This window comes from Salvelinus namaycush, chromosome 31 (genome assembly GCF_016432855.1).
Source record: "Salvelinus namaycush isolate Seneca chromosome 31, SaNama_1.0, whole genome shotgun sequence".
Classification (NCBI taxonomy): Eukaryota; Metazoa; Chordata; class Actinopteri; order Salmoniformes; family Salmonidae; genus Salvelinus; species Salvelinus namaycush.
In genome coordinates this window covers 24,148,246-24,220,334 of record NC_052337.1, presented here as the reverse complement: position 1 = coordinate 24,220,334, position 72,089 = coordinate 24,148,246, and the positions used below count along the sequence as shown (strand labels likewise).

Here is a 72,089-nt window from a genome sequence, read left to right as displayed (position 1 = left end):
GCTACTGTACCATTTGTTTCAGAAGCATATGGGCCCAGAGACAGTTACGTAATGGCCTTATTTATATTGCCGCCAGTGCAGTGACACTTTGTCCGCGAGACACCCGGCGGCAGTGGTAACCCCAGAGTTGGCCGCAGTCTAGCGCTCATATGCACCTGTTCTTGTGTATCATTGTGAGCATCTGTAGCCCCCCAGTCTGCCAGGCGGCAGTGTCTGGAGATGTCATACGCCGAGCTCAAAGAGTAGACAATATCGCTTACTACCTAGGCTGCTAGAAGCAGAGGCTCTTCAATGTAGTATGGGTTTCTAGTTCAAGGAGTCAGCCACAGATCGAGAGATACCGGAAGAGTAGACATAGATGCAGATGTCACCTCCAGTTGTATAATGTAATCTCCAAAGACCACACAATATGTATTTATTAAGGATCCCCATTACTCTTCCTGCGGTCCAGCAAAATTAAGGCAGTTAAACAATTCGGATGGCATGTGGCTTGTTGGACATTCTTCCCAAATAGCCTGGTCGAGGCTGGATGCCATCTGGTTTGCATACCAACAGGCCAGAGAACTCAAGCATTGCCCTCCATCCCATCTCCTTTCCCCTCCTCCAGCACAGACCACACTCTCTTCTTACTCACCAAGAAGACCTCACAAATACCTGTCAAATTAGTTTGGAGACCGTAAAACTAAGCTGGTATTAAATCAACTGAGCATTGCTTTCCCAAAGTGTACCCTATTCAACTGAAACCTTAGATGGTTACATTTATGTAGTAGACCTGCATGCACGTATTAAATATACGCCTAGTTTCCTGAAACCAGTCACATGTCAAAAAAAGACTTTATCCCAATAAAACAGAGGGATAACTCATCATATGAGAAGAGATTTAGAATAAACCTTGCCCTTGAAAAGTTTCTCTCTCTCTCTAGGTCAGCGCTGCGTGTGCAAGCTTTCTTTTATTAGCACTTCATTAACATTCATTAATTGCTTCCGTTCTCCTGGGCACAGCCCCAATCAAAACTGGAACTGATAGAAATGAAGCGGAGATGGAGAGCAAATGTCCCCTGCTCCAGATACAGTCAGTCCTGCTGCAAAACATCCCATCCACCTGCTCCCCTTTACCAAACACATTTCCCCCTGTCTGTTCTGAGCAGAAGAAGAGACTTATTTGGGGAACTCATTACCCTCATAGTAAAGAGGTCAGATCAACTTAAGTAGACATACATTTTATTTACTTGTTCTGTACATAAAGGGCCATACCAGGACAGGTGTTAACCATGGGAAATATTAACACATGTAAATGGTATAAGAAAATAAAAAGGCACAATTTTTTATTTTGAATTAAGACGACAACACGGAGGCACTCTAAAACATGAGGGAAAAAACAGTAATACTGTTAATGCCTTTACAAAGCACGTTGATAAAAATATGTTTACCCAACTAAAACGTAAATTAAAATTGGTGTATTGCTTAATCAGAGGGTTTAATATGGAGGTTGCACAAGGAAAACCAAACTACATTTGAATGGATTGATTCCACAGATGCCATAAAAACAAGTCTAATTCATATTTTAATGAGAAAATTTTCAATGAGACAAAGCAGCATTTGACCTGGGAGAGGCCAAGAGGTCATGCACAGAGGCCACCAGCAGGCATTTTTTTCCCTTTAAAAAAAGTAACCTTCAGTCTAATTGTTTACAAGGTTATTAAAACAAATATTAAATGCTCAACTCAACAGTTGGCTAACAAAAAACACTACAGTCAGGACATGATTGATAGTTGTACAATGGTATTACTCTACCCAATGAAAAAGCTCAGGGGGATTGATGGGCAAGCACTAGGGGAAGGGTAAGTCTTCTTTACAGCAGAGATCTAATGAAGCTCTTTATCAGCACACTCACACCAAGACCAGAGAGCAGGACAGCTCTGGCATCACAATGTCAGTCAGACATAACCAAAGACAACCAAGTTCTCTTCTCATGTCCTGTGCTTGACAGTTAACACTGGCTAGAGATGAGAGTCGGGGGTGTAACCAATCACCACCTTAGGGAACCTGGGGAGGAAACAGGGAAGGATTGCTTGTACTAAAGTTGCATTTTTCAGTGAAAGGCATTGATGGGGTGTCATTGGCTGGCTGCAACCTTTGCCCACCTCCTGTGACCCATATCATTGGATGCATGAGGCATCCGTCTCATAGAAAAGCCCTTACCCCTCAACAGCATTTATAAGTCCTCTTACAACATTGGCTATAGCCTGGTCACAGTCATGCACCTATACTACGACAAACGCCTCGCTCAGCACTCCTGAATTTATGGCACAAATTAAACAAAATATGTCTTCACATTTGGCCATTTCACATGTAGTCTGGGGAAATCATAAATAACGAAACTGTCAACTAGGTCTGTGTCACTGAGGCTATGGGCTATTCCACAAGGCAGAATCCATGTGAGCTTGAACTCCCCTGTCAGCCTCTGCCATGTCCTCCTGCCCAAGTCAGCTCAGCTTGTGTCAGTCAAGAGACTGATCCACAAAACACACACACACACACACACACACACACACACACACACACACACACACACACACACACACACACACACACACACACACACAACAAGTAATGGTCAATCTGTGTGTGTGTACGTGGCTAAGGTACCAACAGTGAATGATTGTTTGGAGAGAGACACAGTTAACTGTCTGGTTCTATCCTCAGGCCCCACTTGGAGCCCTTTATGACTTTGCTCTCAGTCAGTCCATGTGATGTTCAGTCACCTCTCTTCTTTTTCACATTAACCTCCTCCCATCCACAACAGTCCAAGCAAGCTCTCAAAAAATCCATAAGTATTCAAATGTAACCAAGATCAAATAAAAAATGACCAGGTAAGACATGGCGTCATGGGAGCCATGGCAACAAACACAACCAACCGATGGTCTGAAAATGAAAAGACATAAAGGCAAAAAACACTGACGAGCCTGTAACCAGGTAGGGGATGGGGGAGTTCAGTTGAGTCTAGAGCTGTAAACAGTCAGAAAGCCGCACAATGGTTGGAGTGACGATAACAGAGACCGCTGTGGCACAGCCCCAAGCAGGCAAGCACATAATCGTGGTGACACTGGCAGGCGGGGTGGAGACAGCCAGCAGGTTTGAGTGTCACTGTGGGGAGGGAGGGTTGGTTGGGGTCCAGGTCATTCACTCTCATCCGGATTCTGGGGGTCCATTATTTTGACATGGGTGAAGGGGAAGAGACCCCTCCGGCCATTCACCTCTCCCTCCCACTGACCGCTGATGTTCATCCTCGTCACTTTGACTATATCACCCACCTGAGGAGAAATGAAGGACGGTTGGAGTTAAGTTTTCCTTAATTCCACAGACAAATGAGGTGGACAATTTAAGATAAGTGCTAAGAGCCTCCATCACACAATAAAGTACTGACTGAGACTCATTGATCTTGCCAACCCTCCATGTATTTGACACTGTAATATGGTTGTGACAGGCCGAGCAGAAAGCCATAACTTTGGTGCTTTGCGACACTGTGCGTGACCCCTATCTGCACAGACCATATGCTATTCACTCAGGATTAAATGTGGGAAGTTGCCATTGCTAAGAGGAAGATTAAAACCTGAACGTGGAGGGCAGGCTCTAGATGTAGCAGAATGTATGGATCAGAATGAGGCTTCAAGGACATTGAAGTCATATAGATGTGCCATCCATAATCATAATCCTCACCTCGCATAGTGAAAGAACATTGATGTACTTAACATTTAATATAACTAAATCGGACTACTTCAAAAGGATGACAAAGGTCCTGAAATAACCTCTCGGTAAAATCCAATGTACACTGAGTATTAAAAAAATTAGGAACACCTGCTCTTTCCATGACAGATTGACCAGGTAAATACAGGTGAAAGCTATGATCTCTTATTGATGTCACTTGTTAAATCCACTTCAATAACAAAGGGGAGGAGAAAGGTTAAAGAAGGATTTTTAAGCCTTGAGACAATTGAGACATGGATTGTGTATGTGGCATTCAGAGGGTGAATGGGCAAGACAAAATATTTAAGTATATTTGAACAGGGTATGGTAGTAGGTGCCAGGCCCACCGGTTTGAGTGTGTCAAGAACTGCAAACCTGCTGGGTTTTTCACACTCAACAGTTTCCCTTGTGTATCAAGAATGGTCCAACAGCCAAAGGACATTGAGCCAACTTGACACAACTGTGGGAAGCATTGGAGCCAACAAGGGCCAGCATCCCTGTGGAACACTTGACAACTTGTAGAGTCCATGCCCAGACGAATTAAGACTGTTCTGAGGGCAAAAGGGGGTGCAGGTCAACATTAGGAAGGTGATCGTACACTGTGTGTATAGGCTACTTGCACCTTCTTTATATAAGAAATGATCCTGTTGTGTGGTGACACAATATTCTAAAGTGGACATCTTGTGAGAACGGTCCTTGCAAATGTTCATATATCTTCAATAATCAAACATTAGGCTGGTAATAACTAGATTTCAGTAGCCGTCTTGGTTATGAAGGGGCTGGGTGGTGCGGTATAGCACAGGGTATATTGGGGGAGGCAGGTAGCCTAGTGGTTAGAGTGTTGAGTCAGTAACCGAAAGGTTGCTGGATCGAATCCCTGAGCTGACAAGGTACAAATCTGTCGTTCTGCCCCTGAACGAGGCAGTTAACCCACTGTTCCCCGGTAGCCTGTTGTAAATAATAATTTGTTCTTAACTGATTTGCCTAGTTAAATAAAGGTTAAATAAAAAAATATATAAAAAATATTCCTCCTTTCAGATGAAATTATATATAATGACTCAGGTTCCATTCCTGAAACAGATGTTCCCAAAATAGCCTGCAAAATTGTAGGTTTTTGCTGTTGGCCATGACCTACTCTGAGTGACAGAGATAATATTAGAGTGAATCCATTTGAATCACTTTTTGACAGCACCCCTTTTGAATTTGAACAAAACCTTCCATACATATTTGCCCATTGTAGAAGTGCTCAGAAAATGACCATTTGGACCTGAATGAGAAAAAGAATTAAGGAGATAAATGTGCTCAAAGTTGAACCATTTTGCATACCCCACCATACCATGAGACATTCATGTCTTCATTACTGGAAAATATAAAAACGGTTGAGCTAGATGTAATTTAAAAGCTTACAAACAGGCTTGTTAAATTGGATTTTTTAATTTTTTTACCTTTAACGTCAATGACTTAAAAACGCTTCAACTCAGTTTTTTTTCATATTATTGAATGTTGTAGCTTAGACCCTATATTACGTCATCTAAGGTTGTGTTGTGCACGCCATCGGTTGAGATACAGCATACTCTTGTACACAGGGTGTGTGTCATGTTTTGTCTGTGTACTAAAATAGACATTTTAACTCTCAAATAGTACTACAAAGAACGTTGGAGTCCACACATCAGAGAATGTTGACTTGAATGGGAATGTGTTGTTTTAAATTATACTGTCAATCCTCCACAGGGAACCTATTGACAACATAGAAACATAAATAATAGAATAGACATAATCATTTAAGTTGACATTCGAATATGGGTGGACCGGCGGTCATCTTCGTGGTAGTAATTAGAAGTTAACTTCAATTTAAAATTTCAATGGTGTAGCAGCTAAATTGTAGTGGTATGAAGGGATACGTCCATTCTATTAATTGTATTTCTATGAATGAAATTATACCCACCCTCTATTCAAAAGCATGTCATGTCTCAACCGATGGCAGGCCCAACACAAAAACCTCAGATGCGAAATAGGGTCTAAGCTATAAACACACGCAAATATGAAAACAAATTCTGTTGAGAATTGTTGTTAAACTTAAAACAATTGTTTGACACTGTTCGACACCTTTTTCTCAATTACATTTGCTCACCTCCTGCGTCCCCTCACCTCCACCCTCTCTCACCTACTTTGAAAAAAGGTCAAAGGTAATCGAGGAGAGGTGGCGAGGAAAGGGAACGTGGACGAAAACGTGCTTGTATGAAATGAGACCCTCCTCCACTCACATGGCATCAGGCAAATTACGTTTACAGGGGTGTATCCCAAAATAAATGTAAAGTGATAAAAACAAATTAAGTTAGTTGGGCAAGACATTTTATAGATAAAACAATAAGTAGCGTATTGTATATAGATTGTGTTGGCCTGTCTCACACATGAATCTTCTTTGTGCCAGACTGGGTTCAATTTGAATTTTTCTGTATTTATAAATATTGTTTGGATAACCTTATTTACTATTTATATGTATTGATTAAAAAAAGAAGAATTTAATCGATGCACACTGCAGAGAACACCGGAAGAAGAATTATCACTGAATTATTGTAATGTTTGTTCATGTGTCAATTAATCCCATAAGGGATGGGTTGCCAACTGGCGATTTGACACAAAAATGTAATTTCATTCATTCATTCTATTGTTTTTAAACGTGTGCATGGTTTTCTAATGGGGGGCTGATTCAAAGGGGGTGTTGCAGATATAAAAACTCTTCCGTGGTAGGATACACTTGTGCTTCCTCGCCAGAATTATGCTATCGAGGAGGGGAGGACCGTCTTCGTTCGCCTACTAAGGAATCAACACACTCCACCACTTGGTCACTTGTCAGGTTCCAGGTCACAGAGGAGAGAGGACACTAAAGGGCTCTGATTTAAGCAGTGGATCGGCCGCTGAACTCTAGTCTTTGTGGGTCAAAAGGTCAAAGTACTTCTGGGACACTACGACAGTTCATATAAATCAGACCTCCTAAGAACAACTTTCGATAGAGTGCCAGCAACTCCATGAAAACGTGTCAGAGATATATTGCTAGTAGTGCTATTAGCCTTGGCTAAAGGCAAGTCTCTGCTAGACTAATAGGTGGCCTACATATCCATGTCTACAAAGCTTTTAAGTGAGTAGGTGAATGACCATGAAGGAGCACATGACTACAGAAGATCTAGAGGGCTAGTTCTTCTCAAAGCTTAGTCAGGCTTGAGGAGTGGGTGTATGAAGAGTGGGAGTAACTTTGCAGCAACAGCATGGGGAAGTCCCTAACAGACTTTTACCCACCAGAAGCCTGCTGTAGAAACAGATGCACCATTGACTAGAATCTCTAACTGAAGCCTTGTTCACACTGCAGGCCTTAATTCTCAAATCGGCTTTGTTTTTCAAATCCGTTTTGGAATACTGACTGTCCAAACAGCAAGTTACAAGTAACCAACTAGGATTTGTGTGTGTTCAGACAGCAGTTATTTGCTGACATTGCTATGCTAGTTGTCATAGTAATGACGGGTGTGTGCGCAGTGGTGTAAGCTGATGGTGGTGGTGGTGCCTGTGCTTCCCATCACTCAGAAAGCAAACTAAGGTGACAATGCCCACCATGGACGTTTCCCAGTTGCTTTGAATGTTCAAAATCATAGTGTAAGAACACTTAAAGCATCAAAGGATAAAATTATTTGATTCAACTTTCAAAACAAGTCATTTTTGGCTAACCACAGCAGTCAACTAGCTAGCCATTTAGCATTCTAGCACATTCACTAATAATTAATAAGCTACTCAGTTCTGACTAGAACATATGGTAGCTGAGTAGCTAGCAAGCATTAACAGTCTAAAAACCACCTGCGGGCAAATAAATCAGATTTGACCAGACAGACAAGTTACATGCCCAGGAATCAGATTTGTATCTAATTTCAAACCACCAGCAAAAGGTGGTTTGAAATGTGGCTTAAAATATCTGAATCAATGTGCTTTTTGGCTGTTCAAAAAGAACAAATTCCAATCAGATATGCATTTTTTGTTGATCATTTTAAACTGCCAATGTGAACAATGCTTAAATGAGAGACGGTTTACAATAGTGTGGGGGTCTAGTACTCTGAAGCCCCTCCCCCCAGTTTCCATGATTAAGTCAGATTTGACTTAAACCAAGGTGGTGAAGGCTACAGTAATATTAACTGACAAAAATGTGGCTGTGTTCTGGGGTATGCTGGTAGTCCAAGGCATTAGTCAGCCTTGCTCTAGTTTGTGAAAGAGGTGGTGCTATTCACACAACCCCAGACTTTCTTTCTGACAGATTGAAATCTGAAGTGCTAAGCTGCCGTCTGCTCTGGCGGATACATGATAAGAACAAACTGATCTGATGCACAAAACACGTCCCCTCTGATCAATGAATAATCTCAGGATTTCTCTCTTGCACCCGCTCTCTAGTCTCGAAAACCCGACCCTCGGCAACACAGTTACTGGTTTCAATGATGGACTCTTTTGGCATAGAGGAATTACGTCACTGCCTACGTTGATAAGGGAAACAGATTGAGGCAGACATGTAAGAACGTCACGATTCAAAATCAAAGTTTGCTGGCAAAACCTTGCAGTGGTTTTAGTTAAGGTAGTTGATGCAAACTAGCCACTTGCAAAATGCACTCATTAAAAATAACCTCCGTGATCTCCAGCTTGTTAGCTACTATTTTGTATTTTATTCAAAACGGACAAAGTAGTGAAGTAGGCAGTGACGTAGTTCCTCTATGTCAGCGGCCATCAACTAGGCTCAGCTGCGGGCAATTTTTTTGTTGTTGAGAGGATGGTCGGAGGGATAGAACATAAGTATATATCATTTGTACTCAAGAATCCCAAACAGATACGGTATTTGCGAAAAACATAATCATTGCAAACCTTGATTAAATTGGTACACAATGACATATGTCTATTTATGAGTGGAAATACTTTGAGATGAATTCCTAATGATTTTACAGTCTTATGTCCAAAAATCTCAATACAAAAAACCTTTGGGAGCCCAAATAAAAATTGCTTGCGGGCCGCCAGTTGACAATCCCTGCCCCAATGCCAAAAGAGTCCATCATTGAAACCAGACCCTAGGGTCAGGTTTTCGATACTACCCTCTGAGCGAGAGGTCTACAGAGAATAAAGCCTGAATTTACTTCAATGCTTAAACCACTGACCAAAGGTGAAGCTCTTGTAGTGTTGTTTGATACCCACTTGGCACGTCATCAGCCCTAGCTTCCCCGTGGGGTGCCTGTCCTTCAGGGGTGATCTTTGGGACAGCGGGAGCCACTGGAGGCTGAGCTTAACAAATAGAGATGAGTCCAGAGAGCTGAGACACCTGCCGCCACTGATTACTCAGCATTTCTACTCCACAGAAAGCTGAGTACTTTGCACTTCCTCAAGAAAAATCAACACAGACTGATACCACTGGCCAGGGCAGGAGAAGGCGAGGAGGAGGAGAAAAGACTAGCTATTTATTTAACTAGGCAAGTCAGTTAAGAACAAATTCTTATTTACCATGACGGCCTACCCCGACCAAACCCAGACCTCGCTGGGCCAATTGTGTGCCACCCTATGGGACTCCCAATCACGGCCGGTTGTGATTCAGCTTGGAATCAAACCAGGGTCTGTAGTGACGCCACTAGCACTGAGATGCTGTGCCTTAGACCGCTGTGCCACTTGGGAGCCCAAAAGCTAAATATGAGGAATGCAAGACAGTTCTGATGCAGCAAGCATATTCTGTCGTCACCTCAACTGTCTTTAAATGACTTGATCCATAATATTTGGCACAATGGCTGCGTTTACACAGGCAGCCCAATTCTTATCTTTTTTTATGTAATTGGTCTTTTGACCAATCAGATCAGCTCTGAAAAAGATTTGATGTGAAAAGATCTGATGCGATTCGTCAAAAGACCAATTTGTGGAATAAATATCAGAATTGGGCTGCCTGTGTAGACTTACCGCATTCAGACCCTAACTGCTTTAGCGCCTATTGACGAATCTTCTTGCTTGCTTTAAACATTAACACGCATCGCTTGCGGTACGGTTTTGGAAACATAAAGAATGTATCTTTCATATCAGAAAAAAAGGTTAAATTACTACACACCTTTAAAGGGTTAGGGTTCCCATATTACAGCGCTTGTTTGTGTAAAACAGATGGGAGACAGAGTGGACTACCTGCGCTAATTAGCTATCTGCGTCTAAAACAGTGTACAGTTAGTGTGTATTTTACATTTGTGAAACTATTTTGATGTGATATGAAAGTAGAAGGATTTATGTTTCTAGAACCGTACCACAATTAAAAATTGATTCACGTTTAGATGGAGTATTTGGTTGTTTTGGTATCCATAGCAAATCACCTTCAAACAGAACATGTAAGGTCTTTGGACTATAAGGAGTAACGTTAGGCTCCTTTAGTCCATTATTGGGCCTAGCGTAGCTAATGGGTACTGTGTCTGCAGGCTTAAGTTCCTGACAAACTACAATGCAACTTTCACATGACCAGCTCATTAAATCTAATGAAATGTACACAATCTAGTGAACTACGAGCATAGAGGACAACTGGGAGCATTTAGGCATTGAGGTCTCCCTTCACAAAGCCATGCTGGGACAAAAAGTGAGGGACTCCTACCTCTAGAGCCAGGGCCGTCTTGTCATAGGCACAGGGCACTCGTTTCTGGATGGCCTTAGCCATGACTGGCCCGTTCTGCATGGAGGGCAGGGGGGTGATGACCGCTCCGGGGGTGACAGGAGGAAGGGGCGAGGGGGTCTGAGGCTGAGCGTAAGCGTGGGCCGGCTCGGGGATGCCATAGCTGTTGGAGTTGCGGGAGCCGTGAGGAGGCTGGCCAGGATGAGGGGAGGGTCGCACCAGCTTCTCCACATAGGGCACAGGGATCATGCCCATGCGGCCCTCCTTGCTCTTGGCACTCCACCACTGCTCCTCAGGCTTCTCCAGGATGATCAGGATCTCCCCCTTCTTAAAGGGCAGGTCCTCAGCATCGCTGCCCGTGAAGTCGTACAGAGTCCGCACATACTCCAGGTTGTCTTCTGGGCCGCCCATCGTCTGAATGGGGCTGGTGCCTATAGCTGTGTTTGGGTACCTGGGTAGGAAGAGGGCCGGAGGAGGGGGAGCATAAAAAAATATATCAACATGTACACTGAATTAAAATATAAATGCAACATCTAAAGTGTTGGTCCCATGTTTCATGAGCTGGAATAAAAAAATCCCAGAAATGTTCCATATGTACAAAAAGCTCATCTCTAAAATGTTGTGCACAAATTTGTTTACATCCTTGTTAGTGAGAATCTCTTTTGCCAAGATAATCCATCCACCTGACAGGTGTGGCATATCAAGAAGTTAATTTAACAGCATGATCATTACACATGTGCACCTTGTGCTGGGGACAATAAAAGGCCACTAAAATGTGCACACAACACAATGCCACAGATGTCTCAAGTTGAGGGAGCATGCAAATGATATGCTGACTGCAGGAATGTCCACCAGAACTGTTGCCAGAGAATTTAATGTTCCTTTCTCTACCATAAGCCGCCTACAAAGTTGTTTTAGAGGATTTGGCAGCACGTCCAACCGGCGTCACAACCGCAGACCAAGTGAATGGTGTCGTGAGGGCGAGCGGTTTGCTGATGTCAACGTAGTGAACACAGTGCCCCATGGTGGCGGTGGGGTTATGGTATGGGTAGGCATAAACTACGGACAACGAACACAATTGCATTTTATTGATGGCAATTTGACTGCACAGAGATACCGTGACGAGATCCTGAGGTCCATTGTCGTGCCATTCATCCGCCGCCATCATCTCATGTTTTAGCATGATAATACACGGCCCCATACCGCACGGATCTGTACACAATTCCTGGAAGCTGAACATTTCACAGTTCTTCTATGGCCTGCATACTCACCAGACATGTCAACCATTGAGCATGTTTGGGATGCTGGATCGACGTGTACGACATCATGTTCCAGTTCCCACCAATATGCAACAACTTAGCACAGCCATTGAAGAGGAGTGGGACAACATTCCAGAGGCCACAATCAACAGCCTGATGCGAAGGAGATGTGTCGCACTACATGAGGAAAATTGTGGTGACACCAGATACTAACTGGTTTTCTGATCCACGCCCCTAACTTTTTTTTTAAGGTATTTGTGACCAACAGATGCATATCTGTTTTTCCAGTCAATAGATTAGGGCCTAATTTATTTCAATTCACTGATTTCCTTATACAAACTAACTCAGTAAAATATTTTATAATTGTTTCTTGTTGCATTTATACACTACATATACAAAAGTTTGTGGACACCCCTTCAAATTAGTGGATTTGGCTATTTCAGCCACACCAGTTGTGGACAGGTAAATAAAAATCGGTAAATACCACCTTTCGAACAAGTCAGTTCGCCAAATTTCTGCCCTTCTAGAGCTGCCCCGATCAACTGTAAGTGCTGTTATTGTAAAGTGGAATATCTAGGATCAACAATGGCTCAGACACAAAGTGGTAGGCCACACAAGCTCACAGAACAGGACCACTGAGTGCTGAAGCGCGTAGCGTATAAAAATCTTCTGTCCTCGGTTGCAACACTCACTACCGAGTTCCAAACTGTCTCTGGAAGCAACGTCAGCACAAGAACTGTTCGTCTGGAGCTTCATGAAATGGGTTTCCATGGCCGAGCAGCCCCACAACGCGTAATGCCAAGCGACGACTGGAGTGGTGTAAAGATCGCCACCATTGGACTCTGGAGCAGTGGAAAAACGTTCTCTGGAGTGATGACCCACGCTTCACCGACAGACGAATCTGGGTTTGGCGGATGCCAGGAGAACCCTACCTGCCCGGATGCATAGTGCCAACTGTAAAGTTTGGTGGAGGTGGAATAATGGTCTGGGGGCTGTTTTCATGGTTCGGGCTAGGTCCCTTAGTTCCAGTGAAAGGAAATCTTAACATTACAGCATACAATTACATTCTAGACGATTCTGTGCTTTCAACTATGTGGAAGGCCCTTTCCTGTTTCAGCATGAAATTGCCCAAATGCACAAAGCGAGGTCCATACAGAAATGGTTTTTCGAGATCGGTGTATAAGAACTTGACTGGCCTGGACAGAGCATTGATCTCAACCCCATCGAACACCTTTGGGATGAATTGGAATGCGGACTGCGAGAAAGGCCTAATCGCCCAACATCAGTGCCCGACCTCACTTATGCTCGTGGCTGAATGGAATCAAGTGCCTACAGCAATATTCCAACATCTAGTGGAAAGCCTTCCCAGAAGAATGGAGGCTGTTATAGCAGCAAAGGTTGACCAACTTCATATTAATGCCGATGATTTTGAAATAAGATGTTCGACTAGAAGCAGGTGTCCACATACTTTGTCATGAAGTGTATTTTTGTTCAGTATTGATTATCACACGACTGTTTCAATATAATATGAACACGAGTTTTACTGCTGAAATAATGAAATCTGACTAGATCAGTATTTCCCAGTATTTTGTTTTTTGCCTTAGCACTACACAGCTGATTCAAATAATTAACTCATCATCAAACTTTGATTATTTGAATCAGCTGTGTAGTGCTAGGGCAAAAAATAAAACGAGCACCCCTTGGGGTCCACAGGACAGAGTTTGGGAAACGCTGGACTACATCAAAGTATATACATTCCTCTCCCCAAATGTCACTACTGTTTTGTGTCACACCCCCTTTGTGAACATACCACACCAGTCAAGGTTCAAATTGTTATGAAACATATAAATAACTCAAACTGGTGGAAGCCGAGCCGGACAGGAACTATGCAAGTCATTGTTAAACCTGTCATTACATGCAGTCACTACTCAAGAAGTACAATAAGTTTATGATTGACATGGGATACAACCCTCAGGCTCAGTTTCTGAGAGGTCCATCACATAGCAGGTAATGTGTCAAATCATTGGAATTTTAAAGATCTTGAAAACCTGCGGCCTAAATAAGAGTTTTTAACTTATTTCCATTGAGTGGTATGTGGCCGCAGGCGCAGCCTCTGGCAGTTCCTTACCTGGGGGCAGGTTCTATCAGTGTAGTCGTATCCAGGTAGTGGATTTTATAGAACTCCAAAAGTGCTGGGAGGTGATCGAATTCTTGATCGCCGATTTTGAACCTCATGCATGGCAAGGAGTTGATGATATAGTGGGACACTTTGGAATTTTCAGATACTGACAGCACATAGTCGCCAGGGCAGGTCGAGGAATCCCGAACCAAAAACATGCCATGCCTCTGTCCTTGTAATCTATTCTGCGCCTCCTGTCTTGACACCGGCCCAAAATACCAACTGGACCGGTCCGATGGATCGAACCGTGCAGATGACATATTTGATAAAAATGTACTTCTATAAACAAAATAGAAATAACAAATATTAGTTTAAAACAATAAATAAACAAATACACAGAACTAAATAAGCTAGATAACGATTTTGACAACTTGATTTTGAAGATCCAGGGAAGGGTAATCAGCCGCCCAAATTGATTTTCAAGTCGAAGCCTGCAGGCTTCAGTTAGTTAAATCCAATACAAACGTAACCTGACGTTTCAGAGGCAGGCTGCGAATAGCTTGAGACAACTCTGAAGCGTAACGGTTATTCATTTATTGTCAATGACAAATGCCAGTTCTCAATGTCTAAAAGTAGAAGCTATACATATACAGAATGCCTGACTGCAACAAGGATCAATCAAGGTTCCTCTTTAAGTTCCGTCTTCTGAAAAAGCAAACATACATCTATCTCATGAAACAATATAGTGCATCTCCAGTCCCTGTCAGTAAATGAGAACGGAAAAGGTCGCCTCACTACTTGATTAAACGAGTCTCCATGTCGATACAATGTTGCAAATAGCTGTGCGCCGGAGCCCAAATTGTTACTTTGTATCTTCTTGGTCTAACTGTAAGGCACGAAATATATATGTTCGATCCTTTTCTTGACTTTTGAGGCAGTAACAAAAATGGCGGCCTGCAACACGTCTCCACACAAAATGAAATCACAAGAGTGTCTCGGTTCCCCTGCATGCATATAGAGTCCCAAAACAGTAGAATTTCTTGAGTATATTTCTGTCCTCTGATTTGTTTCAATAATAAGGTCTCACTAGTATTTTTCTTTCCCTTGTTTATACTCGGCTCCACACCTCCAGCCTGATTGAGTCCGAGACAAAAAAAAATGGCGGATAGAGGGCGGGTCTGCGCGCTCCCAGTCTATCTGCACGTCACTGTCGCCTCGAGCGAGTGCTCCACCCCGGCACGACAAAAAAATACATTGTGGGTTCTGAGAAGAAAAAAATCACTATAGCTGTCTATATGAAATAGATGTCTATCTGAAACGACACAGTGGATTTTATTATTAGTTGGCCGAGGCTTATCTAATTGTTTGAAAAATAATGAGAGGAGGTAAAAACAGGTTCTTAGTCTGCATCCAATCATGTGGACAACATAGGAGGACATCATGTCCAGATCATAGGAAGACCTTGATGATGGACCTTTGTACAAATGTATAGTTTTCAAATGGGCTTTGATTCAGAAGGCAACTTGTGGTTCTACTCAACATTTCTAGGCATAGGGGCATAGTAGCGGGAAGTAGAGGTGCTGAGGGTGCTGTAGCACCCGTGAAAAAATCCCAATTATAAAAAATGTAAAAAATATTATTTGCTAAAAAGTAGTACACTGGGCCTTTACTTTTTAAAGTAAAGGCTTTTTTGTGTTATTTAATCTTTATTTAACTAGGCAAGCCAGATAAGAAAACATTTTAATTTACAATGAAGGCCTACCAAAAGGCCAAAGGCCTCCTGCAGGGACTGGGCCTGTGATAAAAAAAGAAATATAAAAAAGAAATAGGACAAAACACGCATCACATCAAGAGAGACAAAACAACACTACATAAAGAGAGACCTAAGACAACAACATAGCAAGGCAGCAACACATGAAAACACAGCATGGTAGCAACACAACATGACAACAACATGGTAGCAACACAACATGGCAGCAGCACAACACATGGTACAAACATTATTGGGCACAGACAACAGCACAAAGGGCAAGAAGGTGGAGACAGCAATACATCACGCTTGTATTACTTCTATTAGCAGACCGATATAGATGTCTGTAGCTCGGGCAAAAACTTTTTTTCAGCATATCTGCTTTGGCAAAAAGGTACAATAGTTGTATAATTAAGAACAGTATCTTGCAGGATTCAATAGTTGGAATTTTAAGCCCTGTCCCTTTCTCTGCAATTTTAATTCTAATGGAATCCAGAAATAATCAACCATGTCCTCAAACATTTACATCAAACGGTTCAAAGTTATGGGCAAAGACAAAAAACATCCACATGAAATTAGATATTTTTCTTGATCAAATAACACGGAAAACAAACACTTTTTGTGCAGTATTCATTTACCATCCTTACAAACCACTTAATGTAAATATACATTACTGGATCTTACATAGCCTGGTCATCTAGATTTGTACCATTAGACTTTCCATCACCACGAAGAAAAACTATGCACAATACAGTAATTGAGTACATTGAGACGTCTAGTCGTTTGTGGCAATGTGATGTGATGATGTGGCTCAGTTGGTAAAGCATGGCGCTTACAATACTAGGGTTGTGGGTTTGATTCCCACGGGGGACCAGTATGAAATTGTATGCACTCACTAGTAAGTTGCTTTGGATAAGAGTGTCTACTTAAAAGGAATGAATAGACCATTTCAGTTTTCACTTAGAAATAAGTTGCATTTGCAAAGTGTTTCAAGAAACTGGACAAGCTATATCAAGCAAGTATTTTTTATTCCACAAGTATTATCAGATTAACTGCTTTGTACAGATAATTATCAGACTCAAGTTACAAATGCTGGTAAACATTCAAATACATTTAATGTTTTATTTTTTATACTTAAGTAGTGCACTGGGCCTTTACTAGTCCTGTATTAGTGGACCGATTTAGACATCTTCAGCGCAGGCAACTGTTAAATTGACAGTAGATTATTAGCCTAGTGTATGCTATTCACTTTTCAGTCTACACATGAATAGATGTCCCCAGCAGCATATTTCCCTATTTTCAATTCCTGTTGATCCTCAACTTCCCCTCCATTCAAGCTTCTCTGAAGTGTCATCTGGCACAGAACCGTGACAGATCAACTTGGGCCTCCCCACATTCTAGAAAGGGACAGGCTGCATTTGAATGCAGGAAACATTGCCACCCAAGACCCCTCCGAAAACCATAATGCAAATGAGTTCATGCAATGGTATTAGGACTAATATTAGCATGAGATGTTGTTTTGTAGACTTTGTGAGGCAACCACATTGGACAGAGCATAAAGTATAACATTGGGCCACATTGAGGTTGTATCTTCCTCTCTTAGTTTGGAAATAGAAGAGTTGTCATGGTCCATACCTCTTGAGACTGCAGCTGGTTTGGTCTCATCACTGCAACACAGTCTGAATGTTAATAGATTTGCACCCACTGGTTCTTGCTAATGCCTGCCAATTCCCACATTCCCGCAAAGGCTCACTGGTGCAACAAATTGGATGAAAACAATCTGGAGTTTTTATGGTAATGTATAATAGCTGCTGATTTCACCATAGTTGGCTGGTCTGAGGAGCTATAGGAGGACAGGCTCATTTTAATGGATGGAATGGAATAGATGGAATGGAATCAAACACGTTGTTTCCATGTGTTTGATGTGTTTGGTACCATTCCATTGATTCCATTCCAGCCATTATAATGAGCCCGTCCTCCTATATCTTCTCCTATAGCTCCTCCCACCAGCCTTCTCTGGATTACAGGTATAGGCCTAGGATGCTTTATACAAATTGCACATTGCATTTGTTCTCTTCACTGACCAAGATGGAAAATACCATTAAGAAGGATTTACAGAATTTCTGCGAAACTACTGATTTATTTTTATGTTTTATTGTATAATTTCTGCATTATGGTTCCTTGAAAAATGCCTCCTAAGTTATTTGTTTCATTTTAATTTCCAATTGAGGAAGAATGTTTAGTGTGTCTGTTTTTTATGATTGTGTTTTGCTTTCGTGTATTGTTTTGTATAATAAAGTGCATTTTAATGTGTATGGATGTGTAATTTGATGTGTATATTGCATTTTGATGTGTAATGTTATGCTAAACAGGGCTCATCTGGAAAAGAGACATTGGTCTCAGCATTGACTCCCTATCAAAAAATAAAAAATTGCAGGAATGACCAACGATTCTGTAAAAACAATAAAACACACACACAAAAACAACTACAACGGCAGTCATAAGTGTTGGTAAGGACAGACAAAAATGTATATACTGTAGACCTAGGCATATCAGAATCAGACCTGTTTCTTTGTCCCTTTGAAATACACTTCCCCTTTCCAAATAACAAATCACCCATGCAACATACTGTGTAATTTATGTTAAAAATGGTAATGCCAAAATGTATTCATTTAGGCTATTTGGGAGATGCAATCTTTGTGTTTGTGTGACTCTGCTGGAATGCAGGACACCTGGTTTCCTCGATTTCAACACCCTCTAGTGGGTAATGGAAACCACCATGAACCTTAATTTATTTATTTAGAACTTTCATTATTTCCACAGTGAGGTCACATGATGCTGAAATAGATTCTGAATAGACTGAGGTCCCTGGAGGAGAGACTTGGATGAACATGGGCGAATATTAACATGAGTGAACATTTAAATCATATATCACATTAACCCTATATATAGAATCCTCTCGCTTCTTATTTCTCGTGTTTTATTTATATATACACTGATTGTACAAAACAGGAACACCTGCTCTTTCCATGACAGACTGACCAGGTGAATCCAGGTGAAAGTTATGATCCCTTATTTACGTAACCTGTTAAATCCACTTCAATCGGTGAAGGTGAAGGGGAGGAGACATGTTAAAGATGGATATTTAATCCTTGAGAAATGGATTGTGTATGTGTGACGCTCAGAGGGTGAATGGGCAAGACAAAATAATTAAGTGCCTTTGAAAAAGGTATGGTAGTAGGTGGCAGGCACACTGGTTTGAGTGTGTCAAAAACTGCAACGCTGCTGGGTTTTTCATGCTCAACAGTTTACAGTGTGAATCAAGAATGGTCCACCACCCAAAACATATCCAGCCAACTTGACACAACTGTTGGAAACAGTGGCGTCCACGTGGTCCAGCATCCCCGTGGAATGCTTTCGACACCTTGTAGAGTCCATGCCTTGACAAATTGAGGCTATACTGAGGGCAAAAGGGAGTGCAACTTAATATTAGGAAGGCGTTCCTAATTTTCTATACAATCTGTGTGTGTGTGTGTGTGTGTGTGTGTGTGTGTGTGTGTGTGTGTGTGTGTGTGTGTGTGTGTGTGTGTGTGTGTGTGTGTGTGTGTGTGTGTGTGTGTGTGTGTATATATACAGTTGAAGTCGGAAGTTTACATACACCTTAGCCAAATACATTTAAACTCAGTTTTTCACAATTCCTGACATTTAATCCTTGTAAAAAATGTCTTGGGTCAGGTAGGATCACCACTTTATTTTAAGAATGTGAAATGTCAGAATAATAGTAGAGAGAATGATTTATTTCAGCTTTTATTTATTTCATCACATTCCCAGTGGGTCAGAAGTTTACATTCACTCAATTAGTATCGATACAAGTGTTAAACAAACCAAAATATATATTATATTTGAGATGCTTCAAAGTAGCCACCATTTACTTTAATGACAGCTTTGCACACTCTTGGCATTCTCTCAACCAACTTCACCTGGAATGATTTTACAACAGTCTTGAAGGAGTTCCCACATATGCTGAGCACTTGTTGGATGCTTTTCCTTCGCTCTGCAGTCCAACTCATCCCAAACCATCTCAATTAGGACTATAATTTGAGGTCAGGTGATTGTGGAGGCCAGGTCATCTGATGCAGCACTCCATCACTATCCATCTTGGTCAAATAGCCCTTACACAGACTGGAGGTGTGTTGTGTCATTGTCCTGTTGAAAAACAAATGATAGTCCCACTAAGCGTAAACCAGATGGGATGGTGTATCGCTGCAGAATGCTGTGGTAGCCATGCTGGTTAAGTGTGCCTTGAATTCTTAATAAATCACAGACAGTGTCACCAGCAAAGCATCCCCACATCATCACACTTCCTCCTCTATGCTTCATGGTGTGAACCACGCATGCAGAGATCATCCGTTCACCTACTCTGCATCTCACAAAGACACAGCGGTGAGAACCAAAAATCTTACATTTGGACTCATCAGACCAAAGCACAGATCTCCACCTGTCTATTGTCCATTGCTCGTGTTTCTTACCCCAAGCAAGGTTCTTCTTTTTATTGGTGTCCTTTAGCAGTGGTTATTTGCAGCAATTCGACAATGAAGGCCTGATTCACTAAGTATTCTCTGAATAGTTGATGTTGAGATGTGTCTGTTACTTGAACTCTGTGAAGCATTTATTTGGGCTGCAATCTGAAGTGCAGTTAAGTATAATGAACTTATCCTCTACACCAGAGGTAACTCCATTCCATTCCATTCCTGTGGCGGTCCTCATGAGAGCCAGTTTCATCATAGTGCTTGATGGTTTTTGCGATTGCACTTGAAGAAACTTTCAAAGTTCTTGACATTTTCCGGATGTACTGTCGTTTCTCTTTGCTTATTTGAGCTGTTCTTGTCATAATATGGACTTGGTCTTTTACCAAATAGGTATATCTTCTGTATACCACCCCTACCATGGCACAACACAACAGATTGGCTCAAACGCATTAAGAAGGAAAGAAATTCCACAAATTAACTTTTAACAAGGCGCACCTGGTAATTGAAATGCATTCCAGGTGACTACCACATGAAGCTGGTTGAGAGAATGCCAAGAGTGTGCAAAGCTGTCATCAAGGCAAAGGGTGGCTACTTTGAAGAATCTCAAATCTCAAATATATTTTAATTTGTTTAACACTTTTTTGGTTACTACATGATTCCATATGTGCTATTTCATAGCTTGATGTCTTCACTATTATTCTACAATGTAGAAAATTGTAAAAATTAATAAAAACCCTTGAATGAGTCGGTGTGTCCAAACTTTTGACTGGTACTACATATATATATTTATTTATATATATATTTATATTTATAGTTGTACTATGTTGATGTTGATTTCTGGACTGTTCGGTAGAGCTTGCGAGTTAAGCATTTCACTGACAATAAAACTTCAACATAAACTATAGCTACTATTACAGATATTTCAGCATATAGTCTCATTCCAATTACATGGTGATGCTTTGAAGCTGGTACTGATAACCTGTAAAAAAAACATGGCACCTGGTGTATGTTTGTAAAACAATGCACATCTAATTCCTTGTCTCACAGTTACATCCTTAGAATAGAAGGCTTTGTAGACCCATGAAATTCATAGGCCAAGGCCAAAATGTAATCATTGAAGGGATTTGCCTGCCTACTGATTTAGATTGCCTTGATTTGAACCATTTCTATTTTGAGTACAAAAGTGCATCACTTCCCGTCAAGGATATGCTGATCACTACTACAATCAACTTAATCAGAAATGTCTTCGAAAATTACAGTTACATTGTTGCATCTATTGAATGGATGGAAAACTTTAACAGTAAATAAGTCTGTTATTCTGCGGTGGGGTTTAATGGTGGTTGGCATCCAATATGTTGCATTACCGCCCCTAACTGCACTATAGTATAAATAAAAACACCCTTTCAATGAACCCTACACTCAATAAAAACCCACTATCCCATTCCACTACTTTGACCCTATCTGCTCCTGCACCATGCCAACGGCCTGGGAGGACAGGACACCACCAGTCAACACACCCTGTAACTCTTCTGAAGTTAAATCTCGTATACCCAAGTACTTATCTGCAGCTGACACCACAACATCTATTGTCTGTGATATACGTTCAATTGCTATGAACGCTAAGAAGCCAACATTACTGATGCATATACCACTTGTTGTCGTATCCGTCTGTGCTGGCACAGATCTACTAATGCCTCAGCATACAACACCTTCTGCACTACTCTGACTCTGGCCACCTCAAACTGCTTCTCTCACACCGGACACTTCCGATCTCCAGCACCATGTCCACCCATACAATTAGCGCATACCACTAATTTCCCCAATACTACACATTCCTTTGTCTCATAATTTTCTGCACACTTCTCACACTTAGGAACTTCCCGCATACACACTGCTGCCACATGCCCATAAGCTTGACACCTGTAACAACGTAATGGGTTTGGCACAAAAACTCCTATTGGATAACTGAAATATCTAAACATCACTTTGTCAGTCAAAGAATCAACATCAAAACTCAAAACAACAGACAACAACTCTTCTGTCTCACCACACGCGCCACCCTGCCTACGTTGCACCAACCGAGCATCACAAACACCGGGAATCTTCCCATTCAGCTAGTCCACCTTCACATTTACTGCTACCCCAATAATCACTCCTTTCAATGGTGCCCTGTTCCTAAGAGCAAAGCATTAACCCGATATTGCCCTGAGTTGCGTGACAAGGAGCACTTGCTCCCTCTGGTTGGAAGAAACACACACAAATATCACAAACCCGCTACGTGTTACTTTCACCGACTCAACTCCTTTTCCATCAAGCCTGAAACCACAAATGGATCCGCCAAAAGGCAAGGATCCACTTTCTCCAAAAATCTCACTCCTACTAGACCAGATTCTACTTTATCATGTCCATTGATGCCAGGTTTGGGCTCCGACCTATTCACCACACCTTCCACTTCACTTATCTTGCCATCACTCACTTCCATTTCACCTCCAGCACTCAACTTGGCATACTGCTCACTCTGTACTTGACACCAGTCTTCTTCACCCCCATCTCCCTTTCTTCCGCAATCTTCATCAAATTCAACCTCAGCTTTCCTCATTCTCTTCGACGCCTTCTTCCTCTTTTTCATCTTCCATTCCTCACAGCTAAAAACAGAAGACTGTCTCCTGCAGCTTAGGTAGAGGCAGTAAATCCCCACACTCATAACAGAAGTTCCTGTCGTTCCCGCTTGTCTCTGTTGCCATTTTCCGCTCTACTGTCCTGTAAGGAATTGTATTAGATATTGGTAACTTGTTTTAACAACTTCTCAACATTAGCTATGGTTGACACAATATACACACTCCCTTTTATATTGGACATAAGCTGGACTCATTGGACACATGCACGACACCCACAACTCCCCTCCCCCATGACAATCACTCAGACACACACAACTCAGGGTTGGAGCTCCAGACAAAGAACTACCTCAGGAACCAATGGAACGTGGACACCAGGCCTGTACAGGAATACCCAAGACCCAGATCGTCCAATCGGAAGGCCAGACTCGCAGATCAACCTACTTTGCTTGTTGTCTATATATAAAACTGTACTACTGTGGAAACTCCCTCTTTTCCTGACGACCCCATACGGATCAGATAGAAAGAGCCGTGCTGCACGCTTTGCATAATATTTTTACACTTGAATAAACCTGCCTTATTATAAAATTATCCACCTCGTCCTATTGTCTCCTCTTGTTCTCCTGTCAACAGTAAACGTTTTACTAACAAACTTGGTAAGCAGAGGATGGTCAAAACATATTTGAATTCGGCCCAATAGAAAATTCATCGGACAGGAGACGAGAGGGAGAAAGATTCAAGAAGGAGAGGTGACCCGCTCGAGGGAGACGTCGGCGATTCAACTCACCCAGGAAACTGATCAAAGAGCTCGAAAATATTAAGGTAAGCAGAGCCGGTTTAATCAAAATCTGCATATTGTATTATAGCCAATATCTAAATTTAATGATCAGAAGTACTGAGGTGAGTGAATTGTTGCTAAATTTATGTGGAATTGTTTAGAATCTAAGGCATTGTGTAAAGATATTTGCGAAGTATAAAATCAAGTCGAATTAGTAATCTGGAACTAGTTGAATTATTCTTCAACTAGGAGTATCGGGGATAAATCTAAGCTTGAGGCTGATCAAGTCGAATTAGTAATCTGGAACTAGTTGAATTATTCTTCAACTAGGAGTATCGGGGATAAATCTAAGCTTGAGGCTGATCAAGTCGAATTAGTAATCTGGGACTAGTGGACATGGCACACCACTAGGAGCATCGGGGATAAATCTAAGCTTGATATAGGAGTAATGGTATTAAACTTGAAACTCAAAGTGTTGAAATGTAATGACGCCGTTCAAGTCGAATTAGTAATCTGGGACTAGTGGACATGGCACACCACTAGGAGCATCGGGGATAAATCTAAGCTTGATATAGGAGTAATGGTATTAAACTTGAAACTCAAAGTGTTGAAATGTAATGTAGCCTGTTCAAGTCGTATTAGTAATCTGAGGCTAGTGGATATGGCACTCCACTAGAAGCATCGGTGATAAATCTAAGCTTGGCGTATTGGGATTCAAGTCGCATTAGTAATCTGGGACTAGTCGAAATATTCTTCAACTAGGAGCATCGGTGATAAATCTAAGCTTGAAATAGGAGTAATGGTATTAAACCTGAAACTCTCCAAATTAATGAGAGTGATTGAACGTTCCACGAGACCGATTGCTACTAATTAGCCATATGCTAGGTTGAGGCTGTGTTTAAGTGACCGCCGAGTGATGTTGTTTAATGATGGGGTTAGTGTACAGGCCACAATCTCATAAGTCTCGTGGAACGCGCCAATCAAATGTATGTGCAGGTTTGAAGTTGATTTGGGTTAAAGTCCTGCCCCTGGCGTTGCTGGCCATGATAGCCTCTCCAGGTGCAGGCACCCATCTCTCTCCTCATGAGACAATGGCTGGAGGAGTCATGCTGGGTTCACCAAGGAAGGGAGGTCATATGCCCGCCCTTGATGTACAACAAATTGTAATGTTTGATAATTGACGGAACTTTCTGCAGCTCTCTCCACACAGATTCACAAGGTCCAACGGGGAAGCAGAAGGGAGATCTGGCACACGGAAGGTAAAAATTGGTGACTGGGTGGGGTTAATGTCCACAAGAGAAAGTGGCTAGAACCCAGGTGGACTGGACTGTACGAAGTGGGGGAGGTTACTTCACACTCAGTCCAGGTCAAAGGTAAATCAGGCGCACCTTGGCACCACCTCACACATTGCACTCCAGCCCCAATCCCTTCTAGAACACTGACAGAAGTCAGAGCTGATTTAAACAGCTTAAATTCGATTCCAAAGGAAGACATTCCTGACTCAGGTGATGCGGAATCAAACTCCGTCTCCCCTGATAAAGGAACCTCGCCCAGTTAGAGGGATATTTCTCCCTCCCTGGGCAAGGCTAGGGATATCTGGCCCCTTATTTGTGATATTCCTACTGATATTTGGGGTGTCCCTGGGCACTTTCACATGGTTAATAGAATAACTATAACCGGATCCCCATGGATGTATGTCACGGACACTCTAGTCTAACTAGGTAATAATAGATTAAAAAATTTAAAAAAAAATTAAAAAATTTAGAAAACAATAGTTAAAATAAGAAACTAAAATGGCTCAAATTGAGAAGGTTGAATAAGAGGGGGTGGAGAGCTGTGCAGAGAATGGACAGAAGATGGCAGTATTGCAGCACCCAATGGTCTCCCAGCCGACTGGTTGAATGCTGGTGACATAATTTTGTTTTTTGGAGTAAACATTAAGGTTAAGGGTTTCCGTGTACTCAGAGATAAGATATCTTAAAAGAATACACTCATATGGGAATAGGAGTTTTACTTTCTGAGTTTTATTTAGGCAAGGGACTTTGAGAAGATAAAGGGTTCTTTTGGTATGTTTAGATATGGAACACGAATGTAGGTGTAACATTTTGACCTGTTTTCTGTTTCCATTGCATTTTCCGGCGACTTGATCACTCGCGGGGAAATGTGGTGAGAATAATGAGATTGTGTCATTTGGGATACTAGTTTTGAGGTAAATTGATTATAATAGAGTTTATAACTCTTGACCATAAGGTAAGCATTTGTATTGGCCATTAGAAGATAGAGATAGGTTAATTAAGGTTATGTTAGGACTTTAAAGGTTGACACTATAAGACCTGTTGTTATTTTTAAATCCATGCAGATAAAGTCAAAACAGTGAGACACTTAGTTAATATTGTAAAGGAACACATAGAAAAAGGCAGACAGATGGGTCTACCCCGCACTGTTGAGACCTTGAAGGTTTGAGAGCAGAGTGGGGAGGGTGGACCAGGAAATGAGCAAGGTGGGCTGTGAAATAAGATAGGAGGGAAATGGGTTAACATATATAAGCAGCACAGATACATTTCAAAGTAGAAAGGTCACTTGACAGAGAATTGGAAAAGAATAGATATGGATGTGCGCCCAGGGGAGAATTGGATATGCGGGGAATAGAAGGGACGTTCCTATAATATGATGTACAAGGTTATTATTTAGAGTAGGTAAGGTTGATACCTGGCCAGAGCCAGGTATCAAACGAAGGAGGGTACATTGTGGACTGGGAAAGGATGGGGCCCATTGGATAATAAACTTATTTAAAATTAAACATTTATAGCTAAAAAATTAGGCATAGAAGTTAAATATATAATCAGAAAGAACAAATGAGGAACTGTTTGTTAACCAAACCTGTATGTCCAAGAGTTTATACATTGCAGGTGAATCAAGGGAGAAGGTGAATCACTCGACCTGGGGGCATATCGCACTTGGAGGGTGAGACACACTGACACTGCCGAATGAACACAGAGTTAAGGAGAAGAACCGTTGCTAATAGAGCTCGGGGATCAACTCCTTAATGAAGAATTCCTGACCCTGACCTCTCAACCCTGTGTACGTTCATAGAAGTGAAAGTGTTGCTTGATCTCTGGCTGATGATGTGTTCTCTGGGAGAGGGTGGGGTTTTACAGGACTGCTTGTAGTCCTGAGCTGTTTGATCAGGATACGATGGGGATGTTACCATCGCGGTGCTGCCAGAACCACCACCAGTTCCAACGGACCAGGGTTCAGCCGGTCTCCTCCACCACTTCAAGACCAAGTCCCACGCCATCACCTAAGCTCTCCAATCTGGTACAGATAATAAATATAAAAGACATTTCAGATAGTGAACATTTGGGGACTGAAACTGGTTATGAGGAAAGGGAGAATATGTGGTTGGCCTACAAAACACTTAATAGAAAGGACTGTGTCGTATGTGGACATGCCAGACCTATTCTGGCTGCTCACCCATTTGTCCTAAGTAATGGGGAAGGTTGGATGTGCATATTGGAAAAGTTCAAGCCAAATTCAACCCTGTGTAAGACTCTGAGTCTTGTGTTCCCAGTGGTCCCTCCCCAGAAGGTACCGTGGGGAGTTAAGGCATATGGGGGACATAACAGCTGTATCACTGGTACAGGTAGAGGTATAGACTATGGAAGGCTCCCTGCTACTACCTGCATCACTAATACCACTATTAACTAGAGGTGTTGCTGATGTATGGTGGATGTGTGGACCTGCCAGGCGGTTGACCCTATTTTTGAAAGGAAATTGTCGTTGCTCATGTGTTTTGGCCAGTCTGATACCACCATTGCCTATTATTATAGCTAATCAACTTCTGGGAGCTACACAGGACACAGAGGCTTGGGACCAACCCAGGAGACGGCAGAAACGTGACGCTCCTTGGTCCGAGGGTACAGATAACATGCACACCAACCTGTTGGGGGTCCCAATAGGGGTCCCCCACGAATTCCAGACATTAACCAGGAATGATGGCCTGTGGCATCTGATGCCCATCATTGGCCCAGCTATTGTTGATGCTAAAACAAAAGGTCTGGATCAATTATATCTACTATAATTAATGATGATTTGTCAAACACACCCACACAGGACTTACAGGGATGGCTGAACAATTGGATGCTGCCTCACAAACCAGTAGACACAATAGACTAACACTGGACATAAGTCTGGCCAACAAGGGAGGTGTAACAGTGTTGCACGTTTGTTCCTAACAATACTAGTCCGGATGGGAGCATTTCAAAAGCTCTGAGTGGGTTGGCAAGGTTATTTGTGGAGATGAAGGGTCTTGCAGGTGTGGAGGAGAGTGGACTGTTCCCCTGGCTGGGTGGTTGTTTTGGTAAGTACACTGCAAGGACGATTACTGGATTTCTGACACTAGTTGTGGTTTTTCATTTCTGTGTTGCCTGTATCATACCTTGTTTGAAGAAGTTTGTTACAGATGTGTAAGGGGCCTCTGGTTGATGCTCCAGTTGGAGAGGCTGATACGAAAACGAGCTTCCGCAGGAGAGTGGGCTGACAGAGGAGGACCCTTGGTTTGCTGTAGATGATGTTGTTGAATGAATAAAAAGTGATGTTTGTCCTCCCTGTTGTGAAGGTTTGAAGTTCCCGGGTGGCGACGAGCCCACCTGGTACAGGTTGTATAGAGGGATGGACCGGAGGGTTTAACATATTCTCGTTTTTTGGTTTACTAATGTGTGGTTGGCCACTCCAGGGGTAGTTATTGGAGTGGTCTCCTTTTTGGTCCTTGCTCATTTACGACTCAACTTACATTGATGCTATTGGTGCCCCTAGGGGGTGCCAGATGAATATAAACTGGTGGACCAAGTGAAAGCTGGGTTTGAATCTTCTGTCTGTTGGTGGTGAACAGTTAATAAAAATGTGGACAGAATTAACTACATTCATTTTAATGTCCAGAAACTGGGCAATTGGACTCAACAAGGCTTCGAGGCGGTCCATGGACAATTGGCAGCTACGTCCCTGATGGCATTTCAAAATAGAATCGCGGTTGATATGTTATTGGCTGAACGGGGGGGGGTCTGTGCAAATGTTTGGTGAACAGTGTTGTACTTTCATTCCCAATAACACAGCTACGGATGGGAGTCTGACTGTAGCATTGGAGGGACTTCGTACCCTTAATGGTAAGATGAAACAGCATTCTGGAGTGGACACTACTATGTGGGACTCATGGATGGATGCTTTTGGTAAATATAAGACGCTGGTTTCCTCCATCCTAGTATCAATTTCTGTTTTTGCGGCCATTCTTGTACTTTGTGGATGCTGTTGCATTCCATGTGCGCGCACGCTTGCTAGCCGTGTTATAACTGCAGCCATAGACCCTAATCAGGAAAGGGCCCAAATGTTCCCATTGCTTGAGGATGGGGAAGCTGGACCTGTCTATCTATTTGAGGACTAAGATACTTTTATGTCACGTCTCTTGTGAGACGTGAAGAGAGGGAATTAAAAAATTTGTCCCTTAGCTTTGTCTTTTTATATACTTTTATGTCACGTCTCTTGTGAGACGTGAAGAGAGGGAATCAAAAATTTGTCTTCTGACAAATTTTATCCTTTAGTTTTGTCTTTTTATATACTTTATGTCACGTCTCTGGTGAGACGTGAAGAGGGGGATTTGTAAGGAATTGTATTAGATATTGGTAACTTGTTTTAACAACTTCTCAACATTAGCTATGGTTGACACAATATACACACTCCCTTTTATATTGGACATAAGCTGGACTCATTGGACACATGCACGACACCCACAACTCCCCTCCCCCATGACAATCACTCAGACACACACAACTCAGGGTTGGAGCTCCAGACAAAGAACTACCTCAGGAACCAATGGAACGTGGACACCAGGCCTGTACAGGAATACCCAAGACCCAGATCGTCCAATCGGAAGGCCAGACTCGCAGATCAACCTACTTTGCTTGTTGTCTATATATAAAACTGTACTACTGTGGAAACTCCCTCTTTTCCTGACGACCCCATACGGATCAGATAGAAAGAGCCGTGCTGCACGCTTTGCATAATATTTTTACACTTGAATAAACCTGCCTTATTATAAAATTATCCACCTCGTCCTATTGTCTCCTCTTGTTCTCCTGTCAACAGTAAACGTTTTACTAACAGTCCCCACAAAATCCATGCTCCTGGATCCGCCCCTGCTATGTAGTTAGCTAACGTTAGTTAATGTTAGTTAGCAAGATGCTAGCTACAACACAGACCCCAGGGACATTCCTTCTTGGCCTCACTTGGAATAAAATGCACTTTATCTGCCAGGAATGTAACTAATATCATTGGCATGTGTTGCTAGGAAAATACAGCAGGCAAAATATGAATCGCTTCCTCTTTTTTAGTGAGTAGGAGATGAGAAAGGCTTGGACTGCCCACACGAAGTCCAGCAATGATATGGAGAATCATGTTTATGTCATAGCCAAATCTAGTGTAAGTGAACGTTTTAAATTACACACACACCTAGCAATCTCATCATGGATCATCAGACTACTCTGTAACATTGTATATGAGTAACTGAAATTATTGGTAAATAATGATGACCATCTCTCATCTAATAAGTATGTTATCGTTCACTTCTGAAAAGGAAGAATACTTGTTCCTGGTAGCAAGGTTGATCATTCACTTAAGGGACATTCGTACGTACCCCACATACTTTTTCTATCTGCTATGTAGTTCTGGTTCACATTCAGATTTTAGAGACAGCTATTCTGTCAAGTCGAGTTACGTAATGGACTGTGTTTTGTTTCGCAGATAAAAAGGCGCAAGTAGGAGGTCCTGGGGCCTGTTTCAGAAAGCGGGTTTAGAGTTAGTTGACTCAGAGTTTAAGGAAACTTTGGGTTTTCGGTTTCACAAAGCCAGTTCAGCTTAACTCTGAGTCAGTTTCTATGGCAACATACTCTGTGAAGCTAACCTGCTCACTGGCAGGTTTTCTTCAACTAACCCTGAGTTTCTCCTCCTCTTTAGCTGAAGCCTGCAGACTGAAGGAGGTGTCAGACAGGAGGTGTCATCTACTGAAGAAGGTGTCATCTACTCAGACATGGCGTGTCCTTTTCTTGAAGAGCCAGTTGATATTGAAGCACAAATACTCAGCAGAAATCTCAGTTGGGAGAGGGTGATCAGACCCCGCTTGGATGTTGTATCATTCCCTGATGATTATCTGTTTGAGCGTTTTCGTTTTTCTGCACAATTGATCATTCATCTGAACAATTTTCTCAGGCCTCATATCGTTCATATAACACATCGTGGTCATGCTCTCAGTTCAGAAAACAAATTCTTTGTGTTGCACTTCGTTTTTTTGCCAACGGGAGTTTTCTATAGAACCTCGTGACGCTGAGCATATTTCCAATGCAACCGTCTGTCGGGCTGTCCGAAATGTGACTCTTACACTGAAATGTTTACTGTACACTTTTGTGGTGTTCCCAAGTCACAGACCCACAAGACTCAAAGAATTCCACAGAATTGCAGGTATCAGTCTAAGCAATAATTAATTAATTTAGTATGAAGCTTTGAGACTTGAAGCACTAATCAGTTAATTTGATATATTTTAAGATTTCCAGGTGTGATTGGCTGCATAGATGGCATTCATATTCCTATCACAGCTCCTTCAGTAAATGAAGTAGAATATGTGAATAGGAAGTCTTTCCACAGCATTAATGTGCAGGTAGGCCTAAATAGTAGCCTTTGGTATTCCAAATGAAAGTTACATCAGAATACAGCTACTGCAGCTAATTACTGTTCTGCACTGTGAAGATCATATGTGATGCAGCCCACATCAGCCACGTGGAAGCAAAGTGGCCTGGGTCTGTGCATGACTCGCACATTTGTGTGTATACACTGAGCGCTAGATTTGCCCGTGGTGAGCTATATATATATATATATATATATATATATATATATATATATATATATAGCTATATCCAATTGTTTCCTCCTATTGCAACTGAAAATGTCAACTGTATCCTTGTATTATCATAGGAGAGTTCGATGGTTACCTGCTCGGTGACAGAGGGTACCCCTGCCAGCCCTATTTGTTGGCCCCTTACCCTGATCCTGAGCCCGGCTCTCAGCAACATTATAACTTGGCTCACTGCAGGACACGAGCCAGGGTAGAGATGACCATTGGGATGCTTAAGGCCCAGTTCCAGTGCCAAATTTGAACATGTCCAGTAAGCACACATTTGGAGACTTGTATGTACAAAGGCATTTAGGTGTTACTTTCAAATAGACAATATTAAATACTGGCAGTGTTGGGATGGCTGAAAATGCTACTTTTTTTTTGCTTTGAAAATTTCCCTAACTACTTAAATATCACATGTTGAATGTAGCCACTGAACGATGTTTAATTAGATAGGGTAGGCTAAACAACATCACAATTGCGTGTAATGAAATTATACCTCACCTGTTTGGAGTATATTTTTATATTTCATCTTCAGTTACTGCCAAGTACGTTTTGTGCTTGTTGGGTTGCACCTGCATAAATATTAAAACACACACACACTATATAAATGTTGAATAAGTGGAACACTCAAGATAAATGCATTTTTTTTGCCACGCCAGCTCACTTTCTTTTGCAGCTGCTACTGTATTGCCTTTTTTCTTAAATATATACTCATATTCTGCATACACATTCATTAATATTTCTAACTCAACTGGAGTGAAGTAGGAGGTTTGAGACCTTTTTTCTCCTGTTGCCATGATTAATTATGTTATTTAATTAATTTCCCACACGCCACTTTACCACTCTATATTGCTATAGAATGTTCACAAATGTCTTACTATACGTCATTCACAAACATTCTATGAATTTATGAAAATGTGAACAGGGCACCGCTCAAAGGGGTGTTCAGTGGGGTAGCGTTGAGTGTAGAGGTGGCTCAAAGGAAAAATAACATTCCTGGTGTTTGTGACGCCCACCGTTTGGTGATCCATAGACTCAGTGGCAATGGCGAGACTGAGAATAAACTGTCTGTTTTGTAGATCTTTGACACAGAGTTTCTATCTGTTGAGGTCAGGTTAGGTTGTACTGCTATGAAACCTCTACGGTGCTTTAGGTGCCAAGGATTCGGACATGTTGCAGCAATGTGTAGAAGGGAGACCCCAAGATGTGAGAGATGTGCAGGAGGAGTGTACAGTTGAGATAGAGAAAGCACTGTGTGTCAACTGTGGGTGCACCCATGCAGCTGGGGATCCGAAGTGCCCTATGAGAGAGAGAGACAGGTTGATATTGCCAGAGTTCGAGTGTGGCAGTAAGTTTCCTATGCTGAGGCAGTGAAGAGAGTAGAGGATAGCCCAAGTGTGAGTGATTAGACTGGGAGCCCCCCCCAGTGAATAGGCCTGAAGAGAGAGTTTTAGTAAGGTTGGATTTCTTGTGTTTATAGCCATGGTGATCAACTGCACTGTACTGATGGAGTGGGAATCACAGGAGATAGCTGTGGTAATTGCAGCAACATATTTTTTTCCCTAATGGTCTTCCCTATGCCCTGTATGAACTTGTTCATTCCCTTTGTTATTATTCTGAAGAAGGCCATTGAAGGCTGAAACGTCAGTCTTTTAAACTTGTCTAATAAAACAATGTATTTTTATGGTGAGCAAGCGTTGCGCCTTTTCCTCTCCAAGGTTGCAGCAGCAGATACATATTTTGGGTGTGAGACGTTTTAGTGCATAAGATCTACAGGAAGTTGAGAGAAGGGGTTCCATCCTCCCAGGTCGACAGCCTGGCATGACCATTTAGGGCCAAGTAGTGGGATAGGGTGGTGGGTTTTTGGGATAGTGTATAGGTGCAGGGTTAGATGGTAGAGCAATTTAAGATTTCCCCATTCCCCTGTGACCAAAATGTGCAAACCGCACTCCGACCTGCGAAAGGCAGCAATACGCAACACAGCGTCTAGTCTGCCGGAAATTTACACGAAGAAGAAGACGTCTGCAATGGAGGTCCCAGGACCAGATAGCGACTGGAGAAGCCCTGCATTCCGACAGAAAGTTGTTGCACAAATGTGAGACAATTGTGTTTTATTAATACTGTTTGTAAACGTTGTGATTTTTTAGTTACTACGCTATTATCACTACAGTGGCTAGCTAGCTCACCACAACTTCAGTCAGCGCTAACGAGTTAGCAGCTAGCCGGGGCAGCCGCTAGTTGGCTTTATGGATCAGCCCAATAGCGGCAGCTCTGGTTACTAGCCAGCTAGCTATGAAACATGCTTGTTATGAGGCCGTAAACCAACCTTAATCGGGGTTGATGTAGTTAGCTACATGTGTCCATATTTGCCATAAAGACCTAGCTAATTAGAGTTTTTTTCCGAGAAGTTTTGAGACGTTTAGCTGTTTGGGCTTTCAGCTAATGGTTAGTTAAACTAGCTAGTTACTATAGCCTTCGCTGTCTTTGCTTCGCGTGCTATGTAACGTTAACTTCTTCGGAGAGGTTTAACGGCGGTTGGCATCCAATTTATGTTGCATTACCGCCACCAACTAGATTGGGATAAATACATTATAATTTGATACACAAAAGGGGGGAAAAAATGAAAACCTACACTCATTAAAACCCACCAACCTATTACACGATTTAACCCTATCTGGCCCTACCCCAGGACAATGGCCTGCGAGGACAGGACATCAACACACCCTGTAACTCTCCTGAAGTCAAATCTCGTATTCACACATACTTCTCTGCTGTACAGTTGGTAACCATAGCTATGAACGCTAAGAATCCAAGCTTACTGAAGCATGTCACTCATTGACCTATCCCTCTGTGCTGGCACAGATCTACTATTATTAATTAGCAGGGATTGTCTCAGTATCCCTCACCCTGGATCCATCTTCCTCTACATTTTTCACTGCCTCAACATACGACACCCTCTGCACTACTCTAACCCTGGTAACCTCAACCCGCCTCTCTTGCACCGGACACTTCTGATCTCCAGCACCATGTCCACTCTTACAATTAGCACATACCGATTATTTCCCCAATACTACACATTCCTTTGTATCATGATTTTCTGCACACTTCTCACACCTAGGAACTAACCTCATACACACTGCTGCCACGTGCCCATAAGCTTGACACCTGTAACAATATAGTTGCGTGACGCGTAGTGCCTGCTCTCTCTGGTTGGAAGAAACGCACACAAATGTCTCAAGCCCACTATGTGTTACCTTCACTGACTCAACTCATTTCCCACCCAACCTGAAACCACAAATGGATCCACCAAAAGGCAAAATTTCACTCCTACTGGACCAGATCATTCGTTTTCATGTCCATCGATGCAGACCTCGGGCTCCGACCACTACACCACACCATCTACTTCACTTAATTCGCCATCACTCACTTCCATTTCACCTCCAGCACTCGACTTGGCATACTGCTCACTCTGTTTGTACTTGACACCAGTCTTCTAAACTCCCTATCTCCTTTTCTATCGCCATCTTCATCAAATTCAACCTTTGCTTTCCTCATTCTCTTGAACACCTTCCTCTTTTTCCTCTTCCATTCCTCACAGCTAAAAACAGAAGACTGTCTCTTGCAGCTTAGGTAGCGACAGTAAATCCTCACACTCATAACAGAAGTTCCTGTTGTTCCCGCTTGTCTCTGTAGCCATTTTCCACTCTACTGTCCCCACAAAATCCATGCTCCTGGATCCGCCCCTGCTATGTAGTTAGCTAACGTTAGTTAATGTTAGTTAGCAAGATGCTAGCTACAACACAGACCCCAGGGACATTCCTGCTTGGCCTCACTTGGAATAAAATGCACTTTATCTGCCAGGAATTTAGATAATATAATTGGCATGTGTGCTAGCAAAATACAGCAGGCAAACTATCTGAATCGCTTCTTCTTTTTCAGTGAAGAGGCGATGAGAAAGGCTGGGACTGCACACACAAAGTCCAGCAATGATATGGAGAACCATGTCTATGTCAAAGCCAAATCTAGAGTGAGTGAACGGTTTAATTTACACACACCTAGTAACCTCATCATGGATCATCAAACTCTTTAACATTGTATATGAGTGACTGGAATTGTTGGTAAATAATGGCCATCTCTCATCGAAGTGTGTTATTGTTTACTTCTGAACAGGAAGAATACTTGTCCCTGGTAGCAAGGTTGATCATTCATTTCAGAGACATTCGTACGTACCCCACATACTTTCTCTATCTACTATGTATGTCTAGCGCACATTCATATTTTTCGAGACAGCTATTCTGTCAAGTCGAGTTACGTAATGGACTTTGTTTTGTTTTGCAGATAAAAAGGCGCAAGGAGGTGGTCCTGGTGTGTTGTTATTTTGCAAAACATGTTCTCCGTTACTAAAATACATTCAGAAGAATATCTACATAGCTACACATGCCACTGCACATGTGTAAATGTACACATTGCCTCCCCTCTTCCAGATCCCATGAATGCCCTGACAAATCTCCCAGGTGTTCCAGGGGTTCCCGGGGGCATCGGTATGGGGCCTCGGCCACCTGGTGCGCCCATGGGTGGCATGGGGCAGATGCAAATGGGTCAGCATGCCGTGGCTGGAAATCCTCAATCGAGTGAGTGTATCTCTGAAGCTATTTCATTTTCTCACTTTATTTCATGTTTATACCATGGCGTTGTTGAATACTCGTTTCTGATTGGCTTGAAGGGCAGTCTAGAGCCTGCATTATTTCACTATAACGCACGGTAGAATTCACATGTTCTATGTTTGAGCTGCTTTTGAAAGCAAAGGTTGAATTTAAAACATTGTTATTATTGAGTTAGATTTTCATAATAGCAGGCTAGGACTGATGGTTTGGTTAGCTAAACTAGCACATCTGTTTGGCAAGGCAACTACTGTAGCTATCTAGTAAACTTGCTAGCTACTTCAGTGGATGTTGAACACATTTCTACCTGCAAATGAACACATTTCTTTCAGCAAATGTGTTAAAGTGGAACTGACAGCATTTTAACTATGTTTCTTTCATATCTGCAAAGTATAATCAGTCAATAAAATTCCCAGTTCATGCTTCAAAACCAACTTTTGAGTTTTTAAAAATAGGTTATATTTGACAAATAATTCCATGACACAGTAAGGCATTGTTGGCAGAATAGATGGATGCAGTTCAATACATGATTAATATAATTCACCAATACTTGGTAGTCCAAAAAATATTGCTATCAGGTTGTAAATCAGGTGGCCTGGTACAGTGTTTGCTGCCTCCACCCAATCGGGGTGCACCGTTTGTTTCAATGACTCAATATTTTGGTCAAAAACGGACGAATGTAACTACAATCAAACTAGCAAGGGCAATGATCACAAGTCAGTCATAACGTGGATAATAGGTTAGTGCACACATGTAACAAACAAAGCCCGTAGGCCGACTTGGGCACACAAGCGAGTATAAAGGAGGCAACAGTTGAGTCATCTACTTTATGAAACTACAGGCTGATGCGCTTGCATCGTTGAATTCAACTTCAACTGCGCTGCTTTCGTGTGTCCCATTTAGAGCTTACAGCGCAGGGAAACTGTAGACAGACACATGACACAGTCCTAGCTAGGCTGCTAAAATGTTGCATTCTGGTTTTGGTTTTTAAAGCTGGACAATGACCAAAAACTAACCTGCAACAAAACACCCTGCAAAGAAGAAATATGTAGGCCTATTACAGCAACATATTAAGCAGTAGCCTAGGCTGGCTACTCAACTACAATACATTTTAAGTGCACCATACAGCAATGCTGCCTTCAACCGCACCGGGGATTCATGCAGTACAAGAAAATTGAACTACATGTTAAGTTTAAATGTTACAACAACCTATAGATACGTTTTTGTTATTTGGAGTAATTAAATACTTTTTGATTAGGGTCACAACATTATGCACACCTGCAGGCATAGCAGCAAAGCTGGACAAATATTATTTATCTTTTGTTTAAATAAGTCAAAATGCTATATACGGCATCCTTGGTACATAAGTGGACATTATAAAGGGCCATATTTTGGCCAGTTTGGGTCGAAGTTGCACGTAAAAAATACATAGAGGCCATGTCTAGCCCGCAAATTCATTGTTTTTTTAATATGGCCCATTCGCTGATGGAGTTTGACACCCCTGGCCTAGCATATTTATTTATGTAGCTAGCTAAAATCACAAAGCCTAACATTAGCTAGTTTCTAGGAGGATGTCATGTCATTGGAGGAGTGGGTGAGTGACTTTCATTGTTTTTGGGTAGCTACAGCTAGAGATGCAGGTGGCCTTTGGTTAGCTAGCAAGAAATGTGAATCGCTTTGCTAGCTATCTAGTTAAGCTGAACTTAGAACGACTTATCCAGTGTCACGAACCGGCTCAAACCACGTAACAAACAAGGATACAACGTGGAGATGGGGAATAACAAAATATATGTATTTAACTAAAGTAAACTAAATATAATGAACAATGGTGTGTGTAGTCAGTAATCAGTAGTGTGAGTGGTTGCGTGCATAAATGTGATAATGAGGGGTGTTGAAAGGTGCCAACGCAAACACTAAAAAGAGCCACAAAAATGCCACAACCAAAATTTGTGTCTGCATGGCGAGAGTCTCCTCAATGAATGGGGAAGAGGTGCATTTTTCCTGGGACACACCCGAGCCCAGGTGTGTCCCATTTCGCTGACGACCCTCCCGACCTTGCCCACCGACATCCTATTAAGGTAAACAAAAGCAAAGAGAATTCGGCAGACAGTGGGTTGTCACCCCCCCCCCCATAAAACCAGAGACCAACAAAGACCCCGGAACACCATTCTAGTCGCACAACAAATTAATCCAGCCTTTGTGTCCCCTTGCCCCAGCCAACCTCGTCCTCCCCAGACCTCAGCAACCTTTGGACAGGAAGCAACCTTTAAGAGGAAAGAAAACGAGACCAGCAGGGAACAGACAGGAGCGACAGAACAGGACAATACCAGACAAAATAAAACACTGTAAAGGGAGCGACCACAGTAGAGAAGTTCCTACAAAAACTACGGTAATAACCAATCATTCCCAAGAAACGCATCAGTTCCTTTTTAGTAGTTGATGGTGGAAAAGCATCAATAGCTACCACTTTAGCCCAAACAGGACGAACTTCACCCTGCCCAACCACCTTCCCAAGGTATGTAACGGTCGCCTGAGCAAACTCACATTTAGCCAGATTGATCGGGAGGCGACCCCTAGCTTGGCGGTCGAACAAGGCTTGAATGCGGGACAGATGTTCCTCCCAAGTATCTGCATATATCACTACATCGTCCAGATAAACAGCGCACCCGGCCAGACCGGAGACAACCCTGTTCATAAGTTGCTGAAAAGTGGCAGGTGCATTACGCAGGCCGAAACTCATAACTGAATACAAGTACAGACCAGAGGGTGTAATAAAGGCAGAGATTTCACGTGCCCTACTCATCAGTGGCACCTGCCAATAGCCCTTTAACAGGTCAAATTTGCTCAAACTTAGCTGCGCCAACTTGATCAACGCAGTCCTCCATCCGAGGAAGAGGAAATTAATCTGGCTTAGTGACATTGTTTACCTTCCGGTAGTCCGTACAAAATCTGTTTGTCCCATCCGGTTTACTGACCAAGATACAGGGAGAAGCCCAACTGGAGAAAGAAGGCTCTGCCATCTTACTCTCCAGCATGTACCTGACCTCAGCATCCAGACAACGCAGTTTCTCTGAAGAAACTCTATAGAACCGCTGATGAATGGGGTCAGCATCTCCAATGTCAATATCATGTTCTATTAAGTTTGTATGGGTAGGTGTATCAGAAAACAAACATGGAAATCTCCGAATCAGACCAACCATCACTTTCCGCCCAACAGGTAGATGAGAGAGAAGGCTGTCTAAAATATCCAGTGTCTCTGAATTTTTCAATCTACAATCGTCGGGACCAGGAACATCTTCCTCCTCATGCACGAACCTAGCATGACAAGAACCCAGGGAAATAACGGTATCGGCCAAAAGAACAGGTTTACCGTCCTCTGTAGACTCCCACTGTTCAGTCTCAGAGGAACACGCATAATATGGTTAACAAATTTACATGGCACAGTTGATGTGCTTTTCTCCGTTCTGGAGTGGCAACTAGATAGTTTTGCTCAGTGTACTGGCGCACCACTGTATATGGACCTTGAAACTTGGATTGAAAAGGAGAACCAACGCTTGGCAGCAGAGCAAGAACCTGGTCACCTGGACTAAAGTGACGAGGCTCAGTTCGCAGATCAAATATGCCCTTCATCCTCTCCTGTGAAGATGATAGCTTCTCTTTAGCCATTTCACCAGCGGCGTACAGGCGTCGCCGGAAATCACACACATATGATAAACTGGGACTGAGGGGGCATCCAGTCATCCTGGAGAACAGAGAAGTCCACGCACCTTATGTCCAAACACAAGGTAATTTGGACTGAAACCCGTGCTCTCCTGTGAAACCTCCCTAGCGGCTAACAGTAACCAAGGCAACCCCTCCTCCCAATCCATCTCAGTACAATAAGCTCTCAAAGACTTAAGTGTTTGATGGAAATGTTCCAGTGCTCCTTGACTTTGCGCGTGATAGACAAATTGTGTTCAATATGGAGCTGATGGAGAACCTGACCAAACAGATTGGAGGTGAATTAGATCCTTGATCACTCTGAATGACCTTAGGGATTCCAAACAGTGAGAAAAACTGAGTCAAAGCTTTTAACACAGACTTAGTCGTGATAGACCGGAGAGGATAGGCAGCAGAAAACCTAGTGGTCTGACATTACAGTGAACAACTACCCTTTTTATAACAAGGCAGAGGAGCAACAGTCAATAATCAGATACTCAAAAGGTTGGCTGAGTACAGGAATAGGAAACAGTGGTACCGGCTTAATAGCTTGATTAGGTTTACCAGTTAATTGACAGGTGTGACAAGTTTTAATGAACTCATAAACATCCCTCTTTAACCTAGGCCAAAAGAAATGTCTTAACTTCTTGACGCACGGATCCCTTTAGCGGGATCATTTTCGTAAACAACCGCTGAATTGCAGAGCGCCAAATTTAAAAAAAATTGCTAAAAATATTTATATTCATGAAATCACAAGTGCAATATAGCAAAACACAGCTTAGCTTGTTGTTAATCCACCTGTCGTGTCAGATTTTGAAAATATGCTTTACAGCAAAAGCAATCCAAGCGTTTGTGTGTGTTTATCAATCACTAGAAAAAACATTAAGAACATCTAGCAGCAATGTATATTGGTCACGAAAGCCAGAAAAGCAATAAAATTAGTCGCGTACCTTTGATGATCTTCGGATGTTTGCACTCACGAGACTCCCAGTTACACAATAAATGTTCCTTTTGTTCGATAAAGATTCTTTTTATATCAAAAAACCTCAATTTGTTTGGCGCGTTATGTTCAGTATTCCACAGCCTTAGGCAGGTCATCAAGGCTTGACGAAAATTCCAAAAAGTATCCGTAAAGTTCATAGAAACATGTCAAACGTTTTTAATAATCAATCCTCAGGTTGTTTTTAACATCAATAATCGATAATATTTCAACCGGACTGTAAACTATTCAATACTGGAGAGAAAGAAAATGTCAAGCAACCAGTGTCGAGCTCATGAACTAATGTAAGGACCTCTGTCTATCCACTGACGCGTTTTTGATAAATCTCGCTCATTTTTCAGAATAAAAGCTTGAAACTATGTCTAAAGACTGTTCACACCCTGAGGAAGCCATTGGAAAAGGAATCTGGTTGATATCCCTTTAAATGGACGAAAGGCAGGCAAAGTGATTTTTCAAAATAAGAGTCACTTCCAGGTTGGATTTCCTGCAAAATCAGTTCTGTTATACTCAGACAATATTTTGACAGTTTTGGAAACTTTAGAGTGTTTTCTATCCTACTCTGTCAATTATATGCATATTCTAGTATCTGGACCTGAGAAATAGGCAGCTTACATTGGGAACGTTATTTTTCCAAACATAAAAATTCTGCCCCTAGCTTCAAGAGGTTGCGATTGTAGGTTTTCCTCACACCCATATGTCCAGCAACGTCGTTGTGGGAAGTCATCAACACCAACTCACAAAGCTTAACTGGTACAACAACCTGACTAATCGCCTCCCCCAGAAAACAACTACCATGAGACACCCACTTTCTCATCAGAACGTCCTCTTGGAGAAAATAGCCATGGGCGACATCTCCCAACTGTTCCACAGGCACAATTTGGTCACGCAACTCTTCTAATGTGGGGTCAGTCCGTTGCGCATTGATTAGATCGGAGCGGGATACAGAACTGGATAACAGGGAAAGCAGTGACAGACTTCTTTGTAGTATTCTCGTTAGCCGACGCAGTGACCAGGTCGCCACGGCTCATAGAACGTGTCACTGCACACGCAGAGAACACCTCTGGGGAAACTCTGCGCACTCATCAAGAATCCCTACAAATGACGGCTTAGTGGAAACCACTAGAGATGGAAACACGACAGGCCATACATGTTCACCAGCCAAGTTATTCCCAAGGATAACGTTGAGACCCTCAATAGGCAACGAAGGACGCACCCCCCACAACAACCTCACCTTTCACCAGTCCACAATCCAACATCAGTTTATGCAATGGAACTGACAGTGTTCAAACCTATTCCCCTAATTAGAACACTATTCCCCGAATCAGTCTCAGCAGAGAAGGGTAACACAGATTCCAACACAAACGATTCAGAGGCACCTGTGTCTCAGGATCTTCACTGGCACTAGGTTCTTACTTCCTGACAGACACAAACCCCTCCATAATGAAATGTAAATAGTCTGGGTCAATATGGACTTTCACATGCCCCTGTGCATGAAACAAGGTGTCAGGAGTGAACTGATGTGGAACAGGCGCAGCTAACGCCGTAGGCTTAGATTTAACGTAAGCACATGTACTGAATTTACCCCAAGCCCTGAGAACCGGACATTCGTTTTTCCAATGACCTGAACCTTGACAGTAGTGACACTCTTGACCAAAGTCAGCTTTACCACGGGAGTCAGGCTCAACCCTAGTTGAATGACACTCTGCCCGTGAACCAAAGTATCTCGGTGAGCGAGGCCCAAATCGCTCCGAATGCTCCCACTCACTCCAAATACGTGGCTCTGCAAAGACATTTGTGAGTCAAAACATACTCGTCTGCCAAAACCGCAGCTTCAGCGACAGTCTTTACTTTTCGTTCGTTAATGTACGTGGCTATACGATCAGTGATTGTGTCCTTTTTAATTGCTCTAACATAATCAGATCACACAGCCCTTGGAAAGTCATAACTGCAGAGGCGGAACGCCAGCGATTAAACAGTGAAGATAATACTCGCGCAAACTCAACATGAGTGTTTATCATCCCTTTTTAAAGTTCTAAATCGTTGGCGGTAAGCCTCAAGAACCAATTCGTAAATCTGTAACAGCCGTTTTAACCTTTATAACTGACACTGTCGGCAACACTAAGAGCTGAATATGCTTCCTGCGCTTTACCAGTCAGCACACACTGCAACATTAAAGTGCGGTCAGAATCAGGCCAACTCCTAGCGTCAGCAGCATGCTCAAACAACGAAAATAATGTCTCAGGGTCCTTTTCATTAAATTGAGGCAACAACCGTAAGTTAAGGCAACAACCGTAACCAATAGAGGAACGACCCCTAGGAAAATCTGGGTCACCTTCCCAGATCAAACTCTCCCCTGAGAGCTTTCCTTCCCTAACCAACTCTAACCGCTCTTGTTGCAGCTTGATTTTAGCACGCTCCAAATCCTGTTTAAATGCCAATTCCTTTTCATACTTTACACAATCATGCTCTAGCTTTTCACGATCATGCTCTAACTGTAACAAAAGCAGTTCAAAAAGAAGACTACTAGACTAACCGATGGAGCGGTCATTAACGATACTGGGAGACGGTGAGTCCTCAGCAGAGTGGTAACTTCAAGAATTCCACTCCATCAGATTGGCCTTCAATATCAACCTAATAGAATTTTATAGACGTTTATCACTAATTTCAACCTTGTAGTGTTCAGCAACCTTCAACAGCTGTTCTTTAGTACATAATTCTAACAGTTCCTCTGATGGAAAGCGAATGAACTCATCTACGTAAGATGCCATAGTCACAGGAAAATACAAAAAAATAAAAGATCTCGCTCTTCCCCTCTGCTGAGCACACCAGACCACAACCAGAAAAATGACAATCACACTGGGCACCACAGAAAAGAGAGATCTATATGGAGCTTCCCCAAAATCTACAGTAATTCAACCCTAGTCTTCGTGCGGATTTGCGTTGGGTAATTGCGCACTGTAGCCCGCTGGCAAGGAAATAAACCACCCAGCATGCTGGCAGATTCCCCCAAGCCACGGATGTGCCCCCGAGACAACTGCTCAGTCCACAGACACCACACAAAAATAACAAACAAAATAACCATGCCCAACGTATTCCAAAGTGAAACACGTCGCTAAGCCTAACAGAGGGGAGGGGGGGAACTATAGTTCCGGGTAGCTAGTGTCACTACCCTAACCAAATCTCCCACTGAGGTACACAGCCAATTGTACTCACTTCCTTGGACCGATGTCCCAACAGCGAGCCTGGGCAGGGGCCTGGAGACTAACCAATGTACTTTCTCCAATGCAGCACACAACAAACTATCCACCGCAGTGGCAAGTTTACCAACCAAACAAACAAAGGCAACCAGTACTGGGCACCAAATTTTACAACTCAAACAAGCTGTAACAAAAGATTCAAATTAAGCACCTACAGAGTTCAACATTAACTCCATGTTTTCTCCCAAACACAACACACATACTAGTAAGCCAAATTACACTAGTATTAGTCCTTCATAATGCAACAAAGTGGTGGTGTGTCCCATTACGCTGACGACCCTCCCGGCTCTGCCTACCGACATCCTATTAAGGTAAACAAAAGCAAAGAGAGAATTCGGCAGACAGAGTGGGAGGGTCATCACAACAGTAGGCATATCTCTTAGTTGTCAATCAAATGTATTTGGCATCGATCAAATGGGTGGGCTGGCAAGTTCAGAAGTCAAAATGTGGGTTGGGACAAGCATGCATTGGCAGTCAAGCTGCAGGAGGAGCAGGCGACTATTCCATGCTACTATTCCCCATCGTTTATCTGTGAAATTTTGACGGCCAACTAGCTGAAAAAGTTTGAGGGTTTATCTAATATTCCCTCTATAGATTTTAGCTAATCTCGCTCTGGCTAGCATTAGTTGTTGATCTTGTTGATGTGCATAGGCAACTGAGGGAGAGAGCCTAACTTTTCATGGTGGTTTGATCAACAGGACTGTGAAATCTATTCAGGTGTATGTTGTGTAGCTGTTGCTACTGCCTGTAAACACAGTCCATTTCAAAGTGAAAGATATTGGGCCCGTATGGCAAATGGGTTATTTGCATATAGGCCTACTGTAGCTCTGATTGGCTATAGCACACCAGTTTGCTTAGACTCCGGTCTTGGACAAGTCAGATGTTTTTTTAGGTTTTATTTACTGCAGTGTCTATTAATTTCCCAAACGCACGACTGCTTTGCCACTCTATATTGCTATATAATTTTCACAAATGCTATACTTTGTTCCCAAACATTCTATGGAAAAAAAAAGAAAAAGAATGGTGTCTCTACTTTGTCAGAAGAAGCTGTAACTGGCCTGTAGCATATTACTTACTGGAACTGTTGTTAAACTAATGTTTTATTCTAAGTGAAACACAGAATAAACAAGTTGATGGTGCGGTCATATGGCCTCGGCACATACAAAAGACAACTACATCACACTTGCCCAGACCCACCTGCGCACACCCCCATCCCCAGCGCCTGTATCACTCTTCGCCACATGGCCTCAAACTGCACTATTTTGTTTCCGTTGCCCACTCACTTTCAACATTTAGATAAAGCATGTAAAGGCTGACTTTGATTTTCAGTTTGTAAGTATACCTTTTTTTCAAGCTGATTGACGAGAAAAGTATCGTCCAACCCATAGGGTATCTCACTTCACCTTTATATCCCAGAAGAATGGCTTTGGAGGGGATGGCTGGTTGAGAGAATGCCAAGAGTGTGCAAAGCTGTCATCAGGGTAAAGAGTGACTACTTTGAAGAATCTAAAATCTATTTTGATTTAACACTTTTTTTGGTTACTACATGAATACACGTGTTATTTCATAGTTTTGATGCCTTCACTATTATTCTACAATGTAGAAAATAGTAAAAATAAAAAATACAACTTGAATGAGTAGGTGTACTGTATATCCACTAGGCTAATACATTATCACATTTTTCCTTTGGATTATTTAATGAACCTATATCATGTTATTTCAAGTTATCCCTTTGGAGCACATGCAAAAGCGATTTGGAGTTGTTGAACGGGAGTGACAAAATGTATTACAATTTAATTTTAATGAGCTGATTGATGAGGATGATGAAGTGTTTGAATTCAGAACAATAGTGTAAGAATTGCTCTTCCTCTGTCCCACGCGCGCACAATTTTATTTTTATTTTTTTCCCCCTACTTTGTCAGAAAAAGCTGTAACTGGACCGTAGCTTATTACTTACTAAAACTGGTGTTACACTGTACGGTTTTTATTCTAATAGAAACTAAAATGGTCTTATATTCTTAAAATATGTGGTTACTGAATATACGCAAGTGATGTCTGCTAAATTAACAAGTTGATGGCGAAAACCAGAGCTATTTAATGTAGGTGTTATATTTATTACATTTACTTGTGGAATGTTACCGAATAGATAACAACAATAGAAAGAATATTCTGGTGGCATTGGTAGAGAGTCAGGTGGAGAATGACGTGAAAGTGCACTGTACTGTAAGTACGCAATAACGCTGTGGGCCAGGTGTAAATGGTTTAGCAGCCTTTCCAATAAATTGGAATACATAAGAAGGCATCCACCCTTGATGGGCTATCAGCAGGACAATACTCTTGCCGAGTTTAGGGACTTTAAATGTATTAATGGATGTTTGCGAGGCATGTCACTTCACCCATCTCTTTGCATAGCCCACCACATCCACTGTTTTCTAACCACATCTGGATGAATCCATAACGAATTACTATGGGAATAAATCACTGAATGACAGAAATAGTGGAATAAAGTAGGCTAATGCAATTGAAGACAAAAAATTGTTGCATACTGAAACACCCAAAGTCATCCAACTGTTATTACAGGATTTGAAGCAATAGCCTACCCACGTGTGGTCAACTATTTCCGCACCGTTTCGCGCTGCTTTTAGACATGCATGGGGACTGGTCTTGATAGGTCAATCATATCTCCGTTTGGATATTTGTTAGCCTACAATTAGGCTGTGGAAATGTTAGCATTATTTTGCTCTTCTCTTGCAGTCACTTAGTAGCCTAGACCTACTCGCGACCGGTCACGTTGTACAGCGCCATATTTTCCTAACGGAAACCCTGAGGCCTACATAGGCTAATGTAAAATGCATTTTCGTTTTTCTTGGAATAGAAACACCATAATATTAAAACTCCTTATGGCTGCAATCCCGTTAGCGGGATGATATAACAACAGCCAGTGAAAGTACAGGGTGCCAAATTCAAACAACAGAAATCTCATAATTAAAATTCCTCAAACATACATGTATCTTATACCATTTTAAAGGTAATCTTGTTGTTAATCCCACCAAAGTGTCTGATTTCAAATAGGCTTTTCAGCGAAAGCACCACAAACGATTATGTTAGGTCACCGCAAAATCACAGACACAGTCATTTTTCCAGCCAAAGACAGGAGTCACAAAAAGCAGAAATAGAGATAAAATGAATAACTAACCTTTGATGATCTTCATCAGATGACACTCATAGGACTTCATGTTACACAATACATATGTTTTGTTCGATAAAGTTCATATTTATATCCAAAAACCTCAGTTTACATTGGCGCCATGTTCAGAAATGCCTCCAAAATATCCGGAGAAATTGCAGAGCCACATCAAATAACATAAATACTCATCATAAACTTTGATGAAAGATACATGTTTTACATAGAATTAAAGATACACTTGTTCTTAATGCAACCGATGTGTCAGATTTCAAAAAGCTTTACGGCAAAAGCACAATATTCAATAATCTGAACAGCGTTCAGCCACAAAAGGAAGCCATACAGTTACCCGCCAAATTGTGCAGTCAACAAAACTCATAAATAGTATTATAAAACTTCACTTACCTTTGCTGATCTTCGTCGGAATGCACTCCCAGGACTCCCACTTCCACAAGAAATGTTTGTTTTGTTCGGTGATGTCCATAATTTATGTCCAAATAGCTATTTTTGTTAGCGTGTTTGGTAAACAAATCCAAAGTCAGGAAGCGCGTTCACTAAAAGCAGATGAAATGTCAAAAAGTTCCGTAACAGTCAGTAGAAACATGTCAAATGATGTTTTGAATCAATCTTTAGAATGTTTTTAACATATCTTCAATAACGTTCCAACCGGAGAATTCCATTGACTTCAAGATGTGCGATGGAACAGAGCTCCCTCTCATGTGAACGCGCATGGTCAGCTCATGGTAGACCTGACTCATTCCTGTCTCCTTTGGCCCCACTTCACAGTAGAGGCATCAGACAAGGTTCTACAGACTGTTGACATCTAGTGGAAGCCGTAGGAAGTGCAAACAGATCCATATCCCACTGTGTATTCAATAGGGGCTGGGTTGAAAATCGACCAACCTCAGAATTCCCACTTCCTGTTTGGATTTTTTCTCAGGTTTTTGCCTGCCATATGAGTTCTGTTATACTCACAGACATCATTCAAACAGTTTTAGAAACTTCAGAGTGTTTTCTATCCAATACTACTAATAATATGCATATATTAGCAACTGGGACTGAGGAGCAGGCAGTTTACTATGGGCACCTCTGGGCACCTTTCATACAAGCTACTCAATACTGCCCCTGCAGCCATAAGAAGTTAATCAATTTAATTAAGCTACATTTCTAACAGTATAAACACCACAACAAATACAATAATACTTTACAACCAAATTATAATCAATCCCATATAGTTCAAAATGTTTTGAAGTCTCTAGTATAGCCAATATTAAAAACAGTCAAATGCAATCGTGAATTCAATCGCTTTAGCCACATGTTGCGATTTATTCATTGTTTAAATATTCAAGGGTCCCTTAGTTATTTAAGTACATGGATGACTTGTATGCTGTGTGATGACATGCAGGAATGATTGATGTACTGTACATTGAAGTAGGCCTTTATGCCAATAAGTAAGTTACGCTAAAACAGTTACAGTAAACATGACTCTTCGGCTTACAGCTCCATGTCATTTCAATGACTTTAATTTCATTAAAAACCTTTAACCCACCTGCCCCTGAATTTACTGAAATATGTGTATTTTACACTCAAGCAGTAGGCCTACATTAAGATAAATATCATAAAAGACAAATTACTGAGCATTTCATCAAAGCGCCATGAAGGTCTGCTGTGCGCTATGCATATTAACAGTAGAATATCCAGGACTCAACAAGTAGCCTACCAATAGCTGCCAGTCTATAAATACATTTAATATACACAATCACAAAGAAATCCATTAATATTTTGTTTAAGGTCATTCAAAAAAACATAATACTAAGACAATTTATTTAAAAAGAACAGAATAGCATGTATTTCTCTGTGCTATAGTAGCTGAGGCTATGGTTGCTTCATGTCAACAAAATTCATTAACTTGTTATGCTCTTTCAGATAGGGTATAGCAATCAAAACGTCTGGCCTGCATGGACCTCTGTAGGATTATTTAGGAAAGTAAGCAAGCGCCAACAAGCTTCATGAAGATGCCCTCAAAGATGCCCTCTGGTGGCTTCAACAAGCATTAAGGGCATTAACGGCAACAATGGCTGACAGTAAAGTACTATGACGTCATGCACTGTAACATGCTGTAACAGACCGCAGCATCCTGCAAGCGGTGCTGCAGTATGATCCAACTTTTAAATGAGGAACACACCTTCCACATCATTCAATATTTTCCATAGAACGCATAGCGCCTCTTTGATTATCCCTTACTTATTTGAATTCTGTCTGTTAGCCCACAGAAACAATTGGATCAGTAGCTTACCAGTCATGACATTTTGATTTTGTATCAGGGACCTCCAAACTCATATTTCTGTGTCCTCCGTGAGGCTCAGAGCATGTGAGCGGAAATGAGTGGGAGCTAAGCGGGCACAGTGACTGGAGCGCGGGAAAAGACGTGGAGCGCTCTGTGAGATGAGCAGGGTGTTCAACTGCCCAACTCTGCTTACATGCACTACTCCAGACTCGTATTTCTATGTGCTCAGGTGTAGGGCTTTTCCTCCAGGGCTTTCCCCAAGTTTTCAGCTGGAGGATGTCTGTTTTGTCCACATCCTCCCTGTAGTAGGAGGTCCAGGGCAGATGCAGATGCAGCAGATTGCCCAGCAGCAGGCCCAGCAGCAGGCCCAGCAGCAGTCCATCCAGTTCCAGCAGTTCCAGGCACAGCAGCAACAGACAGCCATGCAACAACAGCAACAGACGGCCATGCAGCAGCAGACAGCAATGCAACAACAGACAGCCATACAGCAGCAGCAGTTTCAGGTCCAGCAGCAGATGAAGCTGCAACAATTACAGCAGCAACACCATCAGAACCAACAGCTCCAACAGCAGCACCAAAACCAGCAGCAACAGCAGGCCCAAAACCAGCAACAACAGAACCAGGTATAAGCGTAAAAGCCCAGCCATGATAGCCTGCCTAGATGTACAATTAAAAGCAAACAGAGACATGCAAGAAGGCAGTGAATTGGTTTATCTTTTGGTAAACAAGTTTGACATGAGAATAAAATATTTTTTGGGTTTCAAATAATGGGCATCTTAAGTATTTACACACCCTCCACATCTGTCTTCAGATGCACCCATCAAGGCACCAGCAACAGCAGATTCAGTTACAACTCCAACAGCAGCATGCACAGTCCATCCAGCACATGGTCCAGCAACAACAGCAGCAACAGGTTCAGTCTCAGCCCCAGCCGACCCAGCTGCCCCCCCACTCCCAGCAGCAGCAGGGCATGGTGCCCCAGTCTCTGGCTGGGCAGATGGCCCCCACACAGCATGTGCCCATCAGCTCGCTCAGTCAGCAGCAGCAGCAACAGCAGCAGCTCAAGATCCAAGCCTTGCAGGTAAAGCAGAGGTGGTGTTATTGAAAAAGATTAACTTAAAGTTTAGTTCAATCTCTGTAGAATAGTGGTGACCTTTTGTTGTCCACTCTAAATTCATAATCTATAGTATCTGGGATAACACACATTCCAGTAACTTGTTTACACACCCCTCTGCTTGCTTGCTTCCCTATGTGTGTGTATGTGCCGTGTGTTTTTTGTATGTGTGTGTGCTTTGTGTGTGGCCAGGCTAGAGCATTGCAGCAACAGCAGCAGCAGCAAGTCCAGCAGGCCCAGCAGGCAGCGCAGCAAGCCCAACAGGCGGCGGCTCAGGCCCAGCTAGCGGCAGCTGTACCTGGCCAGGTAAGAGCACTGCAAGCTGATGTGGTGGGACTGATTGACTGCCACTGGTCACTGAGCCTGGCCTGGAGTGAGTGCATGCTTTCAGATTTACCCGTTTGGAATGACGACAGGGTTGATTGAATTTTGGGTCGCAAGCTCTACGCTGCCCTACCAAGCAAAAAGGCAGTAACTGCTCATAGCGTGGAACTGAGAAAAATGGCTTTTATTTACCTTGGTTTCACAGTGGCTTTATGCAGTTACTGCTAACATGACCTCCATTTTTTTCTCAAACACAATACAATAGAGGCAGGATACTTGTCCACATGATTAAGCATTTAATGTAGCAAAAATGACATTAACAAATTTTCGACGAAATGAGCAGTTACTGCCGTTTTGCTTGATTATGGCAGTACATATTTAGTTTTCTGTGTTGCCTTTTGCCATACTAAAGCTGATGCCATAGCCAGAAGGTAGTAGTGGTTGTTATATCACATAGCATTAGCTAGAGAAACTTAAGTTTGCATCGATTCATATAATGGCAACTTTGCTGCTTAATGGCTCAGGTTTGGTTTGAACAGAATGATGAATCTCCTACATAACCCAGGGAATCAATTTAGTTGGTTTTCATTTGCATGTACAGTGTCTTCAAAGGATTCACACCCCTTGTCTTTTCCACATTTTATTTTGGAACGGCTTGAATTTAAAATTGAATAAATTTATATTTTTATCACTGGCCTACACGCAATACCCCATAATGTCAAACTGGAATTATGTTTATTGACATTTTTACGAATTAATAGAAAATGAAAAGCTGTAATGTCTTGAGTCAAGTATACAACCCCTTTGTTATGGCAAGCCTAAATACGAGTAAAGAGTAAAAATTTGCTTAACAAGTCACATAATACGTTGCATGGACTCATTCTGTGTGCAATAATATTCTTTAACATGATTTCTGAATGACTACCTCATCTCCACCCCACCACACATACAATTATCTGTATGTGTGGGGTAGTCAAGCAGTGAATTTCAAACACAGATTCAACCACAAAGGCCAGGGAGGTTTTCCAATGCCTCACAAAGAAGGGCACCTATTGGTAATTGGGTAAAAATATAAAATGCATTGAATATCCTTTGAGCATGGTGAATTTATTCATTACACTTTAGATGGTGGATGAATGTTCTTGAGTGTCCGAGTTACATTTTTCACTCACAGCTGTAATTTCTGCCAAAGCTGCTTATAAAAAAGTATTGACTCGGGTGTGATTTATTTATGTAAATTAGATATGTCTGTATAAAATGTTCAATACATTCGCTAAAATGTCTAAACATGTTTTCACTTTGTCATTATTGTGTGTAGATGGTTGAGCAATATATTTAATCTATTTAGAATTCAGGCTGTAATGCAACAAAATGTTGAATAAGGGGCATGAATACTTTCTGAAGGCACTGTATGGTGCTTTTTGAGAATTCCCTGATAGGCTTGGTACTCATCTTATCGCTTCCTGGCAAAAGAGTGATAGAGCTAGGATTAATTTCCACAAGACACTTCCCCATCCCTTCTTTCTCTACCAAACTAGAATTAATGGAGACCTCTTCACCCCAACACTAATTCTCCTCCCTATTGAAGATTTCTCAGAATGAAACCCACAGGTGGGCTGCTGAGAGAAATTAAATTCTCTCCCAGAGGATGTCTCTTTATTATACCTCAGACCTACTTTAGAATGTCTTGTTCCCCCTTCGTGCAATGAATGCTGTAACTGCATGCCTACTCTGTCCTGCAAACCAAATATATCCTTTAACTCAGCTGCTACATCTACTAGCGCTACTCTTAGATGCAAAGACATGGCATCATCAATTATTGAAGGACACCCACCATCTCATCCAATTGACCAATAGACACGGTTGGGAAATCACTGCCACGCCTCTTACTGGGGGAAACAATGGGGTTCCACCATTGGCGGCCATTTTAAAATACTTAAAGCTAGACATACTAGATTACCAAAAATGATTATCTGTTATTTGTAGTCAGTTGACAGATGTTTACCTTCTGTACTTCGTTAATCCATTTAAATAATTGTCATACACACTGCATAGTTTGGCCTTGTGAATATAGAGGGAGCATGTTCCCACTGGCTGCGGCAGGCCTCATCACTGTTGTCATGGTAACACTGCCTGGCTGTGTCTCACACCAGGGTTAAAGATATGACTAACTGTGTGATATGTGTCAATGAGTGTGCGTGCATGTGTGTCAATGAGTGTGTGTGCGCGTGCATATGTTTGTTCTTGTGTACCTTACAAGTGTTGTTCCTGGGAGCTTGCTTGCATATGCGTGTGCAACTGCATTGTTGTGCATGCATGCGCCTCATCTCCGCTGATGCACTGCATTTCTTGTTTTGCTTGTGACATGTCTGTTGTCCCCTCTGTCCTCCTCCAAGATGATGATGCCCCGCATTGGGATGCAAATTCCGCCCCGGTTGCCCCGCGCTGCCTCGAACCCCGCCATACCTCCAAACTCTGCTGCCGTGGGAGGACAGCAGTTACCACAGGTATTTTCGCCAGGGTAGAGTGACCAGGCAGTACTCTGACCCTTACCTCTATGGTGACCACCACCTCTCCTAAAACCATTCCCTCTGGTGTGCTTCCTTATGCGAACTCTTAACCCTCAGTGCAGCCCTCTAATCTCCTCCCCACTCTACCCAAACCACCTCTGCTGCTCCTTACACAGACCAGTGGAATTAGATCTGATAGTGAATGTCTGTTCTCATGCTCAGTATGTAGTTGATTCATGAAAAGAGAGTTGTACCTTCTACAAGCAGGTTCTGATTTGGAATCCATGAAGGGTAGGCCTTAGAGCTGGGACAATAAACCCAAAATTACCGACACCAACATTGCCTTCCTCTTACCGAAGCATTTTGTGTACGTCTGTAATTTTTTGTGATTTTGCTACACAACATTCCTGTAGATTGTTCTGAAACAATTTTTTCCCACAGTAATAGCCTATGCATTATCTGCTATGAAAGTATCTGCCTGTCCCTGTTTTGCTGTTGGCTGCTGTGTGAGTGAGCCACTCCCTCTCCCCACTGTGCACGGAGGAGGGAGAGATGCATTCTGAGAAGCACAAGTATATGACCGTTTCTCAAAATGCAATTGTGGGAAAAATACAGTTTTCAAAGCAACTACTGTTCCAGTTCCAGAGAGGAGTGTCACAGCTTTCTGTGAGTATATAATTTATTTCTCATCTCTTAATACTGAGTTCATGGCACCACTTTATAACCGGAGTAGGCTGTAAGCCTAGTATGGTTTCGATGCGCCCGAAGAGTGGAGCGCGCAATTTGCAGTGAATAGGCCTACATCAAGTAGCCTAGGCCTAGCGCTGGAAAGTTTTTGAAGGACATTAGCCTACATTTACTGATAGATTAATTACTTAGCCTACATGGCTATATAGCAACAATATCATATTTAGCCTGTAGTCCGATGTGCACAAAGAGGCTAAATTAAATCTGATAGGCTAATCCTAGGCTGGATCCTATTTTGACTGGTTGCACATCAAAATAACAATCATGCATTCCCTGGATATGTTAGATGAAATGGCTTACTTTTTTCATCATAAGCTACCATCTGTTGTCTTACTGGGTACTGGAAGAAATTTGTCTAGAGCCCTGCTGCTAATGTAAAGTAAATGTCCATGACATCTTTTTTTTAATAGTTGTATTTATTATTATCCAGCAAAATAGTTACATTTATCACAATGACTTTTTGTACATATCGCGCAACTCTAGCACCTCCCCACAAAATAATAATTTAGTAATGATTTATCAATATCGCAAACTGGTCAATTTATCGCAATATGGATTTTTGTCCATATCGCCCAGCTCTAGTAAGCCTATAGATTTTGTTGGAAATGTAGTGTATTATTTTGCTAAGTATTAGGGCATCTGGCCAGTATTCATTGTTGTGTTTGGTAAGTACCAATAAGACACTCAATTATATTTTCTTCCCATCTTCCTCAGTAGGCACTCAGGCCCTGATCGTCGTAATGGCTTGAAGCAGGTTTTTTCCCCCTGCTATTAAGGTTGGATGGTAATGTGATGCAGCTTCCAACCAGCTGAACAGTTGCTTGGGTTCCTCTGATGTGAGCTCCCTTTTCTTTTCACCTCCTCCAAAGGTGCAGCAGCACCAGATGATGTCATCGCCCTCGCCGGTACAGGTGCAGACACCCCAGTCCATGCCCCCCCCTCCCCAGCCACAGCCATCGCCACAGCCCCCATCTTCCCAGCCAAACTCAGTCAGGTGAGCAAAGTTGGCATGCTCACTCTCTTATTGACTAGAATATGGCATTTGAAAGTTTTATTTCAGGTGTAGTCTTGAAATGGAATGACATTCTCTGGTGTCAACTGTGACCCTGTTGTGTTTCTTCACAGCAGTTCTGGTCCCACACCGTCGCCGGGGGGCTTCCAGCCTAGCCCGTCCCCCCAGCCCTCACATAGCCCAGCCACCGCACGCACCCCGCAGAACTATGGTGTCCCCTCCCCAGGACCTCTCAACACTCCAGGTACTGTCCCAACTCCTCACTGGAGCAGAGGTGTGGTTCTAAGCCCCTAAGCCTCACCTATGATTGTTTTCCTTACTAAAGTTGACATTCTTAATTGTCTTTATGTAGGATGTTGATTTGTATGGAGCTTCTTTAGTTTCCCATTTGCCGGTTATGCCAAATATTGGAAGCCCAATCAAGCCCATTCTCAGTGCCCCTGTATACACATATTGAATGTACAGTTGAAGTCGGAAGTTTACATACACTTATGTTGGAGTCATTAAAACTCGTTTTTCAACCACTCCACAAATTTCTTGTTAACAAACTATAGTTTTGGCAAGTCGGTTAGGACATCTAATTTGTGCATGCCACAAGTAATTTTTCCAACAATTGTTTACAGACAGATTATTTCACTTATAATTCACTGTATCACAATTCCAGTGGGTCAGAAGTTTACATACACTAAGTTGACTGTGCCTTTAAACAGCTTGGAATATTCCAGAAAATTATGTCATGGCTTTAGAAGCTTCTGATAGGCTAATTGACATCCTTTGAGTCAATTGGAAGTGTACCTGTGGATGTATTTCAAGGCCTACCTTCAAACTCAGTGCCTCTTTGCTTGACATCATGGGAAAATCAAAAAAATTGTAGACCTGGTTAATCCTTGGGAGCAATTTCCAAACGCCTGAAGGTACCATGTTCATCTGAACAAACAATAGTACGCAAGTATAAACACCATGGGACCACGCAGTCGTCATACCGCTCAGTAAGGAGACATGTCCTGTCTCCTAGAGATGAACGTACTTTGGTGCAAAAAGTGCAAATCAATCCCAGAACAATAGTAAAGGACCTTGTGAAGATGCTGGAGGAAACGGGTACAAAAGTATCTATATCCACAGTAAAACGAATCCTATATCAACATAACCAGAAAGGCCGCTCAGCAAGGAAGAAGCCACTGCTCCAAAACCGCCATAAAAAAGCCAGACTACGGTTTGCAACTGCACATGGGGACAAAGATTGTACTTTTTGGAGAAATGTCCTCTGGTCTGATGAAACAAAAATGGAACTGTTTGGCCATAATGACCATCGTTATATTTGGAGGAAAAAGGGGGAGGCTTGCAAGCCAAAGAACACCATCCCAATCGTGAAGCACGGGGGTAGCAGCATCATGTTGTGGGGGGTGCTTTGCTGCAGGAGGGACTGGTTTAATTCACAAAATAGATGGCATCATGAGGACGGAAAATTATGTGGATATATTGAAGCAACATCTGAAGACATCAGTCAGGAAGTTAAAGCTTGGTCGCAAATGGGTCTTCCAAACAGACAATGACCCCAAGCATACTTCCAAAGTTATGGCAAAATGGCTTAAGGACAACAAAGTCAAGGTATTGGAGTGGCCATCACAAAGCCCTGACCTCGATCCTATAGAAAATGTGTGGGCAGAACTGAAAAAGCGTGTGCGAGCAAGGAGGCCTACAAACCTGACTCAGTTAAATCAGCTCTGTCAGGAGGAATGGGCTAAAATTCACCCAACTTATTGTGGGAAGCTTGTGGAAGGCTACCCGACACGTTTGACCCAAGTTAAACAATTTAAAGGCAATGCTACACTCAATTAGTATTTGGTATTTAAACTTCTGACCCACTGGGAATGTGATGAAAGAAATAAAAGCTGAAAAAAATAATTCTCTGCTATTATTCTGACATTTCACATTCTTAAAATAAAGTGGTTATCCTAACTGACCTAAGACAGGGAATTTTTACTAGGATTAAATGTCAGGAATTGTGGAAAAACTGAGTTTAAATGTATTTGGCTATGGTGTATGTTAACTTTGGACTTCAACTGTATATGAGTATTCTGATTGTTGTCCCATGTGGTTGTCTGGTGATGTGTAGGGAACCCCAGTTCAGTGATAAGTCCAGTCGGGGCCTCTCAACTGGAGGACCAACAGTACATGGAGAAACTCAAACAGCTTTCCAAATACATCGAGCCGCTGCGCAGGATGATCAACAAGATAGACAAAAACGAAGGTATACACTCACGCCATGCTTTCTTACTTTTATGTCTACTCTTGGCTGTTCCCACTCACTAAAGGGAGTTTGTGTTCTTAACAGATAGGAAAAAGGACCTGAGTAAGATGAAGAGCCTGCTGAACATTCTCACTGACCCCAGCACAAGGTAAAATAATACAAGTGTGTTGCTTATGAGTGTGTCAGTGCCCATCCATGTTGGTCTTAACAATGGTTATAGAACGTATCTCCTCTCCCTGACTTGCAGGTGTCCTCTCAGGACCTTACAGAAGTGTGAGATAGCACTGGAGAAACTGAAGAATGATATGGCTGTGGTAAGCGTGAGACCCGTTTTTTCAACCATGGTGAAAATCTTTGTGCTGTTATATTGCTCTTTGGCTCTCAAAATGTCTTTCTGTTTGTTAGTTCATAAAGGTTAAGACTTTATTCTAAACTTGTTTTAGCCGACACCACCCCCTCCACCTGTGCCCTGCACCAAGCAGCAGTACCTATGCCAGCCCCTCTTGGATGCCGTCATGGCAAACATCCGCTCTCCTGTCTTCAACCATTCCCTGTACCGTACCTTTGCCCCAGCCATGACAGCCATCCACGGGCCGCCAATCACGTGAGTTTACCCTAATTACTCCATGTCCAGAAACCCTACAGGATGGACAGATTTACGGCTGACATCTTGGAGCGACCCTGCTTTAGATCTGTCCATGTCTCTGTCATCGATACAAGACCATCCTCATTTCCTACAGTGCATTTAGAAAGTGTGTGAAAGAGTACAGTAGCAGTGGGATCAGGCCGTCATCTGACACCCATCTCTATTCTCTCCCACTCTCCACTCCACAGGGGCCCCACCATCGTGGCCCGGAAGAGGAAACACGAGGATGATGACCGCCAGACCATCCCCAACATCCTGCAGGGGGAGGTGGCCCGCCTCAATGCTAAGTTCCTGGTCAACCTGGACCCCTCATTCTGCAGTAACAACGGCACGGTGCATCTAATCTGTAAACTAGGTGAGTTTCGGGCAGAGGTAGGCAACTAGATCCAGCCACGGTTACATTGAGACACGATCACGTCTCCCTTTTTATTCGTGGGAACAGATTTCCTAAATGAAACTAATTTCTAGCTTAATTCCTGATTTTACAAAAACGGAAATCCTTACGGGCCGGTCTGTTGCCGACCCCTGGTTTAGGGCGTTAAGAGATGAAGGCTGGGGGAAATCACATTATCCTCCCTCAAAGATAAAATTGATGTCTGACGCTATTCTCTGCTTTTCTCTTCCAGACGACAAGAACCTGCCAAGTGTGCCACCTCTCCAGCTCAGCATCCCTGCAGACTACCCAGACCAAAGCCCTCAGTGGGCAGACGATGGGCAAGTGTATGGTAAGACACACTGGCTCTCTCTGTACCCATACTCAACTATGGAGCCTGTTTTAGTCAAATTGACTCTATTTTAACTTTGGTTGTAATGAAATGTTGCCCAATATTACCTAGTTTAAAATGTGTAAAATTAAATGTTCAGCAAAATAACAATTATAATTTTTTAACCATACTGCCATGTCAGTAGCCAGTCTTTTAGGTTTCATGCATTTTCTAGTTGATTCATGCATCACTTTGTCTTCCTCTCCAGGTGCCAACCCCTTCCTAAAGAACGTTCACAGAAATATGACCTCCAAACTCCTACAGCTCCCAGACAAGCACTCTGTGACTGCACTGCTCAATACCTGGGCCCAGAGTGTCAGACAAGCCTGTCTTTCTGCAGCGTAAATAAGAGGCTCACCTCTTCATCAAACCTCTGCTGGAGACAACATAACTTATCACAGACTGTGCAAACTGAAAGGGGTGGGCTACCTCACCCTAGAATGCCAGCTCTCCCCTACCACCACTAGGGTGTGCTGCTGAGGCTTCAACACGAAATGGTATTATGAGAAAGTCCATTTGGGGTGTGTTCTGTAAAGAATTCTAAGGTGAGAAAATGTATAACCAATAACTGAACACTTTGCTGTGTAAAGCTTTGAAGTGTGTATATGTACTCGTAAGGGAATTTGTCTTTTTGTTATCAAGAATAAATACTTTTCTGCTCACCTGTTTTCATTAACCAGATCCATCCCCATCATCCTTTACCATAAGACGAAATTCAACTGACTTGACCAACCTACCAACAACGGAACACCAAAATAAGTTTAATAGGGAGAAATAAAAATGTATGTATATTGAAATATTAACTTTATATACAGTACCAGTCAAAAGCTGACACACCTACTCATTCCAGGGTTTTTCTTTATTTTTACTATTTTCTACATTGTAGAATAATAGTGAAGACATGAAATAATGTAGTAACAAAGTGTTAAACAAATCAAAATATATTTGAGATTCTTCAAAGTAGCCACCCTTTGCCTTGATGACAGCTTTGCACTCTTGGCATTCTGTCAACCAGCTTCATTAGGAATTTAATTTATTATTTTATTTTACCTTTATTTAACTAGGCAAGTCAGTTAAGAACAAATTCTTTTTTTCAATAACGGCCTAGGAACGGTAGGTGAACTGCCTTGTCCAGGAGCAGAACAACAGATTTCTTACCTTGTCAGCTCGGGGATTCGATCTTGCAACCTTTCGGTTACTAGTCCAACGCTCTAACTACTTGGCTACCTGCCGCCCCAATGCATTTACAACAGTCTTGAAGGCGTTCCCACGTATGCTGAGCACTTGTTGGTTGCTTTCCCTTCACTCTGCGGTCCAACTCATCCCAAACCATCTCAATTGGGTTGAGGTCAGGTGATTGCGGAGGCCAGGTCATCTGATGCAGCACCATCACTCTCCTTCTTTGTTCACCTACTCTATCTCACAAAGACATGGCGGTTAGAACCAAAAATCTCACATTTGGACTCATCAGACCAAAGGACAGATCTCCACCGGTCCAATGTCCATTGCTCGTGTTTCTTGGCCCAAGCAAGTGTCTTCTTTTTATTGGTGTCCTTTAGTAGTGGTTTCTTTGCAGTAATTCAACCAGTCTCCTCTGAACAGATGATGTTGATTTTTCTGTTACTTGAACTCTGAAGCTTTTATTTGGGCTGCAATCTGAGGTGCAGTTAACTCTAACTTATCCTCTGCCGCAGAGGTAATTCTGGGTCTTCCTTTCCTGTGGTGGTCATCATGAGAGCCAGTTTCATCATGGCGCTTGATGGTTTTAGTGACTGCACTTGAAGAAAGTTTCAAAGTTCTTAATTGCCCAGATTGACTGACATTCATTTGTGATGTTCTTGCCAAAATATGGACTTGGGTCTTTTACCAAATATATTCTGCATACCACCCCTACCTTGTGTTGTGACAACTGATTTGCTCAAACACATTAAGGAAAGAAATTCCATAAATTCACTTTTAACAAGGCACACCTGTTAATTGAAATGCATTTGAGGTGACTACCTCATGAAGCTGGTTAAGAGAATGCCAAAAGTGTGCAAAGCTGTCAAGACAAATGGCTATTTTGAAGAATCTCAAATAAAATATATTTAGATTTGTTCAACACTTTTTTGGTTACTACATGATTCCATATGCAGGTAGCCAAGTGGTTAGTGTTGGGCCAGTAACTGGAAAGTTGCTGGATTGAATCCCCGAGCTGACAAGGTAAAAATCTGTCGTTCTGCCCGAGCAAGGCAGTAAACCCACTGTTCCCTGGGTGCCGAAGACGTGGATGTCGATTAAGGTAGCCCCCCGCTCCTCTGATTTTAGAGGGGTTGGGTTAAATGCGGAAGACACATTTCAGTTGAATACATTCAGTTGGACAACTGACTACGTGTATCCCCTTTTCCCTTCACTATTTTCTAGAATGTAGAAAATAGTAAAAAATAAAGAAAAACCCTGGAATTAGTAGGTGTCCAAACTTTTGACAAGTACTGTTAACATTCATTCAGTGGTAATTGAAGTCCTTCAATGGCCATAATAGGAGCCGGTCCTGATCTTATTTTGAAGAGGCTTTGGTTCTGCGGTGCTGGCTGGCCTGCTGTACTGTTTGTCCCTCTCAATGCACTGTTCTCCTCAGCCTGCTCCTCTGTACAGCCTGGGTCCTTTTCTGCCTCTCTGCGATGCTGGAGCTCAGGTGCTGTTTGAGGGCTGGGAGGATCACCCTCTCTGTCACCCCTGCCTGGTTCCCAGACCTGGAAAGGGTACAGGGACATGGAGGATAGCTGTTCCACTACCAAGGTTATTGTTTCTGTATAAGAGATTAGGAAAGATTCACTTACATTCTCTTGGGAAGTGGTTGAAGTGCTAGTTGGGGAAACTTCTCTGCCTTGCTGAGAGGGAAATCAAATGTATTGTACAATTTACCTGTATTTAAAAGAAAAAAAAATGTAAATGATTTAATCAGGTGAAAAAGATGCCTACTAAACTGCTGTTTACCTGGTGCTGTCAGCAAGGTAGGCCTTTGTCATGATGTAGTTCTCAGGAGTGATTTTCTTGTTGAACACAATGTCTCGGAGGACAGCCTTCACACGTATAATCTATATGAAACAAACCATCAGGGAGAGCGATACTTCACTGAAAAACACTGACAGTCAGTTCTCCATGTAAACTTTACATTGAGTTATGGAGAACATGGTCAGAAAACAACTAGCTATTGGGCAAATGACAAATCATGCATGCCCTTGTAAATGTAAGACATATTTATGTAGTTTATGGTTTTACAATGTGAATCTATTTTAATTGTCTGCTGCACGAAATGACCGGTTTTAGTAGAATCATTCTAAACCAGTGGTCGCCAACCGGTCGATCGCGATCTTCAAGGCATTCCTAGTCGATCACCAAATATTTCTGTAGAAAAGCCAACGAACGATAAAGGCTTGCGCTCCTTTAAAAAAAATTGTGTTGACCTGTTACTGGTAGGTGCACTTGATTCAAAAGACCTGCGCACCAGGTAAGCAAAGTGTTCCCATGAGACAAACTCCAGACTGGCAATTCTGTGACTAAATCGAGTGCACCTACTGCGCTGCCCAGTTGGATAGCTCAAATCACTGTGGTTACAGAGCTTCCATGACCCTGGCCACAGCCAAGTTAAATAGGCTACTAGCCTACATAAGATGTAATAACTTTTTAAAATCATGACCACAGAGAGACTGTCAACAAATACAGCAAAAAGCTGCTGTTTTTATGAGTGAGTTCATGTTTAAGTTTATATTCAGCACTGTCACTGTTTTTATTCAACACTATTACAAAACACGCTTCTCTGTACTTTTGCTCAGGCTGCAACTGCAATGAATGAGTAGCCAAGTATCGATAGCCCTGCGTTTTATTATTTATTAGCAGCTCGACGTGTCGAATTTAATATTAAGGGATATTTAACTTTCTCTGGTCATAGGAACAACATGAATTTTCTGCATGAGGCAGATGCGGTGCGACTTGAGTTTCGACATCAGGTGGAAGACTGCCCCTCTCTCTGGTCAGTCTCACCGGAGGAAAGGAAGGAGAGAGCAGGGACTGTGAGAGGCAGTTGGGAAAAATAGTTTTGAACGGTCATCGTCCTGATTTGACCTCGTTGACCATCAGATGCAGGTACCATTAGCCCAGTAAAATAAAAAAGCTAATTATTTCAATTCATGCTCCACAGTGCCTCACAAGTGCTAAACCAACTGGTATATTTTGTTATCAAAGCTTGAGTTTTGAAATATAATATGGTCTGATTAACAATATTGGCAGGCCAATCATATAGCCAATATGCTGTGATAATGTATTAGGCTTACTGCCCAAACCTTATTCCTACAAAACTGTTTGTATGAGGTTAATGTAAAAAAATAAAATCTGAGCAGTAGATCTCCACTTGCTTTTTGACTGCGAAAGTGATCTGGACTCAGAAAAGGTTGGTTACCACTGTTCTAAACCATAGCTATGTTGGCCAATGCTAAGGGACTGTGCAATAGCATCAATGTGTCAGAGGATGACATCTGACCTCCTGAGACTGCAGGTTGTTGGCTTTGTAGAGCTGCCGTATGATAACCTCACATTCCTGCAGGGTGGGGGGTCGGGGGGGATGGGATGGGCTGCTCTGGATCCGGAGTGGCTGTAGAGAGGTGATGAGGCCTCCCCTCAACTCTGACTCGTGTTCTTGCTTTGCCACTCCAGTGGTCTCAGTGTCGGCGTGAGCCACACAACCGTCCCCCGCTATACTGCTTCCGTGGGGGTCAAACAAGTGTTTTTAGACAAGACACTTTTGGAGAAGATGAACTAGGGGTTAGAGGTATGGATGCTTACCTGAGCCATGGGTCTTGAGATGGGCATGTGTCTTGTAAAGGTTGCTCCAGGTAGATCACTCTCTCTGTCTGGGCCTCACTGCCCTGTGTCGGTGGCCTTGTGCTCCGGCGGCTTGATTCTAAAGAAATACCTTCCCCAATAGGTAGGCATATGCGCCACACAAGCTTACACAATCATTGTTCTGTTCATTGATTTCTATTATGGGAAACTTAAAGAGATGTTGTGAAAAGTAATATCTAACGACCACAGATCTGAAAGTCGAAGATCCAATGCTTTCTTGGTCCCAAGAGGATTATAGACCTAGCCCACTTGTTCCAGCATAGAGGTTGTGTTAGGATTTATGTTTATGCACTATAGGCTGTTAGCATATTGGTTGAAGAGGAATATTGTTTTGTTACACACACACACACAAACAATACAGAGGGGGGTGTGTGTGTAGGTGTAAGGACTGACCAACACAGGCCATAAAAGCTGTGGACAGTCTGGAGAGGGGAGGGGTGCATCTCTCTAGACCAACCAGGAGTTTAGAATACTGGACAATACCATATTAGGAACTGTTTCAGTGTAGAATCGACAGACACAAGACGGATCTAATCTACCCAGCAACCAGATGTGGACAAAAGGAACGCGCCAAGGGGCTTGGACAAATCCGAGGGGGGCAAAGTCTAAACCACGCCCAGCCTCTACTGTGATAGGCCAACAGACGCGTTGAAACTACGTCATCACGGTATAAGAACAGCTGTTTACGTACTTCCTGCCAGTTCCCTGTTAACCCTGCGTGGTGATACAGCGAACCCGTATATACGAAAATTGCATTTGCCATTCATTGTTTGCGGTAATTAAACATAATTAAAGAAAGTTAGCAGACCTGGGTTCTTATTTATCCTGACACCGGATGTGTTACACGCAGCGTTCACAGTTGTCAAAGATGATTGAAGCCTACCTTTTCTGCAAGACTTTGAAGGCTCCATGATCAGCTTATACTGCAGCTCTGTAACATCAAAGTCAAAGAGTGGTCATGTAGAAGACATGACACAGAACAGAAGTAGACTTGACAGGTGGCAGCAACAGCATACCTCAACTGCCGTGCTGTTTATAAGCTCTTGTAACAAGGTCATTTGAGCAACCTTGGCACTATGTGTCTCGCTGCTCTGACAGAGTGAAGACAGAGGACCCATGTGATTCTTTTTAACTGGATTGAAATATCTCTTTGTGGGGGGATAGGATGCGGAGGCGATATAGAGAAGCTTGTCTGTTCTGTAAAGTGATACTGCATTCCACCGCCTCCCACGGTGAGACTCACCATCCTTTCATTTTCCTCATTCATTTTCCTCATTCAACTGTATCACTACGCAACCACTAGCGCTAGACTATAGTGTGTCACCTCTGTCAGCAGTGCCTCATCCTCAGATCCCTGTGTGATTATCATGCTAAAAAGCGTGCAAACAAACATGTATTACAGATACAGATTCCCACTAAAGAAAACTTTATCATATGCAAATTATTGCTGGCTAGTGGCTACCCATAAAATGTAGGCCTACTAGGCTGTATGGAAAGAAAAGCAGTAGTCTAGCTTAAATGGTGGCATTGGTATAGTTAAGGGGAAAGGCCATACATTGTATATGCTATTTTAACTCAGTAACGTGATGTATAACGTTACTGTGCAAAGATGAAAATTATGGCGCTCAAACCATGACAAACAAATCTGCTGCCTATGATGACGCTTTTGGAAATCAAAAACATCAGCAAAGACACGAGGACAGGTTTGACTCACCTTTATTTTCCCGTCTGAGGTCATCTATTTCACCGTGTAGCTTCTGAAGAGTGTCCTGGTGCTGTAGTTGCAGGAACTGAATATTCCTCTGAAGCGATGCAACGCGAGTATCCGTGTCCCGGTGAGATGAGACCTCTCCCCCACTGTCCCCACGGGGTGATTCCGACAGCGGTTCAAGGTGGTTAAACGGGAAAGGACGTGGTTGTGGAAAGCAAGGCTTGTCAAGACATCCAACGCGGGACCAGTGGGGTAGATTTCGCACAGGCGGAAGACTGTTGCCTGACATAGCTAAGCTATACGGTTAGCTAGCAACACGACAGTTTTTTTTAACTGGCTAGCTAACTTAGCTACATAGTAGATAGCTATACTAACAAGCAACAACAGGTCATTCTATCCGCATGAATAATCGTGCAGCCATTACCCCTTATCGTACACGTTCCCGGTTAAATGGATTGTTCACCTCCACAATATGCAAAGTTTAGAAACAATTTAACGAGATAGCTAGGAAAAATTAAAATACACCGACAACGATTTATTTCCCTTTTCACTGTCCTTGGTGGACATGCACTACTCCCATACAACGTTGCCATGACAACCAGAATGTGTAGCTCCGGTGGCGGGAAATAAAAACGTATCTGAACATTCTACCATTCGAACGCAGCATTGTGTCACTGTAAATGTCTGTCTCGTCTTTGCAAGATCACATATAGACAAGCATACAGAAACGATAGATGCAAATCATTTCATCTTCAATTCAATTTTCATTACTTTATTTCTTAGATGTTAAGTTCCCCATTTGGGGGACTTTGAACGGGCCTGGACCGGTTCCGACTGACATTTTGGTGTACAAAGCACCCTGTGAATGCCATATGGTCCTATGTGTAGCAGAGTTTCCAAACCCAGAGTAGCAACATCGCGAGACTGGGGGTGCTGAAGATGGCGGCGAGTGCAGACGAGATTTCAGCTTGCTCCGAGTAACCTTACATTTTAGTACGTTTGAGAGGGATAAACGTTAACAGAACTTGGCTTATAGTAAACACAATAGAGAACAACGTTTAGTTGACCTCTAATTTGATCTGAAACTTTGATAAATGGAAGAAAAAAATGTGCGAAAGAGCAAAGGGAGGAGAATACAGTTGCTAGCTGAGCACTCATACATTGGAGAAAAACCGCCACCTGACTCCTCAGGAGAAGAAATGGAGGATTCTGGACATTCGGTTGATTCTGAAAATCCAGTCAATAGTCCTGCACCCAAAAAGACACAGAAAGAATTGTCTTGGCGCGAACTACAGGTCAACATAATCGATGCTGTCTCTGCAAAGATAAACGAAAGAGCCGATGGTCTGGAGAAAATGATATGCGAAAACACATAAAAAATAGTTGACCTCGAGACCTCTCTGAATCATGCATACAAGAGTATCGAAGAGCTTAAACTTGCAAACACTGCTACTTATGAGAAATGCACTGCACAGGAGAAGACCATCGCAGGCATGCAAGAGCGCTTATCGGAAGCAGAGCGATACTGGAGAAGGTGGGGGGGCTACGGCTTTACGGTGTCCCGGAGGACCAGGATGAGAATGTGAAGCGCTTAGTAAGAGACAACTGTAACCGTGTGGCACCGGACTTCCCCGATGGATATATGGGTATGGCTGTGGATGTCTCTCATCGTATTGGGAAGAAAAAACCTCTGAAGAAATAGCACCATTTTTACTTGAAACCTTTAAAGAGGCTATAAAGAAGGGAGAACTACCTGCCTCTCTGAAGCAAGGGGTTATTAGTCTTATACCTAAACCACACAAGGATCTCTTAAAACTTCTTATGGCTGCAGTCCCGTTAACGGGATCGATATGACAACAGCCAGTCGAAGTGCAGGGCGCCAAATTCAAAAAACAGAAATCTCATAATTAAAATTCCCCAGACATTCATGTGTCTTATATCATTTTAAAGGTAATCTTGTTGTTAATCCCACCAAAGTGTCCGATTTCAAATAGGCTTTTCAGCGAAAGCACTACAAACGATTATGTTAGGTCACCACAAAACCACAATAATCACAGCCATTTTTTCCAGCTAAAGATAGCGTCACAAAAACCAGTATAGAGATAAAATTAATCACTAACCTTCGATTATTTTCATCAGATGACACTCATAGGACTTCATGTTACACAATACATGCATGTTTTGTTTGATTAAATTCATATAAAAAAATCTGAGTTTACATTGAGGCGACTAGATTCACTAGTGGCAAAAACATCAAGTGACTTTGCATAGCCACATCGTTTCAACAGAAATACTCATAAATATAGATGATAATACAAGTTATACACATGGAATTATAGATATACCTCTCCTTAATGCAACCGCTGTGTCAGATTACAAAAAAACTTTACGGAAAAAGAAACCCACGCTATAATCTGAGACTGCGCTCAAAAGTAAAACACCACAGCCGCAAAGATGGCGTCAACATAAACAAGAAAATATATGATAAATATTCCCTTACCTTTGATGATCTACATCAGAAAGCACACCAGGAATCCCAGGTCCACAATAAATGTTTGTCTTGTTCGAAAAAATCCGTTATTTATGTCCAAATACCTTCTTTTGTTAGCGCGTCTGGTTTACATATCCAAACGCTAATTCTGGTCAGCGTTATATCGGACAAAAACTTCAAAAAGTGATATTACCGGTCGAAGAAACATTTCAAACTAAGTACACAATCGATCATTAGGATGTTTTTAACATATAGCTTCAATAAAGTTCCAACCGGAGTATTCCTTCTTGTCTTCGTGAGCAATGGAACATAAGTGACTTCGCATGATCAGAAAATGGCTGCTTGATGGACACCTGACTGATTCTGCTATCATTCTCTCCCACAACATCATAGAAGTCTCATTATAATTTATATTGATGGTTGACATCTAGTGGAACCCCTCGGCAGTTCAACATCATTAATAGCTCAAGGGGATTTCATTAGGGACTCTGGTGAATACATACAAGCTCAGATTTCTGACTTCCTGTTTTGATTTCAACTCAGGATTTTGCCTGCCAATATGAGTTCTGTTAATCTCACAGACATAATTCAAACAGTTTTAGAAACTTTAGAGTGTTTTCTATCCAATACTAATAATAATATGCAAATATTAGCAACTATGACTGAGGAGCAGGCCGTTTGATATGGGCACCTTTCATCCAAGCTACTCAATACTGCCCCTTCAGCCATAAGAAGTTAAATAATGATAATTGGCGTCCAATCACACTCCTAAATAACAACTACAAAATTATAGCCTTAATCTTTGCAAAAAGGTTAAAGTCTTGCTTGAATGATCTGATTGATGAATGTCAATCAGGGTTTATGAAAGGGCTCCATATATCTAATAATCTGAGGCTGATGTTAGACTTGGTTGAGTATTGTGATCTATTGAATGACTTCCCTGTTAGCCTATTTTTGGATTTTCAGAAAGCATTTGATACAGTAAGTCACAATTTTATCTTTGATTGTCTTAAGCATTTGAAATTTGGTCATTTTTTTGTTGATGCTATTAGAACTCTATATAATGGTGGCAATAGCTGTATCAAACTCTGTCATGGAACATCCTCAAGGTTTAACATTTACAAAGGAATACGACAAGGTTGTCCAATTTCACCTTTTTTATTTCTGTTAGTATCTCAAATTTTATGTTCATTAGTTCATAAAAGTCAATTTGAAGGCATTACATTCCAGGCCAGAGAGATCAAGATATCCCAACTGGCGGATGACACCATTTAAATTTTTTTAAGTGTGTCACAAGCTAGATTAGCATTGGATATCGTGAAGCAGTTCTCCAAAATCTCAGTTTTGGCATTAAATCTTTCCAAATGTGAGATGTTTGTTTTTAAAGGAGCTGTCAATCCAGCAGATTGTAACATCTCTGAAAAAGATACTGTAACCTACCTCGGTGTAAAGATCATTCACAGCTTTAAGATTTTTGGTGATCTTAATTTGAACCCTGTAACTGAATCTGTCAAAAGAAAATCTCCTCATGGTTAGGGAGTGATTTAAGTCTTCAAGGAAGGGTGCTTTTATCCAAAGCTGAGGGGCTATATCGTGCATCCTATCTTTTTTCATCTATTCATCTATTTTTCATCCATTCCCAAATCCACTTGCTGTACCTTAGATAGGCTTTTGTATAACTTCATAAGGAAAAACAAGCCACATAAGATAAAAAGAGATGTTATCACCAACAGGGTTTGTGATGGCGGTCTAAATGTCTTAGACTTCACTCTCTTCATTCAGATATCAAAGGTCAACTGGATTAAAAGGTACATAAAAAATCCTCATAGTTTCTGGAATATTATACCTCATTTTGTTTTCAGAAGTTCGGAGGGCTTAATTTTTTACTACAATGTCCATATATTGTGGGTAAACTTCCTGTGAAACTGGCGGCTTTTCACAAGCAGGCTTTAATGTGCTGGGCATTGTTGTATAAACTCAGCTTTTCACCTCATAAATGTTTTATATGGAACAATGGGTCGATATTACATAGAAACAAGATGTTATTTCACCATAAAAGGTTCTCGAAAAACATTGTCCTTGTCAGCCAATTAGTTAATATTAGTGGGAATCTATTTACACAGAGAGAATTTATGGAAAGATACAACTTTGAGGTTTCAAGCAAGGAATATGACAGTTATTAAAGCTATACCTAGTGGGATAAAAACTTTACTTTAGAATAATGCATCTTTTGGAATATCTCCGATTGTAAGCGATATCCAGGTGAATGGCATTGGTCTACTAGATATGAAATTCAACAATAGTTTATGAAGGGATATTTTCTACAGGAAGTCTATTCCCTCTGCGATTTTTTGCTGGGCTTCATCGTTTGATGTAAAGTGGCGCCATGCTTGGCTCACTCCACACAAATGTATGGTGACCAATAAAGTAAAGGAGATCTCCTTTAAGATTATCCATAGATTCTATCCGTGTAATAGCTTGATTTCTAAATATATACCTGATGTTACCAGTGAATGCAGTTTTTGTGAACTAGAAACTGAATCTATTGAACACTTATTTTGTCATTGTTTATATAGTGAAGTGTTCTGGACTGATGTAAAACTATCTTGGCCCCAAATTGCATACAACCATTGAAATGTCAAAGTTTGACATTATTTTACTACACTTATTCCACAATTGAACGTAAGTATGTCATAACTCTCTTTATTTTGTTAGGAAAAAATGTCATACACAAATCAAAATTTATGAAGAAAAAGGCCCTTTTCTTAATTTTATCTGATTTGGGAAACTATTTAGAGTCGTTAAAACGTATACAAAACAAAATGTCAAATTTTTTTATTCGCTACATGTCTGTATTTCAATTTATATAATGTGGATTAGTTTTATTTTTTTCTAATTTCTTTGTGGAATCCCTCTGGCTGTTATGTTTTGCATGTTACTGTTAATAAAATTTAAAAAATAAAAACATTGCGAGACTTCCCGGCACGTTTTTCTTGGAAAGCTGTGAGTGCTATTATATGATACAGTATCAGTACTTGTTGCATTTACACAGGGGTGGAAAAGTACCAAATTGTCGTACTTGAGTATAGGCAAAGATACCTTAATAGAAAGTGACTCAAGTAAAAGTGACAGTCACCCAGTAAAATACTATTGGAGTAAAAGTCTAAAACTATTTGGTTTTAAATATACTTAAGTATCAAAAGTAAAAGTATAAATATTTTCTAATTCCTTATATTAGGCAAACCAGATGGCATGAATTTCTTGTTTTTTTTTCTTCTAATTTATAGATAACCAGGGGCACACCCCAACACTCAGACATAATTGACAAATAAAGCATTTGGGTTTAGTGAGACCACCAGATCAGAGACAGTAGGGATGACCAGGGATGTTCTCTTGATAAGTGCAAAAATTTGATAATTTTCTTGTCCTGCTAAGCATTCAAAATGTAACGAGGACTTTTGGGTGTCGTAGCGAGGCTATATAAAGGGGGTGCCGGTACCGAGTCAATGTATGGGGGCACAGGTTAATCATCCTCTGCCTGCATCCCTACCTGTAGCCTACCTGCCTCTGGTACAATGCATTTCCACATCACTCTATTAGTCTTGATTGTCCATCTTCTGGAATTAAAATGAGATATTCAAACAGATCAATCTTGCTGGCAAAACGTCATTAAATATTGCGGTCATTTAGCTATAGTTATTGTGTATATGATGAGCACCCAGATGCTGTGTAGGCATCAGAATAATATCAAACGGAGACAAGTTGGCTCGGTGAAAAATTTTACGGGCCGCCTTGGTGTTGGCTACTACACTGAACAAAAATATGAATGCAACATGCAACAATTTCAAAGATTTGACTGAGTTACAATTCATATAAGAAAATCAGTAAATTGAAATAAATTCATTCGGGCCTAATCTATGGATTTCACATGACTGGGAATACAGACATGCATATGTTGGTCACAGATACCCTTAAAAAAAGTTGGGGGGGGGGGGGGGACAGTCAGTATCTGGTGTGACCACCATTTGCTTTATGCAGATTGATCTCCTTCGCAAAGAGTTGATCAGGCTGTTGATTGTGGCCTGGGAAATGTTGTCCCACTCCTCTTCAATAGCTGTGCAACGATTCTGGATATAGGCGGGAACTGGAACACGCTGTCGTA

The 72,089-nt window shown here is 41.9% G+C and overlaps 3 protein-coding genes and 1 pseudogene across 9 annotated transcripts; 2 read left to right on the top strand and 2 right to left on the bottom strand.

The window, feature by feature from the left end:
• Window positions 1-1,199: 1,199 nt before the first annotated feature.
• Window positions 1,200-14,925, bottom strand: LOC120025840 (crk-like protein). Of its 4 annotated transcripts, none has more exons than XM_038970537.1 (4): window positions 14,865-14,925; window positions 13,787-14,116; window positions 10,382-10,850; window positions 1,200-3,314 (listed from the first exon to the last, which is right to left on the bottom strand). In XM_038970537.1, exons 2-4 carry the CDS (start codon window positions 14,095-14,097, stop codon window positions 3,180-3,182), a joined length of 915 nt encoding a protein of 304 aa, XP_038826465.1. In that variant the 5' UTR covers window positions 14,098-14,116; window positions 14,865-14,925; the 3' UTR covers window positions 1,200-3,179. The 4 variants fall into 4 exon arrangements, with proteins under 4 accessions (XP_038826465.1, XP_038826462.1, XP_038826464.1 ...); XM_038970534.1 differs by having other exon boundaries at window positions 14,501-14,919; XM_038970536.1 differs by having other exon boundaries at window positions 14,573-14,919.
• A 15,602-nt stretch (window positions 14,926-30,527) lies between these two features.
• LOC120025520 lies at window positions 30,528-31,600 on the top strand (annotated as a pseudogene).
• A 1,765-nt stretch (window positions 31,601-33,365) lies between these two features.
• On the top strand, window positions 33,366-59,298 carry LOC120025741 (mediator of RNA polymerase II transcription subunit 15-like). Of its 4 annotated transcripts, none has more exons than XM_038970345.1 (18): window positions 33,366-33,483; window positions 35,328-35,415; window positions 35,559-35,610; window positions 35,727-35,753; window positions 35,873-36,019; window positions 49,786-50,099; window positions 50,288-50,557; window positions 50,783-50,896; window positions 53,311-53,421; window positions 55,041-55,165; window positions 55,297-55,427; window positions 57,300-57,434; window positions 57,519-57,582; window positions 57,682-57,748; window positions 57,878-58,038; window positions 58,269-58,435; window positions 58,707-58,805; window positions 59,053-59,298. In XM_038970345.1, the coding sequence occupies exons 1-18, from the start codon at window positions 33,416-33,418 to the stop codon at window positions 59,187-59,189; spliced, it is 2,277 nt and encodes a 758-aa protein (XP_038826273.1). In that variant the 5' UTR covers window positions 33,366-33,415; the 3' UTR covers window positions 59,190-59,298. The 4 variants fall into 4 exon arrangements, with proteins under 4 accessions (XP_038826273.1, XP_038826274.1, XP_038826272.1 ...); XM_038970346.1 differs by having other exon boundaries at window positions 49,783-50,099; window positions 55,300-55,427; XM_038970344.1 differs by having other exon boundaries at window positions 49,783-50,099.
• A 2,050-nt stretch (window positions 59,299-61,348) lies between these two features.
• Window positions 61,349-65,725, bottom strand: si:ch211-222n4.2 (uncharacterized protein LOC101885505 homolog). The gene is made up of 6 exons (XM_038970087.1): window positions 65,440-65,725; window positions 64,609-64,656; window positions 63,666-63,795; window positions 63,364-63,580; window positions 61,821-61,921; window positions 61,349-61,576 (listed from the first exon to the last, which is right to left on the bottom strand). Exons 1-6 carry the CDS (start codon window positions 65,723-65,725, stop codon window positions 61,441-61,443), a joined length of 918 nt encoding a protein of 305 aa, XP_038826015.1. The 3' UTR covers window positions 61,349-61,440.
• Between the last annotated feature and the right edge of the window lie 6,364 nt (window positions 65,726-72,089).

Excerpts from the sequence above, each read along its gene's own strand:
- LOC120025840 (XM_038970533.1), bottom strand. The coding sequence starts at position 14,787 with ATGCAGGGGAACCGAGACACTCTTGTGATTTCATTTTGTGTGGAGACG. Across the intron at positions 14,117-14,575 it reads ATGGAGACTCGTTTAATCAA|AAGTACATTTTTATCAAATA; the intron begins GTAGTGAGGCGA and ends TTTTGTTTATAG. Across the intron at positions 10,851-13,786 it reads CTGATAGAACCTGCCCCCAG|GTACCCAAACACAGCTATAG; the intron begins GTAAGGAACTGC and ends CTTCCTACCCAG.
- si:ch211-222n4.2 (XM_038970087.1), bottom strand. The coding sequence starts at position 65,725 with ATGTCAGGCAACAGTCTTCCGCCTGTGCGAAATCTACCCCACTGGTCC. Across the intron at positions 63,796-64,608 it reads TTCAAAGTCTTGCAGAAAAG|GTATTTCTTTAGAATCAAGC; the intron begins GTAGGCTTCAAT and ends CTATTGGGGAAG. Across the intron at positions 61,922-63,363 it reads ACAACCTGCAGTCTCAGGAG|ATTATACGTGTGAAGGCTGT; the intron begins GTCAGATGTCAT and ends TGTTTCATATAG.
- LOC120025741 (XM_038970344.1), top strand. The coding sequence starts at position 33,416 with ATGGAGGTCCCAGGACCAGATAGCGACTGGAGAAGCCCTGCATTCCGA. Across the intron at positions 35,754-35,872 it reads GGCGCAAGGAGGTGGTCCTG|ATCCCATGAATGCCCTGACA; the intron begins GTGTGTTGTTAT and ends CCCCTCTTCCAG. Across the intron at positions 57,749-57,877 it reads TGAAGAATGATATGGCTGTG|CCGACACCACCCCCTCCACC; the intron begins GTAAGCGTGAGA and ends AACTTGTTTTAG.